At 37.2% G+C, this 72,089-nt stretch overlaps 1 protein-coding gene and 4 pseudogenes across 1 annotated transcript; 1 reads left to right on the top strand and 4 right to left on the bottom strand.

Annotated features, from left to right (window-relative positions):
- Positions 1-104, top strand: part of LOC145108556 (subtilisin-like protease SBT1.7 pseudogene) — a 2,495-nt pseudogene extending 2,391 nt beyond the window's left edge.
- A 3,371-nt stretch (positions 105-3,475) lies between these two features.
- LOC145106133 (putative mitochondrial protein AtMg00820 pseudogene) lies at positions 3,476-3,901 on the bottom strand (annotated as a pseudogene).
- A 3,591-nt stretch (positions 3,902-7,492) lies between these two features.
- Positions 7,493-8,098, bottom strand: LOC145106132 (uncharacterized). The gene has a single exon (XM_079043163.1). The coding sequence runs from the start codon at positions 8,096-8,098 to the stop codon at positions 7,493-7,495; it is 606 nt and encodes a 201-aa protein (XP_078899289.1).
- A 27,520-nt stretch (positions 8,099-35,618) lies between these two features.
- LOC145106131 (DDT domain-containing protein DDR4-like) lies at positions 35,619-39,740 on the bottom strand (annotated as a pseudogene).
- Positions 39,741-39,908: 168 nt separating this feature from the next.
- LOC145106129 (transcription factor bHLH18-like) lies at positions 39,909-40,713 on the bottom strand (annotated as a pseudogene).
- Positions 40,714-72,089: the final 31,376 nt, after the last annotated feature.

The following is a 72,089-nucleotide window of genomic DNA, read 5'->3' as shown; positions in this document are numbered from 1 at the left end:
GTACATTGGTATTATGTTTAAAGAAATTTAATTACGGGTAAAAAAAGAAATTACATTTTACAACATTGTAAGGAAGACGTATAAAGTTTGCTCATTATCATTCATTGCATATATTTGTAACGTTTTCTTTATACAAAAGTAAAAAGGGATCAAGATTCATGAGGCAGAGCTATTAGTGAGCTGCGGTGTTTAGCTTCTTTTTAACTTAATCGACTTGATGAGAAGTATATATGTTTGTAAAAGGGAGGCTTTGGCAGTTCATTTCTACTTTTTTTACATTTTTTATTCCATTTCCCTAAAGTTTCTCAAAACATCATTTATCCGGTACTTACTAGAAATCAACAAATATAGACACACAAACACATCCAGATAGAAATTAGAAGAAAAAGATGATAAAAAAAGACACATTTAAGTTCATCTGGTTTATGCACATGGGATAAGGACATATGTACACACAAGTGTCGAAACAACAGAGTGTTAAAGGTGAAACAACATAAGTTTCTAATAATGAGTGAAGCTAGTGTGACTAGAGGCATGTTCATGGATGGAGTTGGTGAAATTAGGTTAAGGTGGGGTTTAATATGGTCAATGTCCTTTTTTCTTATCTTTATTAGTAACATTAAATTGTGAGCGCATTGTTATTATGGGTAAACAAATGTATGTATTTTGCTATATTTTACAAGTTTTAAGTTTCATATTTTTTATAGAGAAAATTTTGTAAGTACTTTGCTATTTTGGGTAGATAAGCATATGCAGTTACCCAACACTTAATTTATGAGTGAGCGCCTCCATATAATACCATAACCCATATAAAAGCATCTCCAATCATCAACCTTGTGCATATTTTTTTGCTTTGACACATCATCTTTTCACTAATTTTATCAAGAAAAATGATATTGATTTAAACTTTCTCCAATCATTGATCACTTTTAAAAGTTTTTTTTTTAAATTAACTAATTTACCCCATCCTTGTGAAATATTTTACAATACACAAAATTAAAATAAATACAATTAAATCCAGAGTTGATATTTCGCTTTTATCTTGTGACAATACATTACGTATATAATTAGAAAAACAAAAAACAATAAAAATATTATGTAACCATTACGAATTTAATATTCAATATTGGAGATCAAAGTGAAAAAACAAATAAATCAAAAATAATAAAGCTTTAAAGGGTAGATATAATAAGAGGAGTAAAATAGAATATTATTGAACAAAAAGGACTACTTGTACAAAACAGGAAACGTTATTTTATTTTTGCCGACATGTTCATGAATTTAATTATTTAAAAATATGAAAAATGAAGATCATGATCAGAATGAAAAAGATGAGTAAATGAAGACAAGTAATCAGCTATAATAAATAATTTTAAGAGAAACTATTTGATAATTAAAAAAAATTACACTTCAACTGTAAAAACTAATTAAAAATGAATTAAAAATATCGTCTCATTAAAATCCATTTTCTCATATTTAAAGCCATGACTGTGTTTTTCAAACCATATATATACACCTAAATGTAAGCTTTGAAAGTACAATAAACAATCTGAGTACAAGTGTTCCATGTGAATGCCACATTAAGCCGAACCTATGTCACATCAATAACAATTGGTTTCCTAATATGGCCCAAAAATATGTATTTTCCAAACTATAGACCATTTTTTATACGTTTTAAAAGCATGATCCTAAAATATTAACTCATATAAAGTATGTTTCATTCTATGCTATTTTCCCAAAAGCTAATAAGCATACAAATTATCGACAATTTTGTTTCTAAAAGTACTATTCTAGACATCTAACTAGAAACATAGGTTTTATGATTGGGTAAATAATTAAGTGCAAAGATAAAAGTTTTAACATACGTGAGACCCACTTGTATACAGTAGGTAACTAGTATGAATATCCATTCCTTTTATCACTTTATAGTTAGCTTAGCTAGTTTTAATTTTACAAAATACTTGAAAAATATCATATGTATAGCTAGTTCATAATCTAAAAACGAGATAGTGTTTAATCATTTTTAGCCTCTAGATTCAAAGTTTATGTTGTACATTAATAAATTTAGAGAAGTAAAACGTGTTTTCATTATTTTCAATCAATTTACACAGGAGAGTATATAACCAAGATCTGAACTCTAAACTGAAATCCTAGAATTCAGTAAACATTTAAAGATGATAACTATTGGATAAATAAAGATAACTATAGGCTAGATAAAGATAATAACTATCCTTAATCGTAATACTCCCTCTCAAGTTGGAGTGTGTAAGTCATGAACACCCAACTTGTCACGTAGAAATTTGAATCGATCTGCACCAAGAACCTTAGTGAAAATATCGGCAACCTGAAAATTAGAACGTATAGAAAAAGTTTTGATCTCTCCACTGTTTACCCTTTCTCGCACAAAATAACAGTCCATCTCAACGTGTTTTGTTCGTTCGTGATAAACTGGATTAGTTGCAATGTGTCTAGCTGCTTCATTGTCACACATAAGAGGAGTTGAGCCACTTTGCACAACATCCAAATCTTGAAGAAGCCACCTGAGCCACAAAATTTCACATATAGTACTTGCCATCGACCTATATTCTGCTTCCGCTGAAGATCTAGACACTACTGTTTGCTTTTTCGTCCTCTAGGAAACTGGTGATCCTCCAAGAATAATGAAATATCCCGTGCATGACCTTCTAGTGGTTAGACAGCTTAACCAACTAGCATCACAATAGGCCACAAGATCTAAAGAACCTGCTGAAGGAAGATATAAACCTTGACCTGGTGTACCTTTCAAATACCGAAGAACTCTGTGAGCAGCATCCATATGTGATTTTCTAGGATTGCTCAAGAATTGACTTAGTTGGTTCACTGCAAATGTTATATCAGGTCGAGTAACTGTGAGGTAAAGTAGACGTCCCACCAATCTTCTATAACGTGAAGCATCAACTTTTGGGCTTTCATCATCTTTTCTTAGCTTAACATTTTGTTCCATTGGAAAATTGCTAGGCTTGCTTGCAGAAACACCACAATCTTCTAGAATGTCAAGAGTGTATTTTCTTTGACTTATTACGAAACCTTCCTTTGACCGAGCAACTTCAATACCAAGAAAATATTTGAGAGGACCCAAATCTTTAATGCTAAACCTGTTCTGGAAATGATTTTTCACTTCATTGATTTTATTGATGTCATTTCCCATTAACAGTACATCATCAACATATATGAGAGCAACAATATGAACAGATCACATCCTAAATATGAACATAGAATGGTCTGCCTTACTTTGTAGAAAGCCTATCTCCATAAGAGCTTTTGTAAACTTTTGGTACCAATTCCTTGAAGCTTGACGTAGACCATAGATAGACTTGTGTAATTTACATACCCGATTTTCAACATTTTCACGAAAACCTTGAGGCACCTTCATGTAAACGTCTTCTTCTAGATCACCATGCAAGAAGGCGTTATTTACGTCCATCTGGTGTACTTCTCATTCTTTCTTTGCAGCAACAACCAAGGCACATCTAACAGTCACAAGCTTAGCTACTGGGGCAAAAGTTTCATGAAAATCAATACCTTCTATTTGAGTGTAACCTTTTGCTACCAACCGAGCTTTGAACCTTTCTATTTCTCCATTTGGTTTATATTTAATCTTATAAACCCATTTTGAGTCAATGGCTTTCTTTCCCTTTGGAAGTTCCATTAAGGACCAAGTGTCATTTTCTTCAAGCGCGGTAATCTCTCTTTTCATTGCCTCTATCCATCTTGGATCTTTCATGGCTTGGGAGAAATCTCTTGGTTCATTGTTTGAAGTTATTGCTGCTAAGAACGCTCGATGTGCTTTTGAAAATTTATCATAAGAAACAAATTGAGAGAGAGGATATGTTGGGTAATCTTGATGGGTTAAGTTGTTCATGGGTACGGATTCGAATGGGTCGCTCCAGTTTCCTTATCCACAAGTTGAATAATCAGGACTTGGTCTAATGAAAGACCTGGTTTGGTGGAGCTTCAATAAACGTGGACTTAGTAGTCCTATGTTTGTGGTTTTAGCTGATAGTTCTCCTTTTTCATAGCATGTTTATTATTATAAATAGAGTAGGGTTTATCTTCTAGGGTGTAGGACGTGTATGTATGTATTTTCTGTTTTCATGAATGAGTAATACACAGAAAATTGTGCTATCTTCAGATTGCATATTGCTTCTTTTACTTTGAGTATTAGTGCATGTTTGATCTTGTGTAGAGAATGTTCCAACAATTGGTATCAGAGCACCCAGGTTCACACCTGGTTCTCAGCAAGAAGGAGAGGATGAAAGCAAGAAGTTTGGTGATAGGAGGATCAATTGATCTGTAGCAAGAAAGTAAGCAGTAAGCATGAAGAAAGGCTGCACAGCAGCAAATTAGAAAGAAAGAAAGAAAGAAAGAAAGAAAGAAAAGAAGAAAGAAAGAAAGAAAGAAAGAAAGAAGAAAGAAAGAAAGAAAGAAAGAAGAAAGAAGAAAGGAGAAAGAAGAAAGATAGAAAGATAGAAAGAAAAAAGAAAAAAGAAAGAAGAAAGAAGAAAGATAGAAAGAAAGAAAGAAAGAAGAAAGAAGAAAGAATGAAAGCAAGCAAGAAGTCCGATCATGTTTGTTAATCAGAAGAAAGATGCAGGAGCAGTTTTTTTGTTGTTTGTTAGCAGGTAAGAAAGAAGAAGCAAGCAGCAAGTGATTAACAAGCAGGAGAGGGCCGGTTGCAAGCAAGATAGCAAGCATGTAGCCTGTAGCACGTAGCAGACAAGAAAGAAAGCAAGAAAGAAAGCAAGCAGTAAGGGTGATCAAAAGAAAGAATGAAAGCAACTAAGCAAGTAGCAGGTTGGTTACTCCTGTTGATCAGAAGAAAGTAGCAGGAGTAGAAGGGTGTTGTATGTTAGCAAGAAAGAAAGAAGAAGCATGCAACAAGAGCAAGAACCGACTTTGTTGTGGTGAAGAAACGGGTGAAGAAGCATCAACATTACGGGGGTGAATGTTGGGTAATCTTGATGGGTTAAGTAGTTCATGGGTACAGATTCGAATGGGTCGCTCCAGTTTCCTTATCCACAAGTTGAATAATCAGGACTTGGTCTAATGAAAGACCTGGTTTGGTGGAGCTTCAATAAATGTGGACTTAGTAGTCATATGTTTGTGGTTTTAGCTGATAGTTCTCCTTTTTCATAGCATGTTTATTATTATAAATAGAGTAGGGTTTATCTTCTAGGGTGTAGGATGTGTATGTATGTATTTTCTGTTTTCATGAATGAGTAATACACAGAAAATTGTCCTATCTTCAGATTGCATGTTCCTTCTTTTATTGTGAGTATTAGTGCATGTTTGATCTTGTGTAGAGAATGTTCCAACAGGATATACCAGATTATTAGCAGATGCAGAAGAACCTGAAGAGGGGATGGGCGTAGAGCTATCAAGTGATGGTGGTAACTCAATCACGAATTCTTCCAAGTGTTTGGGCTTTGACCGTATGCGAGTGCCATGTCTGATTCCCGTTTCTTGGTCTATTTGCACATGTGTGTTATTATTTCTAGTGGTGGTAGGTGCAGTGGAATTTAATGGTTGTGGTTCAACGATTTGAGGGTTATCACTATCACTTGTCCCACCATTCCCATCTAATTCTTCAACTGGGACTTCAACATCTTCTTGTATATTATCCAACGCATCAACCAGGTGATCATTTGCTATCACCTTATGTCCTTCATAGTCTTCTCCAAAAGGAAACTTACTTACAATGAAAGTAACACTACGAGTAACATGTATTCTTTGATCTTTCAAGTCATAAAGTTTGTACCCTTTTTGACCCATTGGATACCCTATGAAAATGCAAGGTCTCCCTCTCTCACCAAATTTATCGTGTTTTCCCAATGTGTTATATGCGTAAGCTAAGCAACCAAAAACCCGTAGATGTTCATACGTGGGCGATTTCCCAAGAAGAATTTCGTGTGGAGTTTTATTTTCTAGGACTGGAGTCGGCAACTTGTTTATTATATATGCTGCGGTTAGTATACAATCACCCTAAAATTCTATTGGAAGTGAGGCTTGGAATCGCAATGCTCTTCCCATTTCTAATAAATGTCAGTGTTTTCTCTCTACAACGTCATTTTGTTGTGACGTGTATGGACATGAGGTTTCTAGTAGTATGCCTTTGTCCTTGTAAAACTCAAGCATGAAACTAGACCTAAATTCTGATCCATTATCTGTTCTTATTCTTTTGATGTTCTTGTTAAATTGTGTTACTATCAACTTATAAAACGTGACTAGTAGCTGAGCAGCATCAGACTTATTTTTCAACAAATACACCCACACTCCACGGCTATAATCATCGACTATTGATAAAAAATAATGAGCACCATCAAGAGAAGCATATTTATATCTACCCCATATATCAACATGTATCAAATCAAAACATTCTTTTGTTTTTGAGAAACTTATTGGAAAAGGAAGTCTAGTTTGTTTTGCTCGTATACAAGAATCACAAAATTGACTGCAAGTACCTACATCTCCTATTTGTTGTATCTTACAAAGTACTCCCTCTGAAGTATGACCAAGTCTTCTATGCCAAACATCATATTTTCTTAGAACCGCCATTGCAGCTTTCTTTCTTTTCATCGGCTGTAAGTAGTAAAGCCCATCACGCTCCTTACCCATCCCAATCAGGTTCTTCGAATGTAAGTCCTGTATGTAACATAGGTCGGGTAAAAACGTTAATGAGCAACCTAAATCACAAGTTATTTTGCTAACTGAAAGTAAATTACAGTTAAAATCTGGTACATTCAACACATTTTTCAATTTGAGGTCTGGTGATATTTGTATATCACTAATTCCTTTGACTGTTACTAGCTTTCCATTAGGTATAGAAACAGAATTGTTGTTTCTCTTATTATTCATGGTTTTTGACCACTTTGTAAGATGAGTTATGTGGTCACTGACACCCGAATCAATGATCCAATTGTCTAGTCTTTCGACCTTACCAGTCATGTTGGCTGTGGGATTGATCTTTTGATCACTTAGTGTTGCTGTTTTTAGAAGTTGAAGAAGCTTTTCATAGTCTTCTTTAGCAAGAATCGGCGATTGTTGTGAGGTTTCTCCGGTAACAGTAGCAGCCCGTGGTTGTTGTTGTCGAGTCTTACCTGATTGATTCTTGCTTGTTGTAGACTTGACAGACCACCAATCAGGATAACCTATTAATTCGAAACACCCTTCAAGTGTGTGTCCAGTTTTATGACAATGTGAACACCATCTATCGTCATTCTTTCCATTCTTGCTTCTTTCCTCCTTCTTGTTCAAGTTACTTGAAGAGTTCCCTTTGACCCCAATTTTTGGAGCTGTTTTGTTGTTGGTGTAGAAAGCAGCAACTTCTCCCATTACACTTCGAGAAGCACCAATCTTTTTCTGCTGTTCATCTTAACTTAGTAGATGATATGCATTGTTTAGTGTTGGTAGAGGATCGGTACTCAGAATTTGTGTCCTTAGGGCACCATATTCTTCATTGAGTCCCATTAAAAAGGTCATACAAGCGCTCCTTTTCCCTCGATCTTGCAATCTCTTTTGTGATTTCACACTTGCAACATTGGCAGGTGCATGTTGGTAACGGGGTAATTGATTGTACTTCATCCCAAATTCCTCTCAGCTTTGTGTAATAACCTGATATCGTCATATTTTCTTGGCGGATTGTGGTTATTGTTCTTCTTAGTTCATATGCTCTTGGAGCATTCTCTCTTCCAAATCTTTCTTCAAGGTCCAGCCAAATATCACGAGCAGTAGCAGCGTATTTTACACTGCTCTTAATCTCCTTTTCCATAGCTCTAACAAGCCAACCTCTTACCATGGCATTACATCTTTTCCCGTTCATCAAATCAGCAGATCCTTCTTCTGGCATGGGGAGGGAATTGTCAATGAATCCAACCTTGTTCTTGGCAAACAAGGCATTCATCATCTCATTCTTCCAATCACTGTAGTTACCATCATGGAGAAGATTCTCTCCAACGAAGTTTAATCCAGGGTGATCAGCAGAGGTGAGAAAATAGGGTGACGACACATCGATTGTCTTCCCTGTGGGTGGTGGTGGTGTCGAACCTTCGCCAACAACCATCGTTCAAACAAAGCTAGGTTTGAGTTCCCAGACTTTGCTCTGATACCATAATAAATTTAGAGAAGTATAACGTGTTTTCATTATTTTCAATCAATTTACACAGGAGAATATATAACCAAGATCTGAACTCTAAACTTAAATCCTAGAATCCAGTAAACATTTAAACATGATAACTATTGGATAAATAAAGATAACTATAGGCTAGATAAAGATAATAACTATCCTTAATCGTAATATGCAACCGATGAAAAGAATAAAGAAGAGAGCCCTGCACTAAAAAAAAAAAAAAGTTGATCATTTTTCTAGAATGACTAGTTCGCGTGTTAAAAGGAAACAAGTAGATTTGTTTTTTTATTTTGAATTGATTATGATATATTTCACCCATTTTCAAACGAAGAGAATCATATTCCCAATTGCCTTAGCCTTTTAGAGGCATAGTGGGTTTTTGGCACAAACATCCCAAATGAAATCCATAACATATTTTAGACATAAAGACACACACTAAAACCTCTTTTCCATCATTACCATGAAGAAGAAAATACTACTCATCACCCATATGTTACTTTCAACAAATTTAAATAAGTTATCAAACACTTAAAATATCATAGTGAATATTATTTACTTTATTGGGTTTGGTTGAGTCACGTTTACTTTAAGCTGATGCTTTTCTGAAGACTTTTGAGAAATGGCAACAATGACTAATTGAGCAACCCAATTAACATCAATTTGCCCTAAGATAAAACATGATCTCTTCTTTTATAATGCCAATTGCTCCAAATCGAATGTTAGAGTTGATCATATTTCAAAATACATATTTCATTACCATAACCTATATAAGAAAATGGTAATAATTGCAAAGTTTATGGTTAAATTACCAAATTCAGTTCATTCGCTTTCAATGTCACTTTCCCTTAATTTAAAAAATTCCTGATCCCTTTCCAAACCAAAAATGAAACTTTGGATTCATTTGGTTTAAGTAAAGGTGAATGTGTAGTGTACACAACTTGTTGAATGGTAATTTGGTAATTATATAACACTTGTACACATGGTTGGTTTATTAGTTTCTTTCTGGTGAAAACTAAAGAAAATAAAACCATAGAATGTTTTGAAATTCAAGCAACAGTAAAAACATATTAAGATTCAAGCAACTTAAAATTAAAATTATTGAAATAGTAAATGTTGTGTTTATTTTGGCTTTAAGAATACTCTGTTTCACGAATACTTGCTCAGAATTCAACCTTATACATTAGAATAAGATGAACCCTAATCAGTTTCATACAACAAAAACACTAAATTCAAACAACCCTAGATAAGCCAACAAACTAAATCACTTTATCAGCACTAAAAACTAATTTGAGATAATTATTTTATAATTTTGTAGCAGTGACATTTGGATTTGTACAAGTCTAATCTAAACAGTTAACATAAAATCGAGGTGTTCTTGAGAAATAATTTACCTAGATTGAAAATGAGGAGTTTGAGCCTGGTTTAAGAACTAATCAGTACCCGTATTATGAAGAACTCGGAGATTTCTTGCAGTGCATCTCCGGGTTTGGACCGTTGCTTTCAAATCGACGATTTCGTTTCCCGGATTGAGTCATGATCTCGTTTCCCGCTTTGTGAATTTTGATGCCTCCCTTGTATTTGCTAAAAAGGGATATTGACGTCAATTGACTATTTATATGGAGATTGTTTCAGGGTTTTCTAAATGGGTATTTTTTTAGAACAAATTATTAACATCGTTTATTTGGTTTAATTTTTATTTGGTTTATTTAATTTTTACCTAGGTTATAACCCGTGGAAACTACGGTAGCATATTTAAAATTATTATATAGATAAATAGATAAAAATATAATTAATGTAAAAAAAATTGAGCGTAAGATTTTGTATTTTTAAAATTTTAATTGAAGTTAATTTGTTACCAAAAAAAATAGTATATGGTAGAAATCATAGAAAATTGCCACGTGTCAAAAAGTAATACTAGAAAATGGACATGTGGCATTTCCGGGTTTCATTTATTAGAATAGGTAGAGGTAGATTTTACTAAAACCGTTTTTACTGTTTGATTTTGTTGCGTTGTTGGTCTCTCATAAACATAAAAAGACAATAATATTTTTTTTATTTTTTCGTTATTATTTATTAATTAAAAGAAAAAAAATGTATTAATATAATAGGTCCCACCATCAGTACCACCTGCCAATGCTAGAATCACCTACTACTATCAAAAACCCACCGAAAACCACCACTGGTGACCACCAGCCACCATCTACCCACCCCTCACCTCCGATAACCATCATTCCTCTTCCCTGATAGCGTTTATAGACATATGGACCCACTCTCATCACTAAAACCAGGCAACCACCAATCACCACCGCCACCACACACTTATTCTGACAGCACCACCACTCACCTATTTCGGCAACACCACCACCAGCCTATTCAGTCCGCCCACATCATCGATTTCATCACGTGACACCCCATTTACCTCTGACAACCACCATGCTCACCTCTAATAGTAACCATTATTCACTTTCTGCAACTACAATCGATCACCACCTGGACCAAATCAAAATCAAACCAAAACCAAGATCAAATCCCATAAATCAAAACCAAACCAAGATCAAATCTCGAAATCAAAACCTTACCAAAGTCAAAATCTTAATGATGAAATCCATACCCTAAATTGAAATCAAAACCAAAAACATAAAACCAAACCTGAAATCGATGATGAAAACCCAAAAATCAAATCCAAAAACAAATGGGGTTAAATTATGTTGTATTTGTAATAAAGTTACTATATTATTATAAAACTTCGATTTTGACACCAAGTTATTTTTTCGCAATTATGTCACTATATTTACAATTTTGTTGTAATATCAACCAAATGACCGGTTCTCACTATTCTCCCGGTAACCACTTTTTCTCGAATTGCAATAAAGTCACTAAGTTTACCAAATTTTCGTTTTTGACACCGAGTTTTTTTCTCAATTATGTCATTACATTTACAATTTTGTTGCAATGTCAACCAGTTGACCGATTCAAGAAATGTTGTTGTGGTTTAGAAGCTCGATTTGTTCAACAAATAAATCAAGGTCCAGTCCAATGGTTCAAACTCACTTACAAGTCAGCGAAAAGGGCATAATCACCTTTTCAGTATATGTCATTGTGGTTTAAAAGCTCAATTTGTACAACAAGTAAATGAAGCCCCTACAAGGTCGATTTGTACAACAAATAAATGAATACACCTACAGGTTTGATTTATTTGTACAACAAATAAATGAAGATCCCTACAAAGTCGCTTGTAAACCAATTGACTGGTTACCATCAATCTAGCAGGATAACAAATAAACGACATGACAATATTGTGATGTGGAAGCCACGTAAGAACTTATGTGGTAGGATTGAGTTTCGAATATAGGGGTTTGCATAGAACCCAATTTCACATATCTTTTTAGGTTGATCCAGTGGTTCAAAGTCACTTAAAAGTTAGTGAAGAGGGCGTACTCACCCTTTTGCGTGACACTTTTTATTATAATGTTTAATGTTTAATTTTCATCTTCACAAATGGCATCTGAAAGTCATTCTAGTGGTTCAAACTCACTTAAAAGTCGGCGAAAATGGCGTACTCACCTTTTTAGGAGATGTTATTGTGGTTTAGAAGCACGATTTGTACAACAAGTAAATGAAGATCCCTACAAGGTCGATCCAGGAGATGCTTAGTGATTTTGAATCACTAAATCGACCTTATAGGGGTCTTCATTTACTTGTTGTACAAATCGAGCTTTTAAGCCACAATAACATCTCCTGAAAGGGTGACTATGCTATTTTTACTTACTTGTAAGTGAGTTTGAACCATTGGACCGACCTTCATTTATTTGTTGTACAAATCGAGCTTCTAAACCACAATAACATACCCTCAATCGCTCAGTTTGTTAATATTACAAGAAAATTGTAAATGTAATGACATAATTGAGAAAAAAACTCGATGTCAAAATCGAAATCTTGTGGTATTATAGTTACTTTCTTGCAATTTGAAACTTGTGTCAAAATTGAAATTTTAATAAATTTAGTGACTTTATTGCAATTTTAGAAAAATGGTTACCGGGAGAACATTAACAACCGGTCATTGGGTTGATATTGCAACAAAATTGTAAATATAATGACATAATTGCAAAAAAATAACTCGGTGTCAAAATTGAAATTTTGTGGTAATATAGTAACTTTTTGCAATTTGCCCTTTTTTATGCACCATCATAATTTTACTTCTGTATCACCCTAGTTTTATCTATTAGTTTTATGTATTTTACTTAAAATTTATTGGCATTTATATTTTCTTTTCCAGATTTTCTAACAATTTCTCATACAATCAAATTTAAATTTCAGAAAAGTCATTTCTCTTTTTAAATCACATAATTGACCAATATACACAGAGAAAAAAATACAAAACACCACAAAAATTAAGTTTACATTGTTGTAACATCTTGTTTCGGATCGTTCTTTGATTTAAGGCTCGTGGGCTGTAATTTGGGTATGAGAACGTTTTGATGATTTAAAGAAGAAAGGTTTAGACCCTTTTGGATGTGGGTAAGGTAGGTTGTGTGATAAAAGAGTTCGGTTTGTGCTTTAGAGCCCAAGGGTATCGGTAAAGGTGTTGGTTCAGGCCTTTCATGAAATTAGGATCTGAGTTCAAGTGGGTTTCAGGAAAAATAAAGTTGGTAGAAGTATAGGGCTTCTTGTTACCTTTTTTGGGGATATAAGGATCGTCGGAAACAGACTTATAACGAAGAAGTTATGGCCTTCAGAAGTTTGGTGGTTTTAGGGTTCAATCGGTTACGTGGGGCGTACACAAAGGGTACGTGGGGCATACATAAAGGGTACGCGGGGCATACTAGTGAAGAGAGTAGTACGCAGGGCGTACGTTGGGCGTACTTACCGAGATGGACGCGAGTGCACTTCGGAGTATGTTGGGCGTACCATATGTACGTTGGGTGTACTCCAAGCAGACCCAAACCCTATTTTAGAGTCTTGGACCCTATTTAAGCTCCTTATCTCATAACCTAACCCTAATATCTTCAGCCTCCATCCCTCTAAATCCTATAAATCGACCTTATCCTCCATTTGAGTGATTCTTGAGCTTTTTGGTGATTTAGTGGGTTTTTGGTGCTTATTGTGGAAGAAGGAGTTTCTTGAGGAAGCATTGCTTGGCTTGGAGCTTATGTATCCAAGCCCTAATCATATTGATCTAACTCCAGAAAGTATAAATTTTGAATCTTGGTGGCTTTTTCTTGTGTATCTAGTTGGGTTATGGCTTGTTATGTTTGGCCCTTGAAGAAGAAGGAACTTGGTGATCAAGCTATTGTTGGAGTAAAGCTTCTAGATCCAGAACCTTGATCAACTTTGCAAGCTACTAGAGGTATAAAGTTTCTATCTTGATGAATCATGTGTTTGATCTAGCTAGTTTTGGGTTTTATGTACTTTTTGTCCAAAAGCTTTGGTCTTTATGAGTATGGACTACTCTAGACCATTTGGGTTATCCTTTATGAGGTTTTTGAGTGTTCTAAGTCATAAAAATGTGAACTTGGTCCATTCCTTCCATCCATGCAAAGGATTATGAAGTTTGGGTTTTTGTGTTAAAAGTTAGGGTTTGAGTTTGAGCAGATTTAGCCATGACAAGGCATAAAGTTGGGAACTTTATGTTGTAAAATGCCTTCTTGGACCAGATCAGAGTATTGGGTGAAAGAACTTAAGGAGTTAAGGACTAAATGTGAGTTATTAGCCTCTTTGTGGAGTTAGAGTGCGTTAAATCATGTTTGGGCCCATTTGAGCCATGCTAAGGCTTAAAGCCTTTGACTTTATGGATTAGTTCATTATTATGGTGTCACACTCCCGAACCAAAGAAACGGCAGAAACGTCCGGGGGTTGGGTGACTTCATCTTGTAATACCATCACAGTGTATATAATTGAATCGAGACAACATCATCATCACACATACAATAATACAACCGTCATTGTTTACATCAGTGTTTTGGTTTACAAAATTACATTCCCAAAATATAAGTGTACGATGATAGCAAAAATACATCAAAATCCATGAGTTCTTGAAGGCCAACCTGCTTAACGATTTCCTGAGAATACAAGTTATTTTGAAAATGGTCAACATACATAATGTTGGTGAGTTCATAATCATATTTGTATGAAAAGTTTGTATCACTTTGTAAACACATGACAATCCAATATTTTCTGTAAAAGAAATAAATGTTTTGAACGCTTTGTATCAAATCTTGTATTAATGCATGTGTGTTTCTGTTTTGAAAATGTATAAGGTGTGTATTCCAGAATTCCTATGTTTTCTATTGTAAGTAGAAGATAATGTATAATTGTGTGTTTTCCCAAAAAATCCGATATTTTCTGTTTATAAAAGTGTTGTGGTCTTAAAACCCTAAGACCATATAATGGTGTTTGTATAGTATCGCAAGTGTATAATTGTTTATGTATTCCGTAAATTTTACAGTGGAGTTAATTTCTATGTGAGTCGTTATAACCATACTTGATATGACTGATCTGCCTGTCATAACGTTTTTCAGGCATCGCTTGTTTAAGGTAAGACATTTGTCACCCTAGACTGGCCTAGTCTAGCTGTAGCGAACAGCTCAGGTGCGGGGTTGTCAACCCCGTGTATCTCTATACACAAACTCTCGCTCTCCCTCCAGGAGACTCTGGTTATAACTACAGGGCTAAAGGTTGTACACTAGGTAGGTACGAATGAAAGAACGTCTCACAAGAACCTTAACTATATTTACGCGAATAGTGTTTCACATTGTTTACCGTTTCAAATTAATGTTTTCGTGTATGTATTTAGGTTATAAGGTCCAATAAACATGAAATGAATATACAAGACCTATCTAGCATGTAAATGGGTCACTAAGGCCCAATGACATGTGATGAAAGTATCAGGCAAAATAAGCATGTAACTAGATCACTGAGGCCCAATATGTAATGTATATTCTGTTGGATTCGATGTCTAAGCCCATAACTATTATTGGTATGTACTCGACCCGATAGTAGCATGGTCCATTTGGGTTGCATAACACCTGGACAATTTATTAGGATGGACTTTTGAGAAGAGGTTATATATGATTTATTATTATATTATAAGTTTTAATATATTAATATGAAATCATATGCTTTAATTAGTATTGATCAAGAATTAGTTTGGAATTAATTTAGTGATCAAAAGAGACTAATTAAATCTATAGGGACTAATTATGGTAATTGGTTATATTTATATGTGTTGGGCTTATGATCCATATTGGACTAAGTTTATGTATGGATACATAAAGAGTTGGGCCACATGAACCATGGATCATAAAACCCATGGGTATGGATTTGGGTTATACCCATGACTCTTGGAATCCTAAATATAAATATAAACTCCATAACCTAAAACCACCACTTCTAGTTCTTGGAGTTCATGGAGGTGTTTTTGGTGCATGGAAATTCTCTCTCAAGAGTCACCTTTGTCCTAGGTGAGTTGTGATTCCATTTGAGGAGCAACACTTGGGGAACTAAGTTCTTAAAGGCCAAAGTCTTCCTAGCAACATCAACAGCATCAAGAGGTATGTATAAGACTTGTCTTATTATACATATGTTATTTGTATGCTAGTTATAGGCTTGAAGCTTTGGAAACCACATGCATGTATAATTAGAGAAAACATAGATCCAAAGCTTTTAGGGTTGTATGTGCACCATAGGATGTTGTAGTATACTAAAACCCAACAGTGGTATCAGAGCCATGGGTTGTTTTCTATTATATTTGATACTTGGTTCTTAAAAAAAATCATTTTTTTTTGGACTCTGCCTGATCACCATGAGGTGGTAAAAATTACAACGAGGTGGTGACGGGTCTGGCAGTTTTTTTGGATTTCTTTGCTTAATTTGGATTTGGATAATTACTATAAAATGTTTTCTTGATAAAAATTCGATTTTTATGTTGTGAAAATAATCATTCTCATCCAAATAAAATATAATTGTCATAGTTTCAAGATTTTATTAGTTTATGGAATAGACTAATTTCTTGTAAATAGTTGATATGAATTATCTTGTTATTATGAGTTTAATCTAGATCATGGAAAATTTATTTGATTATTGTGTTAATTGGAATATTTGATCTTAATGGTTTTTATGAACTCCATAACTTGTACCCAAGTTATGGAAAATGAAGAGTTTTTCTTTTAAAAGTTCATTAAGATTCATAGGTTATGAAAAAAAATGAAAGGTCTTATTTTAATGTCATCATAAAATAGTTTTATGTCTTCCATAACTTGTCCTCAAGTTATGGAACTTGAAAAGTCTTCCATAAAAACCATATTAAACTCATAAGTTATGGAAACCAAGAGTTTTTGAATTGTTCAAAACTTGCCCTCAAGTTTTGAAATTTGTAAAGTTACCCCCCTATGTATACTTTAATTCCAACCCTTAGAATTTTAAAAGTTTAAAATTCAACCCTTATACTATTATAATATTATAGGTTTAATATATATATATATATATATATATATATATATATATATATATATATATATATATATATATATATATATATATATATATATTGTTGAGAGAAAAACTTTGAGACACACTTGAACAAATGTTAGAACAAGTATATTGCAGAATAGTTAATCTCGAAGGATCTAAAAGTTCAACAATAATATTAATAAGTTAGAGTTAGATAGTTAGAGAGTTAGTTGCGGAAATGTAAAGAAAAGGAAATAACAACAATTGTTATATCAAGAATACACATAAGTTGATTCATAACGAGGAATGCATTCAAGCCAAGTTAATGAGTGAGATCAAACTTAGTGATTAAGTCACAAGAGACTTGCTCTGAAGAGAGATTGTAATCAGTTATATTCTAGTAAGATTTGAGAGTAAGAAGTGATGCGTAGATAGAGAGATAGAAAAGATAACTTCAGAGATGTGTATTCAGATACTTTGAATAAGTAAGAATGAGCTCTATTTATAGAGTCTCAAGAATTACATTTGATTCACTCTCTAAGAGTAGCCATGCAAGGCATACTGGACAATAGAGAGTATTACAGAAAGACAAATAAACTAAGTAAATTAAGAGTGACTGCGGTTGACTAGATGACTTCGGATGCTGTTGCTAAAAAGGGAGCTTGACTGCGGGTGCTTGTAGGCTGCGGTAGCTGAAGTTCAAGAGGGTCATTTTTCATGATTCAACAATTTCCCCCTAAGTGACCTCTTTAACTTTTCTTCAGCTATCAAGTTTAAGAAACGTGATCAGGATCCACCAAAACTTCCTGATATTTTCCAACCAAGTGATTCTTCTTAAGATCTCGAACTTGACTTCGACAGTTGTGTGCTTTGATCTTTCAACTGCGGTTCGACAGATTTCAAGTTGCTTCGTGGTGAGGCGATTCATGGCAGTCACAGGAATAAAGTATTTGACTTTATCGGTCTTCCTTTTGAAAATGACTCCAAGTTCAGGGAAGTTGGTTGCACCTAAGGATCTTTCTTGATAACCTTCGGTAGGCATCGGTGCAGGATCGAGTGGTGGTAGGTCGAACTTCTTGGCAATGGTGGGGTAGATGTCTGCGTCGATTTTAGCAAAATCACAGACAGTTTCCTTCAAAAACGTACTAGCCCTTTCAAGCGCTATCTTCATCTTCGGGTGCTTCTCCGATTTGTTCTGGAACACCTTTTCTATGAGAAAGACTTCTTCAGGATTCATGCAGGGGAAGTCAGCTTGGGTGCGGACATAGTCGTGTCCCCTTCTAGTGAGAGTGTATTGGATGAAGTCAGCCTTCATGAACTTCCGAGGCTTGTAGTTTTTGACTGCGGATGGTCTATCGTTAGACCAGATTTTCTCAATGGGAGAGGCATGTTTTGCATAAAATCGGTCAAGTCTCTCGAATTCCATTGGCAGTCTTTTGTGGTCTGGAAGGCTACGGTCAAACTGCTCAAACACTGTGAAGTATTTAGCATTTGGGGAGATTGGAACATCCCAGTAGCCATCCGAGGGGGGTTCAGCATATGTGAGATATGGTTTGTAGTCATCATCCAGCAGTCTGCGGTGATGATTGATCCAAGAGTTTATCAAGGATTCATCCATGACAGTGTCAAAACCGCATTCTCTCCATATAAGCTCAGCAAGTTTAGCTGCTTTCCAGTCTTTTTTCTTTTGGGTGGTGGCAGGAGAGTCATTTGAGCTTGGAGAGGAGATGTGATCAACCAGATTTTTGAAGTGAGGGGGAGTCTCGGGTTTCTCAGGAGTTATCTCCTTTTGTGGTGGAGTGTGATGAGATGGTTGCGGTGAATGTTGCGGTGTAGGAATTCTTTCTGTATGATGAGATGGTTGCGTTGAATGTTGCAGTGTAGGAATTCTTTCTGTATGATGAGATGGTTGTGGTGTAGGAATTCTTTTTGTATAATGAGATGGTTGCGGTGAAGGTTGCGGTGTAGGAATTCTTTCTGTAATGATGGGGGGACTTTGATGTTGTGAGACGCTTTTGGAATGATTGGAGTGATGGACTTCTTCTTCACTACTTCCCCCTCTTGAGGAATGCAACACAGGAGCTTCCTCAAGCCATTTTCTGAGGCCATCAACTTTGGCAAAAACTTCCTGAAATTGGGCTTTAAGGGCATCCGCCAACTGTTGATTGTTGGGGATGGTGGTGTTGAAGAGCAGCCTGTGAATTTCCTTGGTGAGTTGAAGGATTTCAGGACCATGGAAGTTGGTTGACAAGGATCGTTGCAATCGGTTGATAGTAGCTTGAAGGACTGAGATAGTGGACTCATATGCAGTGTGAGTCTCAGCTATCAGCTTTTGAGATTGGGAGGATTGGTCCGCAATGGCTGCTTGTAAGTCTTTCTTGATTGCGGTCACCTCAGAGATGAGGCGTTCCGCAGCAGCCATGAATTCCTTGTGATCGGCTTGACGATTGTTATCCAGGGACCGAATTCCCATTTCGACCTTGAGAGAAATTCTTTCAGCAGCCAATCTCTCACGAGTTTCCAAGCGTTCTATCCTTTCGATCAACGACTGCGGTCCGGGCATGTCTTCTGGTTGCGGTTGAGTTGGCTTGACCGCATCGAGAATTTGATCGACCTTTGCTTGCAGGCTCAAAAATTCTTTTCTTGTTACATCATTCTTCTTCTTTTTCTTTTTCTCTTTGGGTTTAGAAGTTGAATGATGAGAGCCACTGGATTCTTCTTCTTCATCAAACATCATAAGATCATCATCAGAGGGAGAGGGTTGATTTACCTCCTAAAGATCAACATCATCAAAACCGAAGGTGGGAGCAGAGCTGACTTCTATTACGGTTCCTTCGTCTTGTGAGTCTTGAACAGGTGGAGTTGGTGGGACTTTGGAAGCACCGGCACCGTCATGAGTGGACTGGGCCTTGCGGATCGTCTCAGCCATCTTAGACATCCAATCTTGGACCTTCAGGATGGTGGTTACGGTATTGGCATTGTTAATTGCGTCTACCCAATACTTTGCCACATATTGGATTTCCTGTTCCTTTTGCTGCTGTTGTTTGATTTGTTGATATTTTCGTGCTTGGAATGCCCTACGGAAAGCGGCATACTTTTTGATGTCGGCCTCAGACACGGGAGTGTAGTGTAACCATGAGTCATTAGATTCTTCACCGTCAAATCCTTGGTATCGCATCGAAGTGTCCTTCGGGTCCACGGATCCTTGCACATTTGTGCTCACCGTGTCTAAACCACCTGTTACTGATGTAAGCAAAGTAGGATTTCCAGAGCTTCCTCGGTCTCCTTGACCCGTAGTCAAGTTTGGTCTCGGCTCAGTTCCGGCAAGGGCGGAAGAAGTGCCCTACGGTTGGGAAGGTGTTTGAAGTGTTTGGGTTACATTCAAGAGGATGGAGTTCAACTCCTCAGGAGAAAAGAAATGCAATCGGGAAGCCCTGGAGACCTTAGGGCGAGAACTAGTGTTATCCTCTTGGGATTGAACTGGGGGGGAGTCTCCACGATGTGGTGAAACAGACTCACTTTCTGAGCCTGAGTAGTATTCGATTGTGGTGTTGAATGGGTTTGCGGCCACCCCAAGGACTACCAGAGCCTTTTGAGAAGCTAAGGTATCAGTCCGGTCACGCATTTGGCCAGTGGGATTGGTTTTTCTTTTCTTAAGGATGGTAATTGGTTGCGCATCCTCATCAGAGTCACTATCATTTGTGGGGGCGGTCGGGGTGATTTTGCGTTTCTTTGAGGGTGCGGTTGGTTTGGGAGCATCTTTCTTTGGGGTTCTTTGTTTCTTGGAAACGTTGCGGGGGCCTTGATGGGTTGAGGCTAGTTTCTTTCTTCTTTGAGAAAGATTGGAGAGAGTAGTGGAAGATGGGACTGCGGTACTTCCAGGGGTAATGATTACGGATGGGGTTGGAAGAGGCGGGGTAGGAGGGTATGGGGCAATACCTTCTGTAGCCTCAATATGATTTGAGACATCAGCAGTCTCAAGACCAAGAGTGGTGAGAATGTGGGTTGGAAGTCTTCTTATAGGTCCAAAAACTGATTGATCAGATGAGGGATTGTACCTTTTGAGATCCTTGGTGACAAAGAAGTTGATGTCGTTGCCCATGCTGATTCCTGCGTCCGCATGGAGGTCTGAAATGCAGAGGGACCAGAATCTTGCAAATGTAAGTTCGGTAGGGTTCTCCCTTGGACTCTCCTTGGGAATGTATTGCAGAAAGCCATCCCATAGAATCTGTTCGTAGTTTACATCATGGCCAGTGAATATACTCCATACTAACTCTAGGAGTTTGAGTCTCATATTATCCGTGCCTCCGGTTCTGCCGGATAGACTGCGGATGACAAAATGGCAAACGAATTGCCAGACCGCAGGCAGTTGGTTTTTCTTGAATTCCCCAATGCCTTTGATTTTCTTCTGATATCCCATTTGGTAAAGTGCAGAAGTGATGTCCGCCATGGATGGAGAAAAAATCTTGATGGAGGGATGAACAAGAAGGTTAATGGCAGAGAGAAACTTTTCTTTAGACAGAATGACCAAAGAATCGTTAACAAGGTTAAGATGCACTTCTTGTGGGTTCTCGAGTGGTCGATAGGCTGAAAAGGCACATTTGAATAGGGTCGAAAGGGGAACAACGTCTGTGAACGAATCGAAAGGGCCAAACAGAGGGTGATTGGTCAAGAACTTGATCATTAGCTTGATTGGAGCATTGTAAGATGAATGGTCTTCGAATACAGCTCTGAAATTGCTTGATGCAATCGTAGGTGTGGGATGTCTTGAAGCAGAATCTGAACCAGTAGGGTTCATTGATCCAGATGCTTTGGAGTGTTTCTTGGATACACCGGATTTCACCATTGTAGGAGTTTGAGAGAAAGTGTAGAAGTAGAGTGCAAAAATGGAGAAAGGATTCAAAGTTCAGAGAGCGTAAACTGTTCTTGGGGAAGAAGAAAGGTTTTTATAGGGATGGAGGTGAACAGTAAACGATTTTACCCTAGGTAAAACGAGTAAGGTAAAAATAAAACGTTTGAGGGTTCTTTTGATTTGGGAGGTGAAATCTCAGCCACATATTATGAAAAGGTTTAAAATATTTTTTGAGATTTTACCAAAAAGGGTTTGCATTTAATGAAGAGTCAGACGTACATCATCACGTCTGGTGATCGTGTGGCGAGGGTTGGTTGGATCCGTTGTGCAAAGAGAAGTTGTAACGGATTGGACGTGTTGGGTAAGCGGAAAAGACAGATTAAGGATTTGTTTATGGAAAAACGTTCTTTTTGTCATGATACCTAAAATAGGTCTGACACAAGGTTTATTCAAAAAGGAGATGAGACAGTTTCTCAAGGAATGTTTTTATTTAATGAAGGATCATTAAATAGCACATCATGATTTAAAGATTAATGAAACAGTTGAGAAACTATTAATATGATTGCGGATGAAAACTTCATTGCGGATGGATCATTTGTCATTGCGGATGGGTAGATGTGACTGAAGTAGAAGAACTGAGGAAAGCACTTGGACAAGAAGTTAGTAATAACAAACAATAAGGACCAGCGAAAGATAAATATAATATATGGTTGCAGTACATAGACTGTGGTACACAGGATGTACCAAAACCATCTATCATAAGTAACTTTAGTTAGGACCGCAACAAAGACCAAGGATGGTCTGCGGTACCTATCAATTCAGAAAGAATTGTGGGTCCGGATTCATCATTCGTAACATTTGTAAGAAAATGTTGAGCTTTGTAGAGTCAAGTGCCTTTGTGAACACATCAGCAATCTCTTCATGAGTATGGACAAAGATGAGTTCAATGTTACCTTTCAAAATGTGGTCTTTGATGAAGTGATGTCATAGTTCAATATGCTTGGTCTTGGAGTGTTGAATAGGATTGTGAGAGATCGCTATAGCACTTTCAAAGTCACAGTAAATTGGTATCCGCAATATTCTGTATCCATAGTCCATAAGTTGTGTCTTCATCCATAGTACTTGTGAACAACAGCTGGCTGCGGCCACGTATTCAGCTTCTGCAGTAGACAGAGATACACAACTTTGTTTCCTTGATGACCAGCTGACGAGTCTTCCACCTAGAAATTGACATCCACCTGAGGTGCTTTTTCGATCTAGTATGCATCCGGCGTGATCCGCATCTGTGAATGCTTGAAGACTGAATTCATTGCCTGCGGGGTACCATAATCCAAGAGACTTGCTTCCTTTCAGGTACCGTAGTATTTGTTTGGCTGCGGTCAAATGTGACACTTTTGGGTCAGCCTGATACCTTGCACATACACCTGTTGTAAAGACAATGTCTGGCCGGCTTGCGGTGAGGTACATCAAGGAGCCTATGATACCTCTATAAGTCTTGTGATCCACAGATTCGCCTAAGGGATCAGCAGAGATCTTATATCCGAAGGCCATGGGGACCTTAGCCGAAGAACAGTTGTCCGTAGAATATTTCTTTAACAGTTCAGTGGTGTATTTCTCCTGATGAATGAATATCCCTTGCGGAACTTGTTTCACTTGAAGTCCTATAAAGAAGTTAATCTCTCTATTCATGCTCATTTGGAACTTGTTGATCATGAGCTTAGCAAATTCATCCACCATTCCTTGATCAGTTGATCCGAAGATGATATCATCCACATATATTTGTACAAGCATAAGGTGATCACCATTTGCTTTTCTAAATAAAGTGGGATCAATCACTCCTCTTTTGTATCCGGATGAGACAAGAAATTCAGAGAGAGTCTCGTACCAAGCTCTTGGGGCTTGCTTCAGACCGTAGACTGCTTTTTCAAGTTTGTAGCAGTGGTCTGGGAATTCAATACTTTCAAAGCCTGGAGGTTGCTGAAGATAAACCTCTTCTTTTAATTCCCCATTGAGAAATGCACTCTTTACGTCCATTTGATGTACCTTGACATTCTTGTGGGCTGTGTATGCTAAGAAGATTCTGATGGCTTCCATTCGCGCCACCGGAGCATACGTTTCATCATAGTCAATACCTTCAAGTTGACTATAGCCCTTTGCAACTAACCTTGCCTTGTTTCTGACTACCGCACCAGATTCATCCAGTTTTTTTTTGAATACCCTATCTAGTACCAACAATGGTGTGACCATGTGGCTTCGGGACTAGCTGCCACACTTTGTTTCTTTTGAATTCTTCTAGCTCTTCTTGCATTGCGGATATCCAATCAGGTTCTAGTAATGCTTCTTTGATCGTTCAGGGCTCGACCGAGGACATAAATGATGCGTAGTGACAATGATCAGATAAGTCCTTGGAAGATCGAGTCTGGATACCTGCGGATGGGTTGCCAATGATTTGACCTGGTGGGTGGTCCTCCGTCCATACGTATAGACGGGGTTGCAGATGATCGGCAGCTGCGGTAGAGGGAATGTCTTCGATATCAGAAGATTCTGCGGTTGGAGATGGCAGTTCCCCCTGGACTTGAGAACATCCTGCGAAATCATCTTGGATTGTTGGAGCGAGAATGGAATTTTCTTGAGTAGTTGGAAGAGGTTCCCCCTGGATTGCTGATGGGAGTTCCTCTGGAACCTGAGAAGGTTCCCCCTGGACTGCGGATGGAAGAGTGATAATCCTAGAGTCTGTTCTTGTGTTAATGTTCTCTATGTTTTCATCATCTGAGTCGGAAGAAAAGTTGGATGGTAATGATTCTCTGCGGATGGGAACTTGAGCTGTATCAAGTACTGGAACCTCGAAGGTTGTTGCTTGATCCGGAGTAGAGCTTTCCTCCTCAACCGGCGAGGTGGAAGTATTGAGAGATGCTACTTCAGATAGAGATAGACCAGATACAACAGCGTGCTGCTGTTGAGCTTCTTGAGACACAAGAACTTCGGATAATTTGGCTGTTTCTGCAGGGTCGAAGAGATCGTCATAGTTGATTTCAACTAGGTTTAATGGACCCGAAGAGGCAGGAATATCACTTTCCAGGATTGATGTGGTTTCAGTGGAAGGAGGGGTGTTGCGGATGTGAGAGTCATCAAATTTCACATCGAAGCTTTCAATGATCAACCTTGTGCGTCTAATGAGAACTCGATAAGCAACCTTGTTAGTGGAGAAGCCAAGAAAGATGCCTTCATCAGACTTCGGTGCAAACTTGTTAAGATGATCTATGTTGTTGATCACAAAACATCTACACCCAAAGATATGAAAGAAGCGAACATTTGGCTTTCGGTTGTTAAGGCCCTCATACGGTGTTTTATTGAGACGTTTGCACACAATGCTTCGGTTCTGTACAAAGCATGCGGTTGCTACTGCTTCAGCCCTGAAGTAGAGAGGAAGGTGTGCGAAGTTGAGCATGGATCTGGCTGCTTCTACTAGAGTGCGGTTCCTTCGCTCTACTACCCCATTTTGTTGCGGTGTGTAGGGAGCTGAGAAGTTGTGAGTGATGCCCTTGGACACCAAGAAACTGTTGAGGAGATGATTAGTAAACTTGGTTCCATTATCACTGCGGATGCGTCGTACTGGCAGCTTGATCTGAAGTTCTATTTCCTTGATGAAGTTGATGAGAATCTGCGGTGTTTCTAACTTGAGTCTGAGGAAGAAAACCCATGTGAAGCGTGTGAAGTCATCTACTATAACCAGTATGTACTTCTTGTGATGGAGACTGGCTACGGTGGATGGACCGCAGAGATCAATGTGCAAGAGCTCCAGTGGTTCAGAAATTGAAGAGTCAATCACCATGGGGTGACATGCTTTGGATTTCTTTCCACATTCACATGTAGGACAGAGAGTATCATTGCTGACTACAGTGTGAGACACTGCGGTCTGAGGGCAGAGATGGGAAGTCTTTCGAGACTTCGGGGTCCTCAATGACAATTTCTTCATCAACTACGGATGAGGTTTGAGAGTTTGGGTAAATGGTCCCACAGATAGGAATTTGATCACATGTGTGACCCGAAACCTCAGGTACAATTTCCTCAATGACACAATTATTGCTTAGATTATGAAGTCTACCGAAGTGTGTTTTGATGTCCTCAGGAAAGGTCTTGTCATTAACTGGGAAAAAAAATTCTCGGTCTGGAGGGACATACACTCTGTCTTTGTTGAACCAGGGTGAGGAATCCATTGCGGTAGGTGATAGCTTCATTTTATTTACTTCTTTTTATAGTTTATTTTAGCATATTTCATTCACAATTTAGATAATTTCCATGCATATTTTCCTTTTTGTTATTTTATGACCACTTTCGGGTTCTTTCGAGTTTTGTGAGCTTAATTACAGATTTTAAGGAGACTAGCGGAGCGGGATCTTTTGGAAAGCAATTGGACTTGGAGGACAACGAGGATTTTAGGCTTGATGGCTATAGAGGTGATGCATGGAGTAGGATTGTCAATTATTTGAAGGGTTGGAAGAATTAAACTTTAAATTTGAAAGCCACGAGAGAATTCTTGAGTGTGCAAGATCGATGTTTAGGAATTTGCGGAAGTTTTGAGTGATGTGGAGAGACAAATTGGGCTCAAATTGAAGAAATATTGAAGAGAAATGGGCTAGAAGCAGATTGGATTCGAACTGGGCCAATGGATTAGCTGTGGGGGCCCAAGACTTGAAGAAGCCCAAAAATTTTCCGTCGAAGTCCGCGTGGATTGCTGACAAGGGCAATTTCGGGATTTTACTTAGAGCTCTATATTGGGAAGGTTGGTGTGCCTCTTTAGCATAATCTTGGAGGTCCGATTTTGATACTTTCTCTCTAGAGTTTGGAGCATTTTTTGAAGGCCAAGAACCCTCAAGAACTTCACCATTTTCATCTCTTAATTCTTGCTAAATGTTTGGTACAATCTTAACTAACTTTGTTTCCTTGAGTTTAGTCATGCTTGGCTAAACTAATCTTGGTTGACTTTTGTTGAATCCTTTGAACTTTTGTTGAATATTGAAGAATCCATGAATTTGTGTTTGAATCTTTGTGAAAATGTTTTGTGTTTTAACATCTTATCATTACTTGCATGTTTTTATTCATGAGTTTAAATGTGTTTGTGGTGATTAGTTGGCTAATTTCTTGATTAAGTAAAGGATCTTCAAATTAGCAAGCAACAAGTGATTCTTGTGTTAGTTTTACTTCACACAATCATAAAAACATTTTCTCCAACATGGTGGTGAAAGCATTTGACCCCTCTTGGATTTGGTGATTTTTTAGGTTCTTAATGCTAGTTGACTTTCACTAATTACATGCTTAATGGAATTAGTGACTTTAACTAAGGAAATTGTTATGAGCTTCTCTAACCATTTCAACAATTAAGAAAAGTCTAGGTAATCTCAAGCTCCTTTGATTACTATAGCCAAATTAAGGGTTTAAAACAAGTATTGCACCATTTGATTCTAATGATATGTTCATCAAAAGTCAAAGTGAGGAACCTTAAGTCAACCATCCTTCTCTTATTGATTTTACATCAAACTCTTATTCTTGTTGAAATTGTCTATTTAAATCTTAGTTAATTCTAGTTTGTTTCAAGTATTTCAAAACACCAAAACCCCCAGTTTTAATTTATTGTCATTTTCCAAGTATTTTTACAAAGAGATTTTTCATAGAGTTATTAAATTGAACCAATCCCCGTGGATTCGATCCCTTTACCACTATACACTATTTTAGTTATTAATGGAATTAGACCAAGAAAAGACAACATTTACATGTCCATTTGGCACTTTCGCATACCGGAGAATGCCATTTGGATTGTGTAACGCCCCAGCCACTTTCCAACGTTGCATGGTTAGTATCTTTTCCGAATATGTCGAAAACATAATTGAGGTTTTTATGGATGACTTTACGGTATATGGGAACTCGTTTCAAGAATGTTTGACCAATCTCACCAAAATTTTGAAAAGATGCATTGAAACAAATTTGGTTTTAAACTTTGAGAAATGTCATTTCATGGTGAGTCAAGGTCTCATTTTGGGTCACATTGTGTCTGAAAAAGGAATTGAGGTAGATAAGGCCAAGATCGATGTTATTCAAAGCTTACATTACCCGACTTGTGTTCGGGAATTTCGTTCTTTTTTGGGCCATGCAGGTTTCTACCAACGATTCATCAAGGACTTTTCAAAGATAACAAGACCAATGTGCCAACTCTTGCAAAAGGAGACCGATTTCGAGTTCAATGAGGCGTGCAAAGAAACTTTCGACAAGCTCAAGGAATTGCTTACATCCGCCCCCATCATACAACCACCGAATTGGGATCTCCCTTTCGAGATCATGTGTGATGCAAGCAATTATGCTATCGGCGCCGTTTTGGGTCAAAAGAATGGAGAAGGAGCTATTAGCCATAGTGTTCGCTTTGGAGAAGTTTCGACAATACCTACTTGGCACCAAAATTATAGTGTATTCGGATCATGCGGCTCTCAAGTACTTGATGCAAAGAAAGATGCAAAGCCAAGACTCATCCGGTGGATCTTATTATTGCAAGAATTTGATTTGGAAATCCGAGACAAAAGTGGATGCGAGAACCTTGTTGCCGACCACTTAAGCCGGATCACTTCAAATGAAACTCCTCTCCCTTTGCGGGACGAGTTTCCGGATGAGCATCTCTTTTCCCTTATTCAATCTACTCCTTGGTATGCTGATATCGTTAACTTTTTGGTCACAAAAAGGTATCCCGACACATTCTCACGTGCTCAAAAAGACAAGCTCAAAAGTGATGCAAAATACTATGTGTGGGATGAGCCTTATTTGTGGAAACATTGTCCCGATCAAATCATTAGGCGATGTGTACCCCAACAAGAGCATCAATCCATTTTACAATTTTGTCATGAATTTGCTTGTGGGGGACACTTCGGACCTAGCCGACTTTGAGAAAGGTTCTTGAATGTGGATTATTTTGGCCAACCATGTCACGCGATTGTTATATGTTTTGTAAAAGCTGTGAACGGTGCTAAAGGACGGGAAACATTTCACAAAAAAAATCAAATGCCACAAAATCCAATCCTTGTTTGTGAAATTTTTGACGTATGGGGGATTGATTTTATGGGCCCATTTCCCGTCTCGTTTGGCAACGTTTACATATTGCTCGCGGTTGACTATGTCTCTAAATGAGTTGAGGCCAAAGCCACAAGATCGGATGATGCCAAAACGGTTATCGACTTTTTAAAATCTAATGTCTTTGTGAGATTTGGTGTGCCTAGGGCTTTGATTAGCGATAGAGGGATGCATTTTTGCAATAAGATGATGGAGGCCTTGCTGGAAAAGTACAACGTGACCCATCGTGTCTCTACCGCCTACCACCCTCAAACGAACGGTCAAGCGGAAGTCTCAAATCGTGAGGTGAAGAGTATTTTAGAGAAAACAGTGAATCCGACAAGGAAAGATTGGAGTTTAAGGCTTGATGATGCCTTATGGGCCTATCGGACCGCTTACAAGACCCCGATAGGAATGTCACCCTTTAGGTTGGTTTTCGGAAAGTCATGTCATCTACCCGTCGAATTAGAGCACCGTGCATTTTGGGCGGTCAAGCAATGTAATTACAATATTGATGAGGCGGGGAGACATAGGAAGCTTCAACTCCAAGAGCTGGAAGAATTGAGAAACGACTCCTATGAAAACACAAGGATTTATAAGGAGAAGACGAAGCTCTTCCACGACAAGTCCATCACCCGGAAGCATTTTGAACCGAGGCATAGGGTCTTACTTTACCATTCACGATTGAAGTTATTTCCAGGCAAGCTAAGGTCAAGATGGATTGGACCTTTTGCTGTGATAAAGACTTTTGACCATGGGGCAGTGGAAATCCAAAGTGAAGAAACGGGACAAATCTTCAAAGTCAATGGGCACCGATTGAAGCCATTCTATGAAGGTTTTAATGCAAATGCTCTTGAAATAATCCATTTGGATGTCCCAGTGTGTTGAATCAAGCTAGAAGGACGTCTCGCCAAAGACGTTAATGAAGGGCATTTTTGGAAAGCATTATGCTTTCACTTTTTCCGGATCCAAATAAATCATTTTTCAACGCGTTTTCGGGATTTTGAAAAAATAAATTTTTGAAAGGTTTCACCTTTCACTCCCCGTTTTGTTCCCAATTTTGTCAAATTTTTGAAACCGGGCCTTATGGGGATCGTTTTGTGTTTTAAAAAAAAATAAAAAAATAAAAAATAAAAAAATAAATAAAAAAAAAAGAAAATAACTCTATGAAAAATCTCTTTGTAAAAATACTTGAAAAATCTCTTTGTAAACCTCAGGTACAATTTCCTCAATGACACAATTATTGCTTAGATTATGAAGTCTACCGAAGTGTGTTTTGATGTCTTCAGGAAAGGTCTTGTCATTAACTGGGAAATAAAATTCTCGGTCTGGAGGGACATACACTCTGTCTTTGTTGAACCGGGGTGAGGAATCCATTGCGGTAGGATATCCATTTGACCAACCCCAATTGTATGTATTGTCTACGGTTCCATTATTTACCAAATTTTCAATAGCTTCACTTTCATTGAACAATTTTTCGATTAAGAGATTTAAGCGTACAATTTCACTCTGAGCTAAATCTCTCTGGTTCAAAGCTATCTCTAATTGTGTTTCACTCAACATTCTTGCATCCTTTTCTAACTCTAAGTCCTTTTCTAACATAGCCATTTTGAGTCTTTTGTTATCCAGTCGTCATCTCACATGGAACATCTCTTGGGACGCAATGTTCTTCTCATCTAAGGCTTTGTTATAGTCAGTAAGGACGGCAGCACACGTGTCATTAAGATCATTTATGAAGGGTTGACAGTCATGCATGCTATAGTTTAGAGTTTGGATCATGAGTTTTACCTGTTCGACGATGCTTAGAGTTCCATCCTTTGCCATGTAGCAGTAGTTCTTTTCCAACTTTGTAGACCCATCATCATCCGCAGTTGCCAGCATGGAGATTTTCCCTTTTCCTTTGACACTGCTGATGGCTTCATCTTCATCTCCGGATGACCAAACTTGATGGTCTCTTTTGACATGGGCTACGTAAGCCCTTGCCTTTTCCTTATCTTCCAATTCTTGAGCCATTCTAAGGTATAATACTCTGTCTTTTACTACATTGGCCTTACAATCTCTTGCAAAATGATTCTCTTTGTTGCATTTGTGACAAATCACAACATCAGTTTTGTCTTCTGAGGGAGTACTGGAGTCAGTGGTTTGAGTAGACTGCGGTGTCTCCTTTGGTTGAGTATTTTGAGATTGCGGTGGTGGATGAGAACTTTTGGGATATCGCGGATGGTTATTCTGTGGACTGAAGTTACGGTTGAATGGAGGTTTGTTGAACTGTTGATTCTTGCGGAAGGAAGGAGGTGGTAGACGGTTGAATTGTTGGCTAACCAGAGCAATAGCCTTCTGAAATTCTTCTTCATCATCATACTCTGAATCAGCTTCGTATGACTGCGGTGGAGTGTCATACGAGGGAGAGTAGGATTGATTATGTGGAGCTTGTGCAATGAGAGCAAGTGGTCCTCCAAAGTCTGCACAGTCTTTGAGTACGGTGGATTCTTGTGCTTGCAGTTCTCCATAAAGCTTGTAGAGAGATAAAGAGTGAATTTTTCTATCGCCTTGGACTATCATCTTAGCCGTAGTCCAGTGTCTTCCCAAACCATTAAGAAACTGAAGATTTGTTTCATGGTTACTGCGGATGGTGCCCGTATTGGATAACTTGTAGACTATCAGGTTGAACGTTTTGAAGGAGTCTTCCAGGCTTTCGCCAGTATGAGCTTTGAAGTTGTTGAACTCATTGAGTGCGGTTGTAAGCTTCTTGTCTTGTGCTTGTTCTGAGCCTTCGTACAAATTCTTGAGAACTTCCCAAATCTCTTTTGCTGATTTGCAATTTATGATAATATCAAAGTTGTCAGGAGCAACTCCACAAGAGATTTCATAAAAAGCAACAACATCATTTTCCATTTTATCGAGATCATCATTGGTGGGACGGTTCATGACTGGTTGACCTCCTCCTAGTCTGGTTGTAGCGCCGTCAGTTTGGACTGGTGTAAGAACTGGGACATGTGGTCCTTCTTCTACGGATCACCATACATCTCTACCAAGTCTCCTTAAGTATCTTTCCATTCTTTGGGACCAGTGATGATATTCATTTGCTACCAGTATTGGGGCTGGATTAGAACCACCAACACTGTTGGAAACATTCAGAGATAGCGATTGTGCCATATTTCCTTGTTTTTTTTAAAAAAAATTTAAGAAATGAGCTTCAGTGGTATAGAAGGCCCTTTGAAAATCAGAGTTCCATTTTCAAAAAGCAACCACTATGGCTCTGATACCAATTGTTGAGAGAAAAACTTTGAGACACACTTGAACAAATGTTAGAACAAGTATATTGCGGAATAGTTATTCTCGAAGGATCTAAAAGCTCAACAATAATATTAATAAGTTAGAGTTAGATAGTTAGAGAGTTAGTTGCGGAAATGTAAAGAAAAGGAAATGACAACAGTTGTTATATCAAGAATACACATAAGTTGATTCATAACGAGGAATGCATTCAAACCATGTTAATGAGTGAGATCAAACTTAGTGATTAAGTCACAAGAGACTTGCTCCGAAGAGAGATTGTAATCAGTTATATTCTAGTAAGATTTGAGAGTAAGAAGTGATGCGTAGATAGAGAGATAGAAAAGATAACTTCAGAGATGTGTATTCAGATACTTTGAATAAGTAAGAATGAGCTCTATTTATAGAGTCTCAAGAATTACATTTGATTCACTCTCTAAGAGTAGCCATGCAAGGCATACTGGACAATAGAGAGTATTACAGAAAGACAAATAAACTAAGTAAATTAAGAGTGACTGCGGTTGACTAGATGACTTCGGATGCTGTTGCTGAAAAGGGAGCTTGACTGCGGGTGCTTGTAGGCTGCGGTAGCTGAAGTTCAAGAGGGTCACTTTTCATGATTCAACATATATATATATATATATATATATATATATATATATATATATATATATATATATATATATATATATATATATATATATATATATATATATATATATATATATATATAGAGAGAGAGAGAGAGAGAGATAGGTTCAGGTGTTTAAAGTAAGTATTGTGTTATTGTATGCATAAATGTGGGCCAATCAAAATTAAATAAAAAATTAAATAATTAAATAAATAAATAAGGGTAATTTAGTCATTTGTTTAATAACTTCCAAAAATAATCCCTATAATCATGGTATCTCTCCAGTTTAAATCTCCTTCCCCTCTTTATCTAAAAACCGATTCTGAAAACCCTAAATTGAACAAATCGACACCCCCACCCTTGTCCCTCCAGCCGCCATTACCCCTTTATTCCAGTCTGCATCAAGTTCCGATTCCAACTCGGAGTCGGACGACGAAGCTCAAGCTGCTCTCGAATTACAAACCCTAGAAACGGAGCTCTCGACAAGGAGCAGCGAAGCAGCGGTGCAGGTGAGATTTTCGGAGGTGTTTTCTTGACCGGAGAATTTGTGGGATGCAATGGGGGCTGCTCCGGTAATCTCCTTGATCCCCCTTTCTTTCTGATTTAACAGAGAACAACGAAGGAAAATGGAAGCAGGCAAAAAACGATCTAAGGGGAGTTTTTTATTTGTTTGATTCTTTTAATAAGGAAAGATAGAAGGAAAAGGGAGAGGCTGTTGGTCTCTTGATGTTCTTGGTAGAAATCGAAGAAGAAGAAGAAGAAGAAGAAGAAGAAGAAGAAGAAGAAGAAGAAGAGAAAGGAGTTGCTGATCTCTTCTGTTTGCACTAGAAAACATTCACTAAGGTGGTGTGTTCTTGACTGAAAACGAAGAAGAGAAGGAATGCAGGGGTGATTTTTCTTTTTTGTATAAAATATTGATTGTGAATCGATGCAAAAAAGAATAGAGAATGGAAGAGTGTTTATGTAGATGATTCAATGGATGATATTGGTGAGATTCCAATTCTATTGGAATGGAATCACAAATTCCAATTCTGTTGGAATGGAAAGACGAATTCCAATTCTGTTGGAATCACAGAAGTTGATGCTTGAAGAACAGACCACAAAATTGAAACGGACCACATTATTCTTTTAGAATGTAGTAGTCGTTGTTAGATTTTGATGTTTTCTTTCCCGTTTTGATTGTTTTTTAGTTTTTATTCCTTAACAATAAATATAATTTTTAACAATTGTTACCCATATTCTATAAGAAATAATGTATTTTTTGTTTTTATTCTTCAATTGATTGTTCAAGGACTTGTTATTCTACAAGAAGTTTTTAAATGTATGATCAAGAAATAGGTTCAAGAATATTTTTATTATTTATGAATATACTCATAAACATATTCTGTCAGAATGTCCGAATTAAAAAAATTATAATACGTAAAATCGGATTTTTAAAATTAATAGAATCTATGATCCCTTAAAAAATACAATTTTCCTTTATTAAATCTATATTAATTGACTAAATTACCCTTGTAATTAATTAAGATGATATTTTTAATTATATTTAATTCAATAATATATATTAATCACTTTCTTAAAATAAGTAAATTTGATTGGCCCACATTTATGCATACAATAACACAATAATTACTTTGAATAGAATAACCTAGGCCTATATATATATATATATATATATATATATATATATATATATATATATATATATATATATATATATATATATATATATATAAGAGTAAGTCAGTCTTACCGTTAGCAGACCTCATTCACGAAGCCGGTCTATAAGGGGTATAAGGTTAGTGCCTATAAAATGGCAGTTTAATAGGTGTCCACTCTCACTCACCGCTTCCTTGACTGGTGGAAGGTCGTTAGCCGAACGGGTAGGACATGACATTAATTCTTCCTTCATTAAAAGTATAATGATAAATATAAAGTAACTAAACTTTATTAAATTCTCAATCTTAGTTACTTTAGGAAAATGTGAATATGGTGCTAACCCATGAAACTGCACTTTGCACCTTTTTAAGTCGTTAGTGGAGCGTGTGTGGTTAACAGGCACACTAATCTGGGAAATGTGAATATGGTGCTAACCCATGAAATTGCACTTTGCACCTTGTTAAGTCGTTAGTGGAGCATGTGTGGTTAACGGGCACACTAATCTGGGACTGACAATGTGTGGCAAAGGGTAGCTTGATTTTAATCATAGATCAATGGAGCGTGTGTGGTTAACCGGCACATTGATTAGGTGGTTGTAACATTAAGTGTACCAAGTTAATTTGCATGGTTATTCACTCCTTGTTTGTGATCCTCGGCATCCCAGTCACAAACTTGAAGGGCACAATCGAGATTTAAACATGCCATTGAATAGTTCAATGAATCTCAAAAGATCTAGGAGTTTCAATTCATTTAAAACCTAACGTTAAATTTCGTTTTTCGTGGTCACTACTAGAAAAACAGCCTTTTACAACGTGCAATGTGTGTCGTAAAACGCTCAGCCGACGCGCAAATGCGTGTCAAGGAAGGCCCTGTCATAACGAGAGACGACACGCTTTGCGCGTCGTCTATACGACACGCATTTACGACGCACAATTACGACACGCATTTACGACGCTCTATTATGACATGCAATGCGTATCAAGGAAGGCACTATCATAAAGAAAAGCAACACGCATTTTTGTGTCGTAACCTTACGACGCGTGTGTTTATGACATGCAATGTGTATCAAGGAAGCCCCTGTCATAAAGGAAGACGACACGTCATTGCGTGTCATAATTTTAAATGTTTTAAAAATAGATATATACTTGATAGAATTACTAATTTTCAAATTAAACAACATATTGAAATTATCATAATACCAAATAAAATACAATAAATAAGAAAGATAACTCATTCCACTAATATGTCAAATACAAATAATCATTCCAATAGGAAGTAAATGTGATACATTGCTAATATTGCATAATATTTATTATAAAAAAACAAGACATGTACAACCGGTTAGATCCCTTTAAATGCTTGATTTGCCATCAATTCCTCCTAATTGTTTGCTCCACTACCCCAGCAGTACAATCAAGACACCTAATCAATTAAAAACTTCAAAAATTAATTTCTTTCCTTTTTAAAGTTAGTTCTTTTACAACAAAGAAAAAAAAAGGTTAAAGGTGAATAAGGAAATATGCATGATCTTCATCGGTTTCATCATAATGAAGTTGGAGTGAATGTGAATCGGGTGATGATGGATTTGGTAAGGGTTGATGAGAAGTTTGTGATGGAGCACCATTTGTGGAAACCCCATTTCTTAAACCTTCTCTTCTCACGCTATGTTCCCTCACACTATGTTATGGGGATGCTTGCTTCCTTCTGGAAAAAAGAACAAAAGATAAGAATCCATACAATGAATTAAAATAGTTAAAGTAAAAAAGTTATTACTTGGTTATCTTGATAGCCTCGTTGATTGATCGGTCATAATCATCTGCAAAAGTTGCAATTTTTATAGTGACAGGAATAAAATATAAATGATGAATAATAAGATTGAAAATGAGTGGGATTAATCTTACCAAAAGTGTAGGACACGGGTTTTCTGCCACGTAGGGAATGCCCTTGACCAATTGCATCATTAATCATGATATCAGAAGAAGAGCTTGTCTATGTTGTCTCTTAAGCAACTTATATTTCCTCTGTGCACCAACAACAAACAATTACACCACTGCTTCTCTCTTATTTGACTTAATGTACAAAGAACGACTTAATAAAAAATTCTAGGAAAACATTCTTTTCCCGTTAAATCCAAACTTCTTATACATTTACCCTCATTGTTTCTTCTCATTTCTCCAAATTGGTCATCATTTTCTCAAATAGTTTATAACTCTCAACAATATGAATTTAGAACAGAAAGCGGTTCAAAATATGAAGGAAGATGCAAGATTTTTTGCTTACCTTATGGACCTTTGTAACACCCCAAGTCCAGGTATTCCTTGTGAACCTTAGTCTATTGAGCATTTGTTCATTTGGCCCTTGGTAGAGAAAAAGTGATTAATGGGTACGCGGGGAGTGCGTTGGAAGTGAGAAAGCTAGGCCCAGAATGGAAACCCTAATTTGAGGTGTGGCCTATATAAAGGAAGTGATGGCCTCATTCCTGGCCATCATTCCTAGACTCCAAACCTTCCTAACCCTAAATATTCGTCTTCTTAGCTGGAGAGTGCGTTGGAGAGCTTGTGAGCATTTTCCTGTGATCTTGAAGAGGAGAAGGAGCTTTAGAGAAGAAGAGTGAGAGTCCATGCTTTTGGATCTGAGCTTTGTAGTGAGGAAAGCTTCACATAGAGGTATAAAGCTCCAAGCTTTCTCACTATTTCCTTTTGTGCATTTTCATGGAGTATTTTAGGGTTTTGTCCCAAAAGATGGAGACTTTATGTGATAATGAGCTCCACGGACCTTGATCTACCCCTTTTCAGTGTATTTTGTGGACTTGAGTGATAAAAATCCAATATTGGACGTTAGGAGTAAGCCATGCATGAGATATGAGCTTCATGAGGAAAGATGATGGATGTTTTGAGTGTTAGTGACCCAATCAGCCATGCAAAGGCTTAAAGTCACTGACTTTATGGATTAAGAGACATTAGAGAGTCCAGATCTAAGATATGAGCCTATGTCTTAACTGGTTAAGACCAAAAATGTGAGAAGAGTGAAATTGGGGCGTACGTTGGGGGTAATCCCCGTACGTGCGGCGTAGGGTCGAGCATCCCCGATGCCTGCATGGCAGCCGAGTACGCACAACGTAGAGATCGAGTACGCGCAGCGTACTCCCTGCCGTTGACTTTTGTTGACTTTTAGGGTTTGGTCAAAAGTGTGGACTATTAAGCCTATGGAGGGGTAAAATGGTCTTTTCACCCTCCTGTGAGCATAGAAGGGTTAGTCTAGCTTCTTGAGGACCAATATTAATTAGGGATAATTATTATGTGCTAGGCGGAGGCTAGACTGGTGGGTAGAGTTCGAGATTCCGAGTTCGAGGTTTTCTTTTGCTAGCTTACGAGGTGAGTCATCTCACTATACTTACCTTGAGTGGTAATTTTGTGTGTGACCAGAGGGTCTTATGTGAATGAGCTGTATATTGAGATATCCTGCTATTTGTTATGTGATATGTTTACTGTGTATTGTATTGAGCTGCTGAGTTGAGGGGTCAGAGGGTCTATCTGATCTGTGGGACCGGAGGGTCCCACTGAGACACATTGACCGGAGGGTCTTATTGAGTTATAGCCTTGAGTGGCTGATGTGCTGTGTGTGGTATTTTGGGGAACTCACTAAGCTTTATGCTTACCGTGTTATGTGTTATGTGTTTCAGGTAGTTCCGAGGATCGTGATAAGGGACCGGTATGATTGTACACACTGGCAGGAGATTGTTTTTATGATTCTGGGATTGTGTTATACTTGTTGACATTTGAGACATATGTGATTTTGAGAATTTATGAAATGAGTTTTATTGTGTTTGAAAATGAAAAAACTTTGTTGAAAATTTACGTCGTTACAACCTTCTTGATCTCTGGTAGGATGTCATCTTCTAGTTTCTTCCCAAGTGAAGACTCAGTACGATTTTTGCTAGAAGATAGTTTTTCCTATCAAAGGAAAGTTAAAAATCTCAAGAGTTCAGACACTGTAGAAAATATAAAAGCTGTGATTCCATCAGATGAATAGTAATATAAATGTTTCAAAAACATGATCTGAATATTGCTTCGTGACACTTTACTAAATATTGGTTTGGTTGGATGGAATGGAATTAGTCATTACATTCCATTCTAATATTTGGTTGGTAAGTAGGAATGGAATGAATTTTCTATATTATATGTAAATAAAAATCACAGGTTTAACTCAACTTGCACATTTTTAACATCTAGCAAATGAACATTTAAAAAAAAACAAAAAATTGAACATAATGAAAACGCAATAAAGCTCAAATAAGATTATAATAGATACATATTTTCTAGTTACTTTTAGAAAATATGACTTTAATTTCTTTATAATCATATGATACTTTATAAAAAAGATTTGTCAGAAAAATTACATGGATAAACACCAGTTATATTGCAGATTTTCATTGGAAAAAAAATCCCCTGACTAAGGTATGAAAATTAATACAAATGAAAGTAATCACATTCTTGAAAAGCCCATTCCATTCCATCAGAAAGAACAAACAACTTTTTCATTCCAAATGGAATGAACCATTCCATTTCCTTCTTTGATTCTATCATGTAACAAACACTACCTACAATATTTTTCAACAAAGGAGCAGAAATCATCACTAGGAGAACTTACTGAAACGTCTTGAAACTCATCCAAATTAGTAGCAATTGTTTCCCAATGATAAGATGGAACAGACTGTATGTTTTTCCCCTTCCCTTTCTTCACTTCCACTGTCTTAATTTCATGGTATAATCTCTGCCCAATGATAGGATCATTCTCGTACCTTTTCACTAAAAAAAATCAAATCAAAATAGATTTTGGGTTGACTAAAATCATTATGAAAACATATCAATGACAAATATTGGCAAAGTACCAGTAAGAAACTCTATGAGAGTCACCACCTGTACGTTCTTTACGAAATGCCGAAAGATGAACACCATGTTTTATAGAGTCATCTATATAACTTCTTATATCTTCTTGCTGTAACGGTTCATAACAGTTAATCAACCATGCATGATGCAAAAATGGATAAAAAAAACAGGTGTATTCAGATTCAGCAGAACAAATACCTCAACTCGAATGTCACATAAGGCTTTCAATATGAGCACACGAACACCAGGATCAAGGGTGTTATATGTTTCAATCTCAGCCCTGAAAGGACAAGATATGGTAATTAGTTAAACTAAAATGAAAATAAATGACATATATAATTGATCATAAATGTAGCACAACTTACCCATGTCATGCTACAATAGATAATTCCCCCTCTGCAACCTACAATAAGGTTTCAAAAGCAAACTCGATTATGAACAAAAGAAAGTTATGACAATTTTAATTGTGAAGATGAAAATATAATGTACCCAGTGCCACCAATCTCTTAGCTTTCTGCATAAAACAGCAACCCATGTGTTTCTTCCTAATGTCATCCGAGTAACTGGAGGTATTGCCTAAATAAATAGAAAACATTAAAGTGAAAAAGATACTTTAAAATTCATTTTTATCAAGAATTTATAAGAAATACACGAGCCACAATAACCAAATGCAAATACTTAGGTGCCTAAATATATCAACATATACTTCTATTTTTGTATGATTACATTCATATTGTGAATGTTATGAAATCTTAAAAAGCTAGCCAGACATAGTATAAAATAGGATAATCGCACTAAATTAGGGGAATCAACCTTATTCAAGTTCCATAACGATGTGGCAATTATTAGACGTGGGGACTAATTTCACTATTGTTATTATTAATCGTGATCATTAGGGTTTCAGAATTCAAGTACCTGAGCAACAATATTGATTAGAAGTGTGGTCTTCGCAAAAGGCATGGCACTGCTACTAATGATCGACAATCCAAGGTTTTGCATCTGGGTTAATGCTTTCATCAAGGAAGAAAAGTTTTTCTGGCACTGAATTCTTACAAGCACACTGCTCCCTGACATCCGAACTTCAATCTCAGGTGACAATTTGCAAAGATGAGTATTTTATTCAAAGTTCGTTTCATCAGATGAGTAGTATTCATCATCACTAGTACTAAGCCTAGACTTCCTTATGGAAATAACAGATTCTTGAACATTCTTTCTCTTTGTTCTTGATAATCCCTCCAGTTCCTTCACCCGATCTTGAAGTTCTTTTATGTAAATAGATGCATCTTCAAGCACAGATGCCTTGTCCATCTACAAAAGTTGAAACAACAGTTACTTCCAATATTTTGTTAATGATTTATGTCTTTTGATTGTGGTAACAAGTTCTTAAGACAAATACATACTCATCTTAAGAGTTTTATCATAAAAAAGAAACAAGTACCTTCTTAAGCTTAGGGATGAGGGAAGATAAGGAAATAAAGAATCGATTCAACTTTTCTCTTATCTTTCTCTCTACCAAAACATGATCTTGTGCCTGAATCGGATTTCTGGAAATTATTGGAATCTTTGTGGCACCAACAGCTTCATATCTAAGTGAATCATCAATCTGGAGCATCTCGTTTTTAGGTTTTACATCTCCAAAAGATATGGTGAAAGTGTTGGATAAGGTAACACCGAAGTCTCTTGGTGATAGTCGCAGTCTCCTCATGAAACTAGACACCGGAGGTGTCGCTCTCTATCAGAGAAGAGGGACTCCATCGGCTGTGTGTCGCTGGAAAGCGTCGGAAAGGAGGGGATCCACCGGCTGGGTGTCGCTAGAAAGCGCTGGACGGCGAGGCGGGGCTGGACGGAGGTCAGGGTGGGAGGCGTCGGCGCGAAGAGAAACATCGGAGGTGGGAGAAGCTGTCAACGTCGAGAGCTGAGAAGAAGAGAGAGGGTTTTCTCGAAGTGAGAAAGAGAGAAATGGAAATTGAAGAGAGAACGTGCAGTAGAGGAAGGAGGCCGAGGCAGTTCTTGACAAAAAGCCCTAGCTATTACAAAGAGGAAGGCGGTGTTTTTAAGTTTTTGGGATTTCATTTTTCCCTCGGGATGGAACGCATGAGTGCCATTAAAATTTATAAAGCGACAACCTTAGACGACACACATTTTATTATAGGTGCCCTCCATGTTTTTTTTGTTTAGACACTAATTTCAGGGCACGTAAAAATGCGTGTCCTAAATCCTTTAAATTTTAAGAGAGATGACATTATTTTTAGGGCACGCACAAATGCGCGTCCTCTATCAGCGAGTGTCATTGTTTGCGCGTCATTAAAGGGCTGTTTTCTAGTAGTGGGTGAAAATTGGTAAATTGTCATTTATCTACCTACAAATATTTTGTAGTCAGGATTACGACATCCCTCTTCCAAGTTATAAAATATTGTGTTGGGTCCTAGCCTTAATATTTCATATTGGGTGTTATATTAAGGGCTTAAATCAACTAAACTTGAATTTCTCCCTCATAGATGTCTAGTTATGACAACTATGGTCTTCCTTATTCTTTTGGATAAAGCTATCCTAATGAAGATGATATCCCAAATGGAGATCAAGGTGAAAGATTAATCCCTTTGTTGTGCATTAATGAGACTGGAAATCATACTTCACCTCCTCTACCTCCACCAATTATTCTCCCTAACCCATAAGTTCTTGAAAAGTTCAAGGTCACTCAATCCCTATTGGCAAGCAGTGTCTATATGTGCTCACATCTTGGAGATGGTATCACATATTGACAAGTTGGGAGAGTTGGGTGTCGAAGTCTCAAGGAAGTTGGATGTTGACTGGGTTCTTCAATCACTTCCTAAGTCATATAGCGGGTTCTTTAAAGGACTACTATGCGACATATCACGACATGACCCTTATCGATCTTACCTATTTGCTTGTTGCTGCTGAATCAGCAATGATTTAGAGCACTGGTAAAGCAATTTTGATTGGAAGATCTACTTCCCAAACTTACATGGACATTGACAATGGAAACATTGGAAGTCCAGAAAAGTATTCTCTTCCCAATGGAAAGGGATCGGCCATAGTCAACCCGGTTGACCAAATGGTAAAGAGAAAGGCTAATTCTGAGATAGTCCCATGTACCATTACCAAAGAGTTGCGAAGCTACCTTATTTACCTGAAAGTTCACTAGGATGGTAAAAGTCAAAAATTTGACTGTGGTTCAGGTAAAGTCCACTATCTAACTCTATTAAGTTCCTATTTGGAGATTCTTATTACATGATGTGACTAGTCGCATTTTGATGTTTTGTAGAATCAAAAAAGGAGAGGAAGCTTAGAAGAAGAGTATGTTGAATCTGATCGCGAAGATGGATTTCGATCACATGATTCGAATATCAGAATTTTGAGTTGTTGCTTAAGAGTTATGATAGATTGCTTAGGAATAGATAACAACATAGTTTTCATATGTGTTTGCATTGTAAGGATAAGTTTTTCCGCAATTTTTTTTTTAAATAAATGAAAATTTTTTGATTTTATTTATTTTAAGTATCCTTACAATGGCATTTGTGAAAATTGTTGTATACATGTTTCCATTGATAGCAATATTGGAAAATAGATTTGATTCTTTCATTTGTGGTAGTGTCATAATTTACCAAATAAGGAAATATTCTCATCAACCAAGTTTCAGTTGGATAGAAACTTGGGATCATGCAACTTGTATTGTATGATGAATGAAAAATTTCATCTTTGGGAAATTAAGACTAATTCCTCATTCACATGTATATGTGATTCAAGTGAAGGACTAGGAGATCGGGTACACTTGGTTGTGCGCTGATTAGGTCCACCACAAAGAACGATAAGGCTATTCGTCATGATTTACTAAAGTTTAGTAAATATGGTTGTGCTTACAAGTTTAAGTATAATTCTGAAGCATTGGAAAAGTTTCAATGTATGGCAGGACGAATGAGAAGAATCAAATTTGGAAGAAAGATAAAAGTTTCTCCAATCTGATAAGGTGGGAGAGTGAGTTGTGATGTTTTGGATAAAACAAAGACTAACAAAGGCCAATTGTGTGAAGTTTTTTGTCTTGATAAGAATCCACACTAACTCTTGAATATTTTCTTTGTCAAGGAATGGTTATTGACAAAAGAATCTTATATGTCAATAGGTTAGTGGGAGTGTTAATGATCTTGAAAAGTCTCAAGAACTAATCAAGAATAAAACCTGTTGTTTATCACTAGCACATGACTTGAGGTTTGTAACCTATCGTGTTGACATATTCTTGTTTCTGTGCCTATTCCTGTTAAAGTTGACTATGCATGTGAGTTCTATGAGTTCTCAGTTGTTTGCATAACTACTTGGAAGCAATGGTAGGCCCTTGTGCTTCCAGGTGGCAAGATGTTAAGATTGAACGAATTCAGTCCATATGAGTTTGGATTTGTCACTAACCTCCTCTTGTGGTTATGTTTTTGACAAATTCATATGGATAGGAACACATACACCATAAATTCTAAGTGTCATAAGGTTTCTCTTCGATTCATGAAAATGATGGTGACAAAATGCTTTCACTAAGTAGATTTTAAGGAGACAGAAATTGTGATATTTGCAGTCTCAAATTCAATTATGATTACGGCATCCCTTTTCATAATTCGAATTGTGAGCAATGGAAAAGGTCTAAACATTCGAGACTATGATTACGACATCCCTTTTCATAGTTCTAAAATTGTTTAGACACACAGTGAGCTATCTAAGGAAAGGTGTATGATTTTGGGAAGCTTAGATAAAGTCTTATCGAAGCATCTCGTATCAAAAACCTGAACTTTGGTAATGAAAGTCAATAAAATATTGATTTCTAGAAGTCCAGTTGATTTCTGGATACATGTCAAAGCTAGTGGGAGCATAAGTGTTATGCTGATAAGAAGATAATTATCATGTTAGTGGGAGCATGATTATTATGTTAAGTGTTGCAAGTTAGCAATGTTAATTATAGAAAACAAAAGTTTCAATTTGCAAAGTTGTAGGGTTTGAAAAGTTGTTTTGCTATAACTAAGGGATAGGAAATTATACTTCATTCCAATTCTAAAAGCTGAAATTGAGAAAGCTTAAATTGAGATTTTAATCGAATTTAGTCAAGTATATATATATATATATATATATATATATATATATATATATATATATATATATATATATATGAATGTTATGTTGGAATGGTTCAACATAAGGAAGTTCGATATATTGAAATATTATTTGCGTTCTAAAATTCGATTATGATTACGACATCCCTTTTCATAATTCGAATTATGAGAACATGGCAAATAGAAATATTATAGCAAAAGACTGGTCTAGTATCATGTCTTTATGTGAGACATCATGAATCGCGTCCCATATGCTTCAGATATAGGATCGATTACATGTGCTGTGATATTCATCCGTTCTAATTTTTCCAAATGCCTAGGGCATTAAGAGGGAAAAAGGAATAGAACTGGATATGACTAAAATGATTAAGCAATTGTCGAGGACAATCTGAGGTTTACCAAAGACTGGTTGCTCATGGACAGCTGGAAGTATAGTGTTAATTTTGGAAGAACCATATTGACATATTCTGAAAAGAGGCAACTCTTATTCAGAAGTGATAGTCAAAATGGGAATAAGGAAATGTTTCCGTAGGTGGAAGTTATTCATTAAATCTGTGTAAGATTAGAAAACTCAATGCAAGAAGGATGTTCAAAGGAATGTACTTTGAATGTGAGACTTCGTTTCCATGGAATTGCTCTCCATTGGAATACTTTGTAGTGTTTGTTGCCAAGTCTTTGTGACTTTTGTGCATAGTCATTACAAGAGGATCATTGCATATAAGTTTAGAATCTAACAGATTGGCAAAGAATCTTGTATTCTTACATTTGTCATAAGGATTTGGAATTGTGAAATGAGCATCATTGAAATGTTTTCAATTGATCTATTCCACAAAGAAAGGACCATAAGTAAACATAGTGCATGCTTATAGCATGGGATAACTATTGTTTTACTTCAAGTATTAAGTTGATTATTTGAAACATTATACAATGAATAATGAGTAATCAATATGGCTCAAAAGTTTTCGGTCCATATAGGATTAGTATTATTCTTGTGTTTCAGTTTGCATGTTTTGACTTCCCGAATAACTTGGTTATTCAAACCGTCCACAGTCGATCATACTTTGGAAGTAGGTATTGAGGCAAGACTGTCATGAATGGGTCTGTAGTATGTCTAGGTGTTTTAGACATAGCTGCAATATTCATGAGTGCTCCTGGAATCAGATTCGAGTATTGGATTAAACCCACACTCATTTGAATCACTTCATGGATTTTATCACGAGTGATCATGAGACAATAATATCTTATATTCTTTAAACGGAGACGTGTGAGTTGTAGTTGCGAGTCATTTGCACATTGACATATGTAAACTCACCAGTAACTTGGATGTTATAAAACAAATAGTTGTGTGTAATTTGATGAGTGAGTACAAGCGAGAATTTGGGTCGAAGTTTATCCATTCCTTTTACCCCATGTGGATAAAAGCGATATCTATGGACCCCTCAATTATTTAGTGATGACAACCATAAGTGGTCGGTCGGGCCTGGACTGATTTGATTTGTTCAATTAGTCGGTCGTCATAAATCAGAAATCGGGAAACAACAGATAGACTGAGAAGATGATTATAATCAATGTCTCAGTCCATATGATATCTAGAATGGAGGAATATATGATCCCTTATATAATGGACACGTCATCGACTAGGTCAGAGTTTGACAGTGGCTTTTAAGAGCTACGATTGCTAGTCGGGGTTTTGGAGTCATATTTGCAATAATAGTTTTAGACTTATCCAAGTGGGAGACTGTTGGATTAGATGTCTAAGCCCATAACTATTATTGGTATGTACTTGACCCGAGAGTAGCATGGTCCATTTGGGTTGCATAACATCAGGACAATTTGTTAGGATGGACTTTTGAGAAGATGTTATATATGATTTATTATTATATTATAAGTTCTAATATATTAATATGAAATCATATGGTTTAATTAGTATTGATCAAGAATTAGTTTGGAATTAATTTAGTGATCAAAAGAGACTAATTAAATCTATGGGGACTAATTATGGTAATTGGTTATATTTATATGTGTTGGGCTTATGATCCATATTGGACTAAGTTTATGTATGGATACATAAAGAGTTGGGTCACATGAACCATGGATCATAAAACACATGGGTATGGATTTGGGTTATACCCATGACTCTTGGAATCCTACATATAAATATAAACTCCATAACTTAAAACTGCCACTTCTAGTTCTTGGAGTTCATGGAGGTGTTTTTGGTGCATGCAAATTCTCTCTCAAGAGTCACCTTTGTCCTAGGTGAGTTGTGATTCCATTTGAGGTGCAACACTTGGGGCACTAAGTTCTTAAAGGCCAAAGTCTTCCTAGCAACATCAACAACATCAAGAGGTATGTCTAAAACTTGTCTTATTATACATATGTTATTTGTGTGCTAGTTATAGGCTTAAAGCTTTGGAAACCACATGCATGTATAATTAGAGAAAACATAGATCCAAAGCTTTTAGGGTTGTATGTGCACCATAGGATGTTGTAGTATATTAAAACCCAACATATTCCAGGCCCAATAAGCATATAAATGGACCACTAAGGCCCAATAAACATGTAATGTATATTCCAGGCCCAATAAGCATGTAAATGGACCACTAAGGCCCAATAAACATGTAATGTATATTCCGGGCCCAATAAAAGTGAAAATGACATATTTAGTCAGTTTGTTATTACATTGTTTGTTTTAGCTCAATTGATTACCAAAATGACATAAAAGGCCCACTTTTTGTGATGATAACATTTTTGGCCCATTAAGCCGAAAATTTACAATTAAGGCACATTTTTGGAAAAAATGACACTTTAGGTCCCTTAAGACCAAAAGTTTACATTTAAGGGCTTATTTTAAATAAAATAACATTTTTAGCCCACTTTTGTTGAAAATAACATTTTCGGCCCAATCTTTGATGAAGATTGACATTTGCGGCCCAAATGTATAGAAATTTACCTTTTCGGCCCAAGTTTAATAAAATTGTCATTTTCAGCCCTTTTTAACCGAAAATTTACATTTTTGGCTCAAATTTATTTAAAATGACAATTTAATCCACAAAAGTCAAAAATTTACAAATTAAGCCCATGAAACCGTGAAGGCCCAAATTTAAGTCCATTTTGTGAAAATTAACACTTTTGGCCCTTTTAAAACCATAAATATCTTTAGGACTTATTTTTATATAAAAATGACTCTTTTGGTCCTTGAAAAACCGTGAATGTCCTAAAGGCTTCACCTTTTTGTTTATTTGTCAAAATGGCCCCTTTAACGGTTTTGGATTGTTTTCTAGTGTATCATAACATGTTTTAAACTTTCCATTTTCATAGTAAGTTGCATGTAATGATTTAGTTTGCAAATATCACCAAGTTTTGTTAGCAACTTCGAGTTTCATGAGGTTTTAGCACATAATCACAACATATAACATGGAAAAACACACATATACATACATAAACACATAGATCTAACACAAAGCAAATTGTATCCTCCCCCCAAAAACAATATAAATCCGAAAACAAGGGGTATGAACTCACTTTGGGGTGATAGATCGGTTTTTGAAGAAGTGAAGAAGATGTTTTCGGCCTAGCAAGCTCCTTGAAGAGGTCTTGAAGATGTGGGTAGTTCTAGTAGCATAAACACGAAATAATAGTGGTTTAAGGGAAGATTTTTAGTGTAAACTTGAAGTTAAACCATAGAGTTAAACAAGAACTTACCAAGAATGATTGTGCTTTGATGAAGAGTTCTAGATGCACATAAACAAATCCAAGAAAATTTGGAAGGCTGAAAAGAGGAATTTCTTAAGTTAAAGATGGAGAATGTTTGAAGAAGTTTGAGTGAGGAGAGGTGGTGAGAGGTGGCTTCGGCCGAGAATTAAGAAGGGGGAAGGGGGGAATGGGAAATGATGTTTCATGGAAGTATGAGATGGTCTAGATACATGATGTGTATTGCATGGTTGTATAGAAGGTATTAGTGAGGTGTCATGCTCTAATTAATCCCATATTATCTTTTATTTTTTTACAATATATATATATATATATATATATATATATATATATATATATATATATATATATATATATATACACATAACCGAGAATGAGAAGGGGGAAAAAGAGAAAAGAATAAGTGTTGGGTCAATATGGATAATCAATCGAATTTGTGTAGCCCAAAATAATTTTTTCGGCCCATTGGGCCCTCTTATGAGTTCACGGCCCAAAAAGGGTAAAATAATGGGTTTTCGGTCCATTACAATTATTTGTGTGGTTTTTGGCCCAATAAGGCCCATGAAAACGAAGTGAGACATTCTAGGCCCATTAAGGCCTATAATGCTATAGTTTAATGAATGTGGGTCCAATTGGGTCCCAAATGAGGTTCCTTGGCCCAAAATAATCCAATTGAGAGTTTATTGGCCCATTAGGCCCAATAAATGATTTCTGGCCCAATAATACGTTTGAACAGGGAAATTAGGGTTACAAACCCAAGTTGAGTAAATGTAGTGTATGGAATTAGGTTTTGGGCTTCACGAGTGAGTTTTGATTCGAACAGTTGTTTTTGAATTGAATAGCATGTATAACATCAATCTTGGAGTTACCAGATACACTAAGAGTTGATCATACATAGACTGAATTTCCTAGCCCAACTATGCTAGTTGTGACATCATCCCCCCGTTAGAGGGAATTTCGTCCTGAAATTCTTTTGAAGGTTGTTCTTAGGAACTAGAGAAAAGGTGAGGGTACTTTTGTTTCATTTGGTCTTTGTGTTCCCATGTGAATTCCGGTCCGCGCTTTGCGTTCCATCGAACCTTCACAATCGGAATGCGGCTTTGTTTTGTACGCTTCACTTCCCTGTCCATTATCTCAACCGGCTCTTCGACGAACAGGAGATTCTAGTTTACTTTGATCTCATCCAGAGAAACGAAGAGGGTTTCATCTGATAAGCACTTTTTCAGATTCGACATGTGGAACACGGGGTGTACGTTGTTGAGCATCGCAGATAGCTGCAACTTATAAGCCACCAGACCAATCCGGGAAAGAATCTCGAACGAGTTTAGTTTTCCTCGCCGACCAAAACAGATCATCCCTTTCCATGGAGAGACCTTCAAGAGCACCTGATCTCCGACTTGAAACTCCAGAGGCTTTCGTCGTTTATCAGCATAGCTCTTTTGTCGGTCTCGCGATGCTTGAAGTCGTGCCTTGATTTGAACTATTTTCTCCATCGTTTCCCGAATGATCTCGGGTCCTGTAAGAGTGTTGTTCGGTGTTTGCCCTCTTGCCAACTGGGTGTCTCCCACCTCAGCCCAACAAAGAGGCGATCTGCATTTGCGACCATACAAAGCCTCAAAAGGAGCAACCTTAATGCTCGTGTGATAGTTGTTATTGTACGAGAACTCAATTAAGGGCAAGTGGGTATCCCATTATTTCCAAAATCTATAACACAGGCTCGGAGCATATCTTCAAGTGTTTGAATGGTTCGCTCGCTTTGGCCATCAGTTTGAGGGTGGTAGGCAGTGCTCATATCTAGTTGTGTTCCCATTGCCTTCTGGAGCGAATGCCAAAATCGTGAACTAAATCTACTATCTCGGTCCAAGATAATAGATATCGGCACCCCATGGAGTCTCATAATTTCTTTTATATAGATTCGTGTTAGCCTCTCTATTTTGTACGTCTCCCTTATTGGTAGGAAATGAGCAGATTTAGTTAGCCTATCGACAATCACACATTTAGCATCCAATCCGTCCGTTGTCTTAGGCAATTTGGTTATGAAATATGTGGTAATCCTTTCCCATTTCCACTCGGGTATTACTGGCTGTTGTAACAATCCCGAGGGCTTCTGATATTCCACTTTAACCTTGGCACAAGTGAGACACTTGCCCACGTAAGTGGCAATTTCTGCTTTCATGTTTGGCCACCAATAATGTTGTTTAATGTCCAAGTACATCTTATCGGAACCTGGATGGACGGAGTATCGTGTTTTGTGCGCTTCGTTCATGACTACGTCCCTGAATCCTCCAAATTTTGGGATCCAGATACGTTCCATGAAGTAATAAGTTCTGTCTCCTTTGACTTCCAGGTTCTTATCCATTCCACGCACTGTTTCATTTGCGGCATTCTCCGACTTCAATGCCTCTAATTGAGCTTCCTTGATTTGTGAAGTTAGGTGATACTGGATGGCTATCGATAATGTTTTCACCCAGCGACCCGAGTATTCATTCCTAGTCAGGGCATCGGCTACCATGTTAGCCTTGCCTGGGTGGTACCTGATCTCACATTCATAATCATTTAGCAGCTCAACCTACCTTTGCTGCCTCATGTTCAACTCCTTTTGATTTAGAATGTGCTGGAGGCTTTTGTGGTCCGTGAAGATGGTGCACTTTGTACCATAGAGGTAGTGCCTCCAAATCTTTAGGGCGAAGACCACGGCTCCTAGCTCGAGATCATGAGTGGTGTAATTTACTTCATGTGTCTTCAATTGCCTAGACGCGTAAGCTATCACTTTTCCACGCTGCATAAGAACACATCCTAACCCTTGATTCGAAGCGTCGCAATATACTACGAAGTCTTCGGTTCCCTCCGGTAAGGATTGTTGGATAAGGTGTCTAAGTCCATAACTATATTTGGTATGTACTTGACCCGACCCAGCATGGTCCATTTGGGTTGCACTTCACCGAAAAAATTTGTATGGATAATCTTTTGAAAATAGTATATTTATGATTTATTAATATATTATAGGTTATAATATAGACAAAATTGCAAAAATGGTCCCCGTGGTATGCATTTTTTTGGGGTTTCAGTCCAAACCTGGACTTTTTTGTATTCATGGTCCTTTTGGCCTAGTTTGTACGTAGAAATGGTCCCTCGACTTAACTTTCGTTAAGTTATTACTGTTAAACCCCTCATGTGCATCTCACATGAGGGTATATTTGTCTTTTCACATATAAAGGACCATTTTTGCACCTAAAAAATATATCCTTTTAAAAACAAATAATACCTATTTATTTATTTTAATAATTAAAAAATAAAAAATGTTTCTCTCTCTCTCTCTCTCTCTCTCTCTCTCTCTCCACCCAAAATACAGAAAACCAAACATGCGATGATGGTTTGTATTTGAACTTATGAAATCTAAAATCAACTTCAACTAGAGAATCGAACATTCAACTTCAACCAGAAAATCAAGTTAAAAACCCAAAAATCAAGTTCTGAAATTAAAAATCAACCAGGAAGCAAATATTAAAAATTTGGGTTCGAGTGGGTCCATGGTTCGATTTGCAAATAGAGACAAATCAAGCTTCAATTTGGAACCTAGATAAACAGAGAAGAAAGGGGAGGGTTATCAGCTCTGATTTTGTTTTGAAAATCTTCGTCTTTGTCACCACCTATTCGCCTGGAAAGCTTGTCTTCTTTAAAGCTTACAGAAGGCCCAATTAACATGAGTTGAACTTTGACAACTGAAACTGGAACTCAAAAAAAGGGGTTTTTTTGTGATCGTGTGTGCAGGTGAGAAAAAAGAAGAAAGAAGATGGGTGGGGTAATCGGGTGTGTGTTGAGAGAAGATGGGTGGGGTAATTGTGTCGTTAGTCTCCGTGGATGTCGACCCATTGCCTCGACAGCAACTTCGGTAAGGAAAGGTGCGAAAGGGGGAAGATGCAATAAATAACTGAAGGAGGTGGCGAGGCTCCTCCCCGACGAGTCTCATCGTGGTTTCTTTCTCGTCATCGATAGCAACGATTTGGAAGGGAATCAGAGCAGCTGCAGCAACAACGATTGAGGTGGGGTGTTTGGGTTTGTGCTTTTTCGACTGTAGGAGGGTTGTAGAGGTGTTGAACATCAATTGCATTCATCGAAAGGGTTGTAGCTCTTCTTGATCTCACCGGAAACAGCCATCCAAGGGTGTGTTTGTTTGTTTGATGCTCGACAGGCGATGATGCTCGACAGGGGATTTTAGGTGATGCTTCTTCAACAATTGTGTTTGGGAAGAAGAAAAGGGAAGATAGAGTGAGGAAGACGAGAGAGAGAGAGAGAGAGAGAGACCTTTTTTTTAATTATTAAAATAAATAAATAGGTATTAATTTTTATTTTAAAAAAAAAGGATATATTTTTTAGGTGCAAAATGGTCCTTTATATGTGAAAAGACAAATATACCCTCATGTGAGATGCACATGAGGGGGTTAACAGCAATAACTTAACGGAAGTTAAGTCGAATGACCATTTCTACGTACAAACTAGGCCAAAAGGACCATGAATCCAAAAAAGTCGAGGTTTGGACTGAAACCCCAAAAAAATGCATACCACAGGGACCATTTTTGTAATTTTGTCTATAATATATTAATATGAAATCATATTATTTAATTAGTATTGATCAAGAATTAATTTTGTGATCAAAATAGACTAATTAAATATGGACTCTTATATATATAGAATGGGCTAAGCTTGCATGGAAGTCCATGGAGCTTTTAACCCATGGATCCTATGGAAATGAAAGGTCATGGGTATTAGGGTTTACATGGATGTAACCCTAATCCACCATACTATATAAAAAAGTCTTTGGCACTTGAAATTGCATGAGTGTGTGTGAGAACAAAGGTGGGCCGATTTCTACAAGTGCATTATATTCTCTCAAGCTTTCAAAGTTGGTTTTGCTGATTTGTGATTCCACTTGAGGCATCCACAATATTGGTGTTAGGCTCTTGAAGCTCCAAGCAATCAACCCCAAGAAAAGGTATGTTATTCTACTAAAGTTTCATATTACAAGTACCCCATAACATGCTAGTTAGGTTGAGAACCTTGGAAAAATCAAATTTGCATGTATATTAGAGAAAACATAGATCCAAGGTTTCTAGGGTTGCATGTACACCATAGGAGTGTTAGAATGCTCAAAACCCATCAGTGGTATCAAAGCCTAGGCTTATTTTCATTATACTTGATGCAAATTGCTGAAAAATGTCGAAATTCTGCTCACTGTTCAGTGAACTCGCCGAGTCCATGGGGGGACTCGACGAGTCCAAGTGAAACTTCATCCTACTCGTTGAGTAGGTTCTTGCACTCGGCGAGTAGGAGGCCCTGTGTGCAGATTTTCGAGTTTCGCTGCTGGAAATGGACTGGAATCATAACCCTAAACTGTTTTGGTCATATAAAATCCGTTTTTGATGTCGTAATGATTATGCTAATCCATTTTCAAAGGTTATTATCAAAGATTCAAGTTTTATATATGTTTATATGATTCTTGAAATTTGTTGATATGAATGTTCATGCTTATGAGTTTTAGTAGATCATAGGAATTATTTGCAAATTGTTTGTTAGTGTAATTCTTGATCTAAATGCCAATTAATGGACTCCATAACTTGTCCTCAAGTTATGGAATTCAAAAAGTCTTTTCTTTAAAACCATTAAAACTCATAAGTTATAGAAATGAAAAGCTTTTGAATAGTTTCAAAACTTGCCCTCAAGTTTTGGAATTTGTAAAGTCTCACACACAATTTAATTCCAACCCCTAGAGTTTTAAAAGTTAAAATTCAACCCTTATACTTTATAATATTATAAGTTAATAATATATATATATATATATATATATATATATATATATATATATATATATATATATATATATATAAGATCAAGTCAGTTTTACCGTTAGTAGGCCTCATTCATGAAGCCGGTCTATAAGAGGGGTATAAGGTTGTTGCCTATAAAATGGCAGCTTAATGGGTGTCCACTCTCACCCACCGCTTCCTTGACTGGTGAAGAGTCGTTAGCCGAACGGGTAGGACAAGGACTATAATTCTCATTAAAAGTATAATGATAAATATAAATTAAGTAAACCGTTTATAAATTCCCAATCTTAGTAACTTAGGAAAAATGTGAATTTGGTGCTAACCCATGAAATTACACTTTGTACCTTACCAAGTCGTTAGTGGAGCATGTGTGGTTAACCGACACACTAATATGGACTAGTAAGTGTGGCAAAGGGTAACTTAATGTTTATCATAGATCGGTGGAGCACGTGTGGTTAACTGGCACATCGATTAGGTGATAAAGTTAAGGGTACCAAGTTAATTTGCATGGTTATTCACACCTTGTTTGTGATCCTCGGCATCCCAATCACAAACTTGAGAGGGCACAATCGAGATTTAAACATGCCATTGAAAAGTTCAATGAATCTCAAAAGAATCTAGGAATTTGAATTCATTAAAACTTAATAATTTATTTCGTTTTTCAGGGTGGAAATTGGTGAATCGTCATTCACCTACCTTCAAATATTTTATAGCTTGGATTACGGCATCCCTCTTCTAAGTTATAAAATATTGTGTTGGGTCCTAGCCTTAATATTACATTTGGGTGTCTTATTAAGGATTCTTTATCTAATTTAAACTTGTCTTTCTTCCTTTTCAGATGTCTTCCAACAATGCTTCAGGCTCAAACCCTACCGGCTCCTTCTCTCTCATGAATCTTTGTGGGAGGGTCATTTTTGATGGAACTAATTTCAATGACTGGATTAGGAACATCAGAATGGTCACACGCTATGAGGACAAGGAATATGTCCTTGACAATGAGCTTAAGGAACTTGATGAGTCATCTGCTACTCCATAGGAGGTTGCTGATTTTAGGGAACATGAGAAAGATGCCACTAAGGTGGCTTGTATCATGCTTGCCACTATGGCACCTGAACTCCAAAAGTCCTATGACGACTTCTACCCTTTTGAGATGCACCAGGATCTGATGGAAAGGTACCATCAGAGTGTACGTCAAGAGAGGTATGAAATAATCGCCTCCATGATAACAACTAAGATGAAGGATGGAGAGTCCATCACGGCCCACCTACAAAAAATGCAAAGATTTGTGGACCGTCTTCTCAAACTGAATGTGAACTTTGATGAGGAGCTGGCTATTGACATCATACTGCAATCCTTACCTCCCTGTTATGATCAGTTCCGCATGACCTATTACATGAATGAGGAGGAGGTCACATTGAGCAAGCTTCAGGGACTTTTGAGGACTGCTGAAAGCAACCTCAAAGAGAAAAATGTTGTTTCTACTCCTACCACTGCCCCTGTTCTGGCTATCGGGCATCGATAAGGGAAAAAGAGGAAGACCCTTTGGAAGGGTACCAATGGAAAGTGTCTTAAAGGCTCCTCTTCAAATGGAAACAAAGGTGGTTCTGCTACTCCCACTTCCAACCCAAAAGAAGCACAATGCTTCTATTGTCAGGAAAAGGGGCACTGGAAGCGAAGCTGCCCCAAGTACTTGCAGGATATAAAGGATGGGAAGATTAAGCTCTCCTTTGCAGGTATTTACACTATATTGTCTAATAACTCACCACATACTAATTCTTGGGTCCTTGATACAGGGTGTGGAATTCACATTTGTTCTGATTTGCAGGGACTAAGAAGAAGTGAGGAAGTGGAGCACGGGAAGATAATCTTAATCATGGGGAATAGGAAAGCATCACATGTCACCAAGATTGGAGTTTACTCTTTATTGCTAAGTAGTGGGTTAACATAAGATTTGAATAAATGTTGTTACTTGTCTGAAATGGCGAGAAATATTATTTCTTTTCATGGCTTGTACAAACAAGGTTATAGTTTTTCATTTGATAATGAATGTGGTGCTATTAATGTTTTTTATAATCATATGTTTTATTTTAAAGCATTACCTTGCAATGGTGTATATGAAGCTATGAATGTTGTAGATAACTTAGGAAATAATGTGTTGCATATTGATTCTTCCACTAGTTTGGATAAGGCATCCTTGTGGCATTGTCGTCTTGGACATGTCAACAAGAAGCGCATAGGCCAACTCCAGAAGGATGTTGTTTTGGAATCATTTGACTTAAAGTCGGATGATAGTTGCGAGTCTTGTTTACTTGGAAAAATGACAAAGTCACCCTTCACTGGTACTTGTGCAAGGGGTGAGGGTCTATTGGATCTCATACACACAAATGTATGTGGACCTTTCAAACCCGCCACAAGGGATGCTAACCGCTTTTATGTGACTTTTAGTGATGATTATAGTAGATATAATTATATCTACTTCATCAAGCATAAGTCAGAAACCTTTGAAAAGTTCAAAGAGTTTAAACAGTAAGTGGAGAATCAGTTGGGAAGGAAGATTAAGATGCTTTGATCCGATCGAGGAGGAGAGTATCTTAGTACAGAGTTCCTTGACTATCTTAAGGAACGTGGAATTGTTTCATAATTAACACCTCCCAGGACACCACGGCTTAATGGTGTGGCAGGGAGGCGCAATCTAACCTTGTTGGACATGGTTCGTTCAATGATGAGTCGAGCTTCGTTACCAATCTCATTCTGGGGGTATGCATGTACGCCATAGGAGTGTTAGAATGCTCAAAACTCATCAAGGATAGCACTGGAGCACTACATAGGGCTCGCTTCAAGGTTTGGAAAGCAGCTTCTTGTTTGTCCGTCCAGTTAAAGGGTATGCCTTTTTGTGTTAGAGTGGTGATGGGCTTGGCTATCTTGGAGAAGTTCTGAATAAACCTTTGGTAGTAGCCTACAAGACCCAAGAATTGCCGGATTTCTGTTGGTGTTTTCGGAATCGTCCAGCCTTCAATAGCCTTGATCTTGGAAGAATGCACATGAATTCCTTCCTCATTGACTACGTGGCCCAAGAAGTTGACACTGCGAATCCAGAACTCGCATTTGGAGAGTTTTGCATATAGCTTTTCAGCTCTCAGAGTTTCCAAGATCTGACGGTGGTGCTGACTGTGCTCCTCCTTACTTCGAGAGTATATGAGTATATCATCAATGAAGACTATTACAAAATTATCAAGGAATGGGCGGCAGACTCGATTCATGAGGTCCATAAATGTTGTGGGGGCATTTGTCAGACCGAAGGGCATGACAATGAATTCGTAATGGCCGTATCGAGTTCGGAAAGCAGTTTTTGGAATATCCTCTTCCCAAACTCGGAGCTGATGATAACCAGATCTTAGATCTATTTTAGAGAAATAACTAGCTCATTAAAGCTGGTCAAATAGATCATCAATCAGAGGGAGTGGGTATCGGTTTTTGATGGTGAGTTTGATCAACTCCCGATAGTCGATGCACATTCTGAAGGATCCGTCCTTCTTCTTGACAAACAAGACCGGAGCTCCCCAGGGTGAGAAGCTTGGCCTGATGAATCCCTTGCTCAAAAGCTCGCTTAATTGACTGGATAGCTCCTGCATTTCGGCGGGAGCTAACCTGTAAGGTGATTTGGCAATTGATGTGGCTCCCAGTATTAGGTCGATTCGAAATTCAACCTGTCTTTCTGGGAGTATTCCCGGAAGGTCTTCAGGAAATACGTCTGGAAAGTCACATGCCACTGGGATGTCTTTAATGTTTATTTCCTCTTTTTCTTTATCCGCAACGTGAGCGAGGAAGGCATAATTTTTCTTATGCATGCATTTTTGTGCCTTGGTGCACGAGATAAGACGGAGATTGGTGCCAGGTTTATCACCGTAGATTATTAGGGTTTCGTGGTTGGGGAGGTGAAGGCGAACGACCTTCTCGTGGCACATAATGTCGGCATGGTGGGGGCTTAACCAATCCATGCCTATAATCACATCAAAGCTCCTAATATCTACTGGCATTAAGTTTATTGGTAATGAATGATTATCTAATGTGAGAGTGCACCCTATGTATATATCTTTTGTTGTTTTGGTTTTCCCATTAGCCATCTCCACCGTGAAGGCTTCGCTTAGCTTCTGGGGTTGTTGGTTTAGTAAGTGTTTGAATTTATTACTCACGAAACTCTGCTCAGCCCCACTATCAAATAGAATGCATGCGTAAGTGTTGTTGAGGGGACACGTACCAGTAACAACCGTCGGGTCTTGAACTGCCTCTCCTTGACCCAGAGTCAGGACAATGTCTGATCCTCCTGCTCCTTGGTTGTTGGCTTTGGGGAAATTTCGTCTAAAATTTCCAGTTCCTCCACACCCATAACAAGTATGATTGCCCCCAACGTTATTGTTGTTGTTCTTGTTGTTTGGCTGCTGGTTCTGTTGGGGTTGAGATCTGCAGTACCGGGTGGTGTGACCCTTGCGGTTGCAGTTGGTACGTTGCATTTCTCTGCACTCGCCATGGTGGTGGTAGTTACATTTGTTACATTTTGGTAGGGTTCCATAGTATGGCTTGGTAGTTGTTTGCGCAGATGAGGGTAGAGCAGCTTGTGCTGGCGCAACTTGAGTGGTAGCAGCGTGGACTGCTACGATTTGTTGCTTTTTGGAGGATCCCTGGTTATGTCGCCCCTTTTGTTTGTTGTCCCTGTTTTTCTTGTTATCTCATTCCTTCTTGGTCTCGGTCTCAACATTTTTTGCTCCTTACTTGCTGCCATGGTCGTAAAGCTTCTGAGCTAGCCTTTTCGCACTGTCAAAAGTTTATGGATTCGCCGCAATCACATTTCCTTGGATTGGAGACGTTAATCCCCAAATGAACCGCTCAGTCTTCTTTCTTTCTGATGTGATCATAACCGGGCACAAAAGGGCTAGTTCACTGAACCTTAATATGTAAGCCCCGATGTCTGAGTTTTGTACTGTGAGATTCCATAACTCCTGCTTCGATTTCTGTACTTCCCCTTGGGGACAGTATTCTGCCATCAACATTTCCTTGAGCTCCTCCCATGGCATGGCATTCGCCACTGGGAGTGTCATAGCCTCCACATGACCATTCCACCATGAAAGCGCTTGGTCAACAAACGTGCAAGCTGCAAATTTCACCTTGCATTCTTTAGGGCATCCGTAGATCTCAAAGACTGGCTCGATCTTTTCCATCTATCGCTTTAAAGTTATCACTCCTCTCGTTCCATTGAATGTTCGTGGTTTGGCATTTGAAAAGTCTTTGTAGGTACAAACCTTTGTAGGACCTTGGTTCATCCCTTGGTTCGAGCTTCCAGTTCCTTGACCGTTACCGCCACCATTGTTCCCAGTTTGAATATGTGCCAAGGCTGCTGTGACTGCAGCCGAGACTGCTGCTTGGAAAGCAGCAGAGTTCACCTCTGGCGGAGGCGGTGGTGGTGGCGCCGTGTTGTTATTCTTGCAAATTGGTCTCCTAGGCATCTTTTGTCATGGAACAGAAGGACGTTGAACACATTGTTATTGTCTAGAGGTTGTAATGTTTTCGGTTGTACATATGAGTGAATCCGTATAATATCATGAAACAAGGAAAATAGAACACATAGCAGATAACAACATCACAAATAAAACATATAACTATTTCATTAATGATAAACTTTGTAGTACAATGCGTGAAAATTCGCCTTGGAATGCATACAATACATAGAGACATATATGATCCGACAGCATAACAACTTTATGAGTAGTGTAGTCACTTAATCATTAAGTCGGTCCAACATACAATAGTACATAAAAGAGAACCATAACAATAGTGGTAGTAGGTGGATCGGATCCTAGTCGCGATGGGAAGTGTCTGGTGGTGTTGATGATAAGGTGGATGCACCCTGAAGTCTGGCCAGATGATGCTCGGTGGCTTGTAGTCGGGCCTCCAATGCTGTCTATCTCGCCTGATAGTCCCTAACGACCTCATGAGTCATTCTCTCTGCACGCTCAACCGCAGCTCTCATTGCAACCATCTGACCGGCGGTTGCCTGTGCCTGCTCACCTATATCACACGTCCTCCTAACCATCACTGGCAGGGATCGATCTGCAGGTCCGCCGTGACTCAGGTCGTAATAGTCCCTGTTCATGTCGAATGGGGGACGCACCCCCTGCTGGCGACTCCACCTCCAGATCTCATGTGCCCACGGCGGCGTAGGGCCATTGGGACCCATCCTGTGCGGGGGCACCCTGGCCACGTATGGAGGATTAATGACTTCGGACTCCGCGTCCGAGTCATCTGCATCATTACCATCAGACTCCTCCTCCTATGAGTCCACCACCGGTTCTGCTGGTCCTTCTTCTGTTTCCTCTTCTGGTTCTTCCTCTGGTTCCGGCTCTAGCCATCCTCCGTTCCCCTCGTTGGGGAAGTAAGGATCTCCGGGGTGATGAAATCCAGCCATAGAGTTGGGTTTTAGTATACTACAACATCCTATGGTGCACATACAACCCTAAATAACTTGGATCTATGTTTTCTCTATTATACATGCAAATATGAAGTTTCCAAGATATTACCCTATACTAGCATACAAATATCATATACTTGGGTAATAAAATAGATAGAATACGTACCTTTTTTTATGTAACTTGTCTTCATGAAGCTTGAGTGCCTAGTGCCCCAAGTGTGACACCTCAAATGGTTCACACAACACCATGAACACTTGGAATAACCTTGAGAATAAGGATACTTTGGTTCTCTCTAGTGAAATCGGCATTGCCCTTTTGTGTACACACACTAGTTCCAATTTCACCAACCAAGGACATCTTTATATAGTGTGGAGATTAGGGTTAAACCCTAATACCCATGACCTTTCATTTCATATGATCCATGGGTTAAACACTCCATGGACTATCCATGAAAGCTTAGCCCAACCTAAATGAACTTGGCCCATCACACACATATATCTTAGAGTCCATATTTAATTAGTTCCTTTTGATCACTTAATTAATTATAAATTAATTCTTGATCAATACTAATTAAATAATATGATTATATATTAATATATTAGAACTTATAATATATTAATATAAATCACTAGTATCCTTTTTCCTCATCTTGTCTATCCAATTGTGCCGATGCTATGCAACCCATATGGACCATGCCAGGTCGGGTCAAGTCTTACCAATTATAGTTATTGACTTAGACATTAATCCAACAGTCTCCCACTTGGATAAGTCTAAAACTATTATTGAGTATGACTTCAAACCCCGACTAGCAATCGTAGCTCTCAAAAGATTCTATCGAACTCTGACCTTGCCGATGAACTCTGACCTTTGTCAATGACTTGTCCATTAGATAAGGGATCATATATTCCTCCATTCTAGATATCATATGGACTGAGAGATGGATTATAAATCATTCTCTCTGTCCATTTGGTGTTTCCCGATTTCCGATTCATGACGACTGACTGATTGAACAGATCAAATCAGTCCTAGCTTGGCCAAGCACTCACATGTGTCATCATTAAATCATCGAGGGGCCCACAGATATCGCTTTTATCCCGAAGGTAAAAGGAATGGATAAACTTCGACTCATAAGGCTTGTTCTACTACTTGTTGAATCATACACAAAGGCACGTTCTATAACATCGAGTTACCAATGTGGTTTCGTGCAATCAATGTACAACCAACTCATAGTAACAACTCATATCTCTAGGTTTGAAGAATATAAGATATTACCGTCTCATGATCACTCGTGATAAAATCCATGAAGTGATTCAAATGAGCGCGGGTTGAATCCAATACTCAGAACTTATGAGCACTCGTGAGTGTTGTAACACCACTTTGTCCACCAACTTGGACCTCTACAAATCAACCCATGACAGTCTTGATTCATATCTACTTCCAACATATGACCGACTGTGGATGGTGTGAATAACTTAATCATTCAGGAAGAGCGACTTAGTTATTCTGGAAGTCAAAACATGCAAAGTGAAACACAAGAATAAATGAATCAAATATTGTATCAAACCCTATGAATATAAATAAACACTTTTATTTATCACCATACTGATTACTCATTATTCATTGTTTCGGTTTTATCAACTTTATACTTGAATTAAAAACACTAGTTGTCCCATGCTCCAAGCATGTACACTATGTTTTTCTTAAACAATAGCTTTGCCATACACCAAGTATGCATTCTATGTTTGTCTATGATCCTTACTTTGTGAAATAAACCAATTGAACATAATTTCAATGATTCTAATTTCACACTCCCAAATCCTTATCGAAAAATGTGAGAATTTCAAATTCCTATCATTTATCGAAATTTGTTTAGACTTTAAACTTATATGCACTGACCCTCCTGTAATGAATATGTACAAAGTCACAAAGACTTGTCAACAGTCATTATAAGGTATTCCAATGGAGATCAACTCCATGGAAACTAAGTCTCATATTCAAAGTACATTGCTTTGGACATGCTTCTTGCATTAAGTTTTCTAATCTTACACAGATAACTTCCACCTATGGGGACAATTCCATATTCTCATTTTGACTATCACTTCTGAATAAGAGATGCCTCTTTTCAGAATATGTCAATATGGTCCTTCCAAAATTAGCACTATACTTCCAACTGTCCCTGAGCAACCAATCTTTGGTAAACCTCAGATTGTCCTCGACAATTGCTTAATCATTTTAGTCATATCCAATTCTAGACCTTTTCCCTTCTTAATGCCTCTGGACATTTGGAAAAATTTAGAAATGACAAATATTATAGCACATGCAATCGATCCTGTACCCAAAGCAAATGGTACACGATTCATGATGTCTCACATAAAGACATGATTCTAGACCAGTCTTTTGCTACAATATTTTTATTTGCCATGTTTTCAAAATTTGACTATGAAGAGGGATGCCGTAATCATAATCGAATTTTGAGAACGCAATATATAGAATTTCCTTATGTTGAACCAATCCAACATGAAATTCATATATATATTCTTCACTAAAGATGATTAAGGTCTCAATCTAAGCCTTTAGAACTGAAATGAAGTATATCCTCTCCCTTAATTATAGCAAAACAACTTTTTCAATCCATGCAGCCTCACGAATTGAAACTTTTGTTTTCTATAATTAACATTGCTAACTTGCAACACTAACAATAATTATCATGCTCCCACTAACATGATGATTATTAGCATAACACTTATGCTCCCACTAGCTTTGACATATACTCAGAAATCAGCTGGACTTCTAGAAATCAATACTTTATTGACTTTCTTACCAAAGTTTAGATTTCTGATACGAGATGCTTTGATAAAACTTTATCAAAATCATACACCTTTCCTTAGATAGCATGCATGTGTGTCTAAACAATTTCAGAACTATGAAAAGGGATGCCTTCATCATAGTCTCAATTGTTTAGACCTTTTGCCATCTGCTTCAAATCTACTTGGTGGAAGTGTTTCCTCATCATCATTTTCATGAATCGGAGAGAAACCTTATGACCCTTAGATTTTATGGTGTATGTGTTCTTATCCATGTGAATCGTCAAAACCATAGTCACAAGACAAGGATAATGACAAATCCAAACTCATATGGACTGAACTTATGCAATATTAACTTCTTGCCACCTGGCAGTACAGGGCCTGCCATTGCTTCCAAGTAGTTTTACAAACAATTGAGAACATGTAGAACTCAAATATATATAGCCAACTTAACTGGAATGGACACAGAAATGTCAACACGATAGGTTATAAACCTCTAGTTATGTGCTAGTGATGAAATACATGTTTTATTCTTGATTACTTCTTGAAACCCTTTCAGGATCTTTTAGACTCCCACTGTCTCCTTGACCTATAAGCCTTTCTTGCCAAATATTCAGGAGATAGTGTGGATTCTAATCAAGACAAACACTTAACACAATTGGCCTAAGTTGGTCTCTGTTTATCCAAAACATCACAACTTACCAAATTCAAATGTACAAGAGTAGAAAACCTTTTACTCTTACATTTCACTGGTGTTAATAAACCTTCTTTAAGATGTGTCACTCAAGTTACATTTGTGGTGGGCTTGATCAGTGCACAAGAATGTGTACTCTATCCCTTAGTCCTTTACTTGACTCACACATCCATGTGAACAAGTAATTAGTCTTAATTTTCCAATGCTTGAAAGTTTTCATTCATCATACTATACAACTTGCATGATTCCAAGTTTCGGTCCAATTGAAACTTGGGTGATGAGAAACTTTCTTTATTTGGTAAATTTAGACACTACCACAAATGAAAGAATCAAAACCATTTTCCTATATTACTAGCAATGGAATCATATAAACAACAATTTTTTTCACAAATGCCATTGTAAGGATACTTAAAATAAATAAAATCAAAAATTTCCTTTTATTTTAAAAACTTTGCGGAAAAACTTATCCTTACAATCCATATGAAAACCTTGTTGTTATATATATTCCTAAGCAATGTGTCATAACTCCTAAGTAACAGCTTCAAAATTCTGATGCGATCGAAGTCCATCTTCGCGATCAGAAGCAGCATATACTTCCTTTAAGCTTTCTCTCTTTTTCTTTGATTCTTATAACATCACCATGTGACTCAGTCACATTATGTAATAAGAATCTCCAAATAGGAGCTTAACAGAGTTAGACAATGGACTTTACCTGAAGTAGAGTCAAACTTATTGACTTTAACATCCTTAGGTAAATTTGGCAGCTTCACAAACAGTGCCCCTTCCTTTGCCAATTTTAACAAATGGACCTTTTGGTAATGGTACATGGGACTATCACAGACTTAGCTTTTCTCTTTACCATTGGGAAGAGAATGCTTTTTCTAGATTTCCAGTGTCACCATTGTCAATGTCCATAAATTTTTGGGAAGTCGATCTTCTAATCAAATTTGCTTTACTAGCCTTCCAAATTATAGCTGATTCAGCAGTACCAAGCAAATAGATAAGAACATTAAGGGTCTTGTCATAGTCTGTTTCATAGGAGTCCCAAAGGAACTCATTATGTGACTTAGAAAGTGATTGAACCACCAACTTTCTCAAGACTTTGACACCCAACTCTCCCGGCTTGTCAATATGTGACTTCATCTCCAAGATGTGATCACACCTAGACCTTGCCTTGCCAATAGGGCTTGAGTGACCTTCAACTTGTGGGTTAGGGAGAATAATTGGAGGAGGTGGAGGAAGTGAAGTTCCAAGAGATTTGGGAAGATCATAGATGTCTGAACTAGACATCTTTTGGGAGATATTCAAGTTTAGTTGATTTAAAGTCCTTAATATAACACCCAATATGAAATATTAAGGCTAGGCCCCACAACCTATTTATACATTGAACTTTCAATTGCATGTTTGAATCTCGAGTGTGCCCGCTCAAGTTTGTGACTGGGATGCCGAGGATCACAAACAAGGTGTGAATAACCATGCAAATTGACTTGGTACCCTTAATTTTATCACCTAATCGATGTGCCGGTTAATCACACACGCTCCACCGATCTATGATAAAACTTAAGTCACCCTTTGCCACACATTGTCAGTCCCATGTTAGTGTGCCGGTTAACCACACACGCTCCACTAACGACTTAACAAAGGTGCAAAGTGTCATTTCATGGGTTAGCAGCATTTCACATTTTCCTAAGTAACTAAGATTGGGAATTTATAAGTGTTTAGTTACTTAGTATTTATCATTATACTTTTAATGAAGGGAGAATTATAGTCCTTGTCCTACCCGTTCGGCTAACGACCCTCCACCAGTCAAGGAAGCGGTGGGTGAGAGTGGACACCCATTAAGTTGCCATTTTATAGGCAACAACCTGATACCCCCTTATAGACTGACTTCGTGAATGAGGCCTACTAATGGTAAGACGACTTGCTCTTATACATATATATAAATATTATTAACATATAATATTATAAAGTATAAGGATTGAATTTTATCTTTTAAAATTCTAAGGGCTTAACTTGGAATTAAAGTATTCATTAGAGAAAACTTTTCAAATTCCAAAACTTGAGGGCAAGTTTTGAAACTATTCAAAACTCTTGGATTTTCATAACTTATGAGTTTTAAGTAAAGCTTTAAAACTTTTAATGAAGAGACTCTTGGACATCCATAACTTGAGGACAAGTTATGGAGCCATAAAAACTATTTATAAGAAAAGACTTCATTTTTTTTGTAACCTAAGGCATATTTATGAGTTTTTAAGATTCATAAATGTGACTTTTCATATAACTTGAGGACAAGTTACAAAAAAACACATTTTATGAACAACTTTTAGATTAATTAGGATTGAAAACAACTAAAACACAAATTTTTTTTTCCATTAATCTAAACTAACTCATAAATCAAGGAAACATATAACTTTTGGTAATCCATAACTTATGGAGTTAAATGCTTGTTTTATGATGAAACTTTTCATGTTTCATAACTTAAGAATAAGTTATGGAATTCTTTAAAACATTAACACCAAATTTTGTAACTCCATAAAAACTTTGAATCAATTTTTTTTAAAACCTTTTCATATCCATAACTTATGGAGGTTTCAAAACACATAAGATCACAACTTTAAAAAAAACTTTTTGAGCTCCAAAATTTTATGACAAAATTTGTATCTCCTTAAAACATTTAGATCAAACTTTTAAAACTAATAAAATAATCATATCATTTTATCTTTTACTAAATTTGACCTGATTCAACTCATATAGCAAATGATTCAAATTTTACAAATAATTAGTTTTTCACAAAACAAGTAATTATCTTAAAATTTGACAAACTTCATGTTTTTTTTTCTTTTTTTTTTTCAACTTTGAAAATCAAACATTTGCATGAATATAACAGAAAACAACCCATGGCTCTGATACCACTGTTGGGTTTTAGTATACTACAACATCCTATGGTGCACATACAACCCTAAATAACTTGGATCTATGTTTTCTCTATTATACATGCAAATATGAAGTTTCCTAGATATTACCCTATACTAGCATACAAATATCATATACTTGGGTAATAAAATAGATAGAATACGTACCTTTTTTTTATGTAACTTGTCTTCATGAAGCTTGAGTGCCTAGTGCCCCAAGTGTGACACCTCAAATGGTTCACACAACACCATGAACACTTGCAATAACCTTGAGAATAAGGATACTTTGGTTCTCTCTAGTGAAATCGGCATTGCCCTTTTGTGTACACACACTAGTTCCAATTTCACCAACCAAGGACATCTTTATATAGTGTGGAGATTAGGGTTAAACCCTAATACCCATGACCTTTCATTTCATATGATCCATGGGTTAAACACTCCATGGACTATCCATGAAAGCTTAGCCCAACCTAAATGAACTTGGCCCATCACACACATATATCTTAGAGTCCATATTTAATTAGTTCCTTTTGATCACTTAATTAATTATAAATTAATTCTTGATCAATACTAATTAAATAATATGATTATATATTAATATATTAGAACTTATAATATATTAATATAAATCACTAGTATCCTTTTTCCTCATCTTGTCTATCCAATTGTGCCGATGCTATGCAACCCATATGGACCATGCCAGGTCGGGTCAAGTCTTACCAATTATAGTTATGGACTTAGACATTAATCCAACAAGAACTATATGAATGCGGGAAAAATGGATAGTATACAAGAATACTCCTATAGTATTTTAATTGTTTATGTTTGAGTTCCTTAAAACTTTTTGGATACGAGGTTGGTAAGTTTCTAGATTCATTGCCCATCATGATGACTCCCAAACACATGTTGGTCGTATTTTGAATAAATATAGTTGATCAGGCTATATTTATCCCCAATACGACTACATAACTGTCCGGGTTTAACCACGATGTCTAATTCCTCCAAAGACTTATATATATATATATATATATATATATATATATATATATATATATATATATATATATATATATATATATATATATATATACAGTTAACCGAGAATGAGAGGGGGGAAAAGGATAATAGAATAAGTGTTGGGTCCATATGGATAATCAATCGAATTTGTGTAGCCTAAAATAAATTTTTCGACCCATTGGGCCCTCTTATGAGTTCACGGCCCAAAATGGGTAAAAACAATGGGTTTTCGGCCCATTACAATTATTTATGTGGTTTTTGGCCCAATAAGGCCCATGAAAACGAAGTGAGACATTCTAGGCCCATTAAGGCCCATAATGCTATAGTTTAATGAATGTGGGTCCAATTGGGGCCCAAATGAGGTTCCTTGGCCCAAAATAATCCAATTGAGAGTTTATTGGCCCATTAGGCCCAATAAATGATTTCTGGCCCAATAATATGTTTGAACCGGGAAATTAGGGTTACAAACCCAAGTTGAGTGAATGTAGTGTATTGGATTAGGTTTTGGGCTTCACGAGTGAGTTTTGATTCGAACAGTTGTTTTTGAATTGAATAGCATGTATAGCCTCAATCTTAGAGTTACCAGATACACCAAGAGTTAATCATACATAGACAGAATTTCCTAGACTAATTATGATATTTGTGACATATGGGATTATTCTGAGGTTTTGGAAGCTGGACTTAATGGAATAACTCATTAGAACAAGAATTGCAATTTCGCGGGGAACGCCGTGCGTAATCCCTGGGAACACAACGCGTTCCGACCTGAGTCCTCGTCAAGCGATCCGGCGACGAACAATGTGCGTTCCGCCCATGAACGCCACACGTTCGTCTGATCAATGGAGTTGTGGGCTTTGGAATTGAACTTGTTTTTGAGGTTGGGCTTTGCTGTTTTGGGCCTTGTTGGGCTTGCCTAGTTAGGTTACCCTGTTGGGCCTAGGGAGTTATTGAGTTAGGCCTAGGGAGTTATTGAGTTGGGCCTTAGTGGGCCTAGTTTGGTTTGGGCCTTAGAAGGCCTGTTTAGATTGGGCCTTGTGCTTTGGGTATAACCATGAATGTTATCATAGAATGATCTTGTTTGGCTCAGTGTGTTGAGACGTTGTGCAGCGAACATGAGTGTAGGGTTTTCTATCCATCGAATAAGGTGAGTCTTCTCACTATACTTACCTATGTGGTAATTTATGTGTGACTGGAGGGTCTTATTCGTGTTATTGACCAGAGGGTCTTATTCGTATTATTGACCGGAGGGTCTTATTTTCTTAAACTGAGATATGTGTTATTATGCATTCTGTCTTTGTGATTTATGTTGTTATATTATTATGTGTATATATTGAGTTATGACCGGAGGGTCCATACCAAGACGTGAGACCGGAGGGTCTTCATTGAGATACACATGACTGGAGGTTCCTTATCGAGATTTAGCCATGGGAGGCTAATTATTTGTGTATGTGGTATTTTGGGGAACTCACTAAGCTTCATGGTTACAGTGTTGATTTAAATGTGTTTCGGGTACTTTTGTAGATTCTAGGAAGGCAGAGGTATGATTGTACATATTCGCCAGCTTATGATGTCATGTGGATTTTAGGATACTCTGATATTGTTTTGATAATGATTTAAAATTCTGTGATGACTTGGATTTATGAATAATGTTTGGTGAATTAAAAATGAAAATTTTGTTTTAAAATTCGAGATTTTACAATTGCTATAAATTTTACTGTTCAAATCACAACAAGAATAAAACCTCATTCACAAAAAATAAACTCTAAACTAAATAACTAGATGATAAAAAGTTAAGTTTACATTTCTAGCCAGAAACGACGTTGTCAAAACCATCACTGCTAGCCGGAAATAGTATCACCAGAGTTGTCATTTTTCTCGTCAGAAATAGTATCGTCGGAGTCGTCTTTGTTCGCCAGAAAACAGTAAGTTTCTTATCTTTCCCTCTTAAAACTTAAACTAAATATCTATCTTCGGAGTGTATAATGTTGGATTAGTTGTCTAATCCCATAACTATAATTGGTATGTACTTGATCTGATAGTAGCATGGTCATTTTGGGTTGCCTTCATCATAGCAACTTGACAGGATGAATTATAGAGAAAGAGATTGATAAATGATTTATTAATATATTATAAGAATAATATATATTAATTGAGAAATCATATTATTTAATTAGTGTTGATCAGAAAATAATTTGGAATTAATTTAGTGATCAAAAGAGACTGATTAAAAGTAAGGGGACTGATATTGCAAATCATTGATAGTTGCAAGTAAAACATGATAAAAATGTTGCGGAATTTGTTCCCAGTAAAACATGATAAATACGTTATCAAAGCATTTCCGAAGAAATGTATTTTTATTCATTTTAAAACATTTGGGATGTCATCGTCAATACAGAAACATAAGCATAAACAGAGCTTACATTCATTTACACTAGTGATCTACATCTCTTTTAAACCTTTCAATGTAAAATGTAACTTCATATCGACACCTGTGATAGAAATAAGCTGGAGTGGGCCAGGTTGGGAAACCTGGTGAGTACATAGGGTTTTCAACCCACAATAATATAATTATTTTGTTTAAACATCAAACAATCAACCCAATTACCCATCCCCATTATCTTCTTTACTCTTAAGGATCTACCCTAAGAATAAGCTATTTCTCGTTCATTCATTCCTAAGGATCATCCTAAGGAATCGGCACGAAGTCTATCATCACCGGGGTTTAGGCACTAAGTCTACATAGTCGCCAGGATTTATACAACCGGCACTAAGTCCGCATAGTCGCCAGGATTTATACAACAGACACTAAGTCCGCATAGTCGCCAGGGTTTTAGGCACTAAGTCTGCATAGTCGCCAGGGTTTATACAACAGGCACTAAGTCCACATAGTCGCCAGGGTTTTGGCACCAAGTCTGCATGGTCGCCAAGGTTTAGGCACCAAGTGTGCATGATCGCCAGGGTTTACAGTACACCGGGTGAACACATCGTTCACAACACCTACAGGTTACGAGTCTGCTAGTGTTCCACTGGATTGTCTAGAATAGTCCGTGGTTGTCATCCATATTCTGCTAGATGACGGGGCCAACATTTGGGAACAAGGCTTCTCACATCATCCACCTCTCACCCTTACCTCATGGTCTATATCACCTCTCAACTCATCATCCAACTCATATTTCATCTACCCATATTTTACCCAACATATTATGTAAATATAAATACATATACGATTTAAATCATATAAACTTGTATAAAATCGTTCATCCAGCATATATAGCAAGTATACAGATAATATGCACACATAGCACGTAGTTTATATAAAATACTTCATATCTATGTGTAAGATGAAAGTAACTATGCACTCACTTGATAAGGTGGTGACTCGGTACTCGGACAATGCTTCGTTTACTTTAAAATAATATCCTTCGACGAAACCTAGTATTATTACCACTAGATTTTAGTCTAATATTTATCGTGACTAATTATTAGTCTTATTATTATTATCATTATATAAGCGTTTAAACAATACTTTCCAACCACTATGTACAGACAGGGGCCAGACATAAAACACCGAAGGGCAGGACCATTTTGGCATATAGCACTTCTGAAATCCAACAACCCTATGCGGCCCTTTAAACCAGATTCCCCGTACCGCGAGTAGTTAAAAAGATATTATAACGACACTTATATAAGTCATAATAATAGCTCAAATATTTATTATAAGTTCATAATAACAATACTAATTTTAAATATAAGCTATATTAAAATAGGTAAGCATAACTTACTTACAAGGGGGTTTTAGCTAGGAGTCGGGCTCTGCAGGGGCAGAACTTCGTCGCTGAATCTTTCTAAGAAAGATTCGTGCAGCGCTTCAACACTCACCTTACTATACTAAAACTACAGAAAGAGAAGTCAAATCACGAGGGACCGAAATGCTCGGGGGATAAGAAGAGAAAAACTCTTGAATCAAGAGAATGGTGCAAGAAATATGAGAGCCCGAGCCTCTTATTTATAGTAATTGAATTTACAAAAACTACCCTTCATAATTACTTAATGACCTTATAGTTATATAAACGACTAAACACCCATTCATAATACTATTTTAAATAGATTTAACGATATTTGTACTAAACTAATGTCGAAAGTACTGAACACTAGTCTTATAATAACCGCATCGTCGATACCTTTCTAATGATATATACATTTGTATATATATGTGTACGTATATATGATTTATACTTTATTTTAATACGTAAATATGCTATTATAATTTGTAACTCGTTCTTACGAACTCCATTTTTGACGTTCCTTATATCCACGCGTTGGTATTTACGAGTACTACAACTTTCAATTAGACGCCGTCAGCTAATTCTCATTCTATTTCAGATTTACAAAACTGTATCGAATTTATCGCACTCGAAGAGTAAGGACCAAGTTTCGTCCATATCTTTAACATACGAGCTCTACTCTCTACATTCTTTATACCCATACGTAGGTAAAAATAAGATCTAAAACTTTCATTTAGACTCCGTCGGCTAATTCT

The sequence above is a fragment of the Lactuca virosa genome, chromosome 4 (genome assembly GCF_052849685.1).
Source record: "Lactuca virosa cultivar CGN04683 chromosome 4, Lactuca_virosa_CGN04683_v6, whole genome shotgun sequence".
In the NCBI taxonomy this organism is placed as follows: Eukaryota; Viridiplantae; Streptophyta; class Magnoliopsida; order Asterales; family Asteraceae; genus Lactuca; species Lactuca virosa.
The sequence above is the reverse complement of the archived record's forward strand: the minus strand, read 5'-3'. Positions and strand labels throughout refer to the sequence as shown.

Coding starts and splice junctions, on each gene's coding strand:
- LOC145106132 (XM_079043163.1), bottom strand. CDS start 8,098: ATGGTTGTTGGCGAAGGTTCGACACCACCACCACCCACAGGGAAGACA.